The sequence below is a fragment of the Hylobates moloch genome, unplaced genomic scaffold (assembly GCF_009828535.3).
Source record: "Hylobates moloch isolate HMO894 unplaced genomic scaffold, HMol_V3 SCAFFOLD_5, whole genome shotgun sequence".
NCBI lineage: Eukaryota > Metazoa > Chordata > Mammalia > Primates > Hylobatidae > Hylobates > Hylobates moloch.
In genome coordinates, this window is record NW_026652280.1 from 89322376 (window position 1) to 89392250 (window position 69875).

The 69875-nt window shown below is 51.1% G+C and overlaps 1 protein-coding gene and 1 pseudogene across 4 annotated transcripts; both read left to right on the plus strand.

Annotated features, from left to right (window-relative positions):
• Positions 1–1774: 1774 nt before the first annotated feature.
• On the plus strand, positions 1775–40007 carry CTTN (cortactin). Of its 4 annotated transcripts, XM_058439053.1 has the most exons (19): positions 1775–1879; positions 8550–8646; positions 10570–10656; positions 10790–10863; positions 13110–13239; positions 17901–18011; positions 19033–19087; positions 20311–20421; positions 23009–23119; positions 23663–23773; positions 26218–26273; positions 28620–28689; positions 32335–32483; positions 34395–34484; positions 36469–36646; positions 37015–37086; positions 38454–38547; positions 38894–39172; positions 39708–40007. In XM_058439053.1, exons 3-19 carry the CDS (start codon positions 10570–10572, stop codon positions 39832–39834), a joined length of 1905 nt encoding a protein of 634 aa, XP_058295036.1. In that variant the 5' UTR covers positions 1775–1879; positions 8550–8646; the 3' UTR covers positions 39835–40007. The 4 variants fall into 4 exon arrangements, with proteins under 4 accessions (XP_058295036.1, XP_032009646.1, XP_032009648.1 ...); XM_032153755.2 differs by adding an exon at positions 24739–24849 and having other exon boundaries at positions 38454–40007; XM_032153757.2 differs by having other exon boundaries at positions 38454–40007.
• LOC131383503 (uncharacterized) lies at positions 20430–22999 on the plus strand (annotated as a pseudogene).
• Positions 40008–69875: the final 29868 nt, after the last annotated feature.

Here is a 69875-nt window from a genome sequence, read left to right on the forward strand (position 1 = left end):
GTCTATATTGCCCAGGCTGGTCTTGAACTCCTAGGCTCAAGCAATCCTCTGGCCTTGCCTCTCAAAGTGCTGGGATTACAAGCCTGGCCAACAATCCTTGTCCACAGAAAATGCAAATTAGCTGTGTCCAGTTAAATGCAATTGACCATTACACTAGAGATAGATGAGTTTTTGCAAATTCATTTCGGCATTCTTTTGACTTCTTTGGTTTTTTTTTTTTTTTTTTTTTTTTTTTGCCTCAGCCTCCAGAGCAGCTGGGACCACAAGTATAGGCCACCATGCCTGGCTAATTTTTTTCTTAAAAAATTTTTTTTTTTGGTAGAGACAGGGTCTTGCCATGCTGCCCAGGCTGGTCTCAAACTCCTGACCTCTAGCAATCCTCCTGCCTTGGCCTCCCAAAGTGTTGGGATTACAGGCGTGAGCCACTGCATCTGGCCAAATTCTTTAAACAATTTGTAACAACTTATGATGTATTCATTATTGAGTTAAATAAAATATTTGACGTGTTCATTTTATATGTGTATGAAGGTCATGATTTTACCTTTAAAAAAATGATCAACACCTGACATTTCCTTCTGCCACCCACACTCCCAATTCATCCTCACATCTGACAGTTTAGCTTTCTAAATGCCTCTTGGCATCTATCCACTTCTCTCCATCTTACCTGCCACCAGCGGTCTGCCCGAATTGGCTACATTAGGCTCTACCTGGCCCTTCTCCCATCCATTCTCCACACAGCAGCCACAGTGATCTCATTACAATTCAAACTTCATGATGTCTTATCTATTTTTTTAGCGATGGCAGGCGGGGGGTGGGATGGGGGGGGTCTCCCTATGCTGACCAGGCTGGTCTCGAACTCCTGGCCTCAGGCGATCCACCCATGTCAGCCTCCCATAGTGTTATGATTACAGGCGTGGGCCACTGCGCCTGGCCCAAACTTCATGATGTCTCTTATCTGCTTAACTTCCTCCAAGGACTTCCCATGTCTCCCAGAATAAAGACCGAGGTCCTCGCTGTGCTCTTTCGGCCTCTGCATGACCTGGCCCCTCTCACACCACAGCCCCGCTGCACCACCAGCCCTCTGCCATGCTGAGCTGTTCCCCTGCTGCAAGACCATTCCTACCTTGGGGCCTCTGAACCTGCTGTTGGCCTGCCTGGAAAATTCTTCCCTCCTTACCTTGTTTACTCCTATGAGGCCTTCACATCTTGGCTAAAATGTGAATCGCCCAAAGAAACCTCTGGTCTCCCAGGGGTTCAGGTCCTACCGTCTCCCCAGTACGATGTTATGAAACTCTCACTTCTTGGCATTTATCTCATTTCCCAGGTGAGTACCCACGTGGTTTAACGCTTGACTCACCTTCTAGGCTGCTAGGTCCCTGTGGCCGGGGCTCGCGTCCCTGGAACGCATGTGGCCCTTTCTGGGGTGGGGGTGCATGGTGAGCGGACGAGGACGGCTGAGTGTGCGGGCGGAGGGAGGATGGAGAGATGAAGAGGCTCCCCGCTCCCGAGCTCAGGGCACGTGCGTCTCCTCGGCTGGCTTCCTTCCCCCGGCCCCGGGCAGCGCCGCGAATCCTGAGACCCCGCCGCGGGCTGTGTGCTGCTCAGCGCCCCTCCTCTGCGCGCGCAACGCTACTTTCGGGCGAGCCCTGCAGACTCACCACAGGCCGGGCTAGCGCTTAGCCAGCTGCGTGGGCACCCCAGGAGGTCTTGCAGGCCCGGGCGCGGGAGGGGGCGGGGCCGCGCGGGGACCCGGATGCGACCCCGCCCCCGCCCGCGGAACCGGAAGTAGAGCCTGGCGCCTGGGAGCGGCGGGAGCGGCGGGAGCGGCGGGCGCGGCGGGATCCAGGGTCGACCCAGGCCGGACCGACCCCAGGCGGCGGTGAGCGAGCGCGGCGTCCGCCCGGGGTGCAGGCCCAGCTCTGCTTCTTCCCTCCTGTGGCATCGCCTGGCCGCGAAAGGGGAAGGAAGCGGCGGCCGCAGCGGTCTCACCGCTCTTCCTCTCGCGGTTTCGGGGGCCGGGGCAGAGTGGCGAGGCTTTCCCGGCCTGGGGCGGGGCAGGGCGAGGGCCGGGGGTCCGCGAGGGCCACGAGGACAGGTCTGGGCCCCAGGGGGCAAGGGGGCACGGAGGACTTGGGGCTGGGGTCCGCGGAGGAAGGTTAGAGAGGGGCCAAATTGGGGTCTCAGCTCTGAGGGGAGGGTCCCTGGGCCTGGGGGGGCTCCAGGGCAGGAGAGAGGCCAGGCTGGGAGGGATCGTGGGTCCGAGGGAATAGGAGAGGGGGATGGGCTCCGAGGGGGAGGGTATTGGGGCCCGAGGGAGAGGGGCTGGGCCTGTGGGGTTCGGGGGTCCGAGCGGAGGGGGCCGGGGTTCGAGGGGCCATGGAAGGTGGGTGTGGGGGGATCTCAAGGAAAGGGCGAGGGGTCTGAGAGGGAGGGGTTCGGGCGTAGAGGGAAAGGGATGAGGTCCGAGGGGAGGGGATTGGGGTCTGACGGGAAGGGGTCCAGGCGCAGAGCTACAGGGATGGGGTCCGAGGGAAGGGAATTGGGGTTCGAGGGGAAGGGATCGGGGCGCGGAGGAAAGGTATAGGGTCCGAGGGGAGGGGATTGGGGCTCGAGGGGAGGGGATTGGGGCTCCAGGGGAAGGGATCCAGGCGCAGGGAAAAGGGATGGGGTCCGCGGGGTCAAGGCGGCTGGGGTGCGCGACTTTGAGGGGCTCGCTGTGGGACGTGGGGGAGCAGCTGGGGATCCGCCCGGCCTGCACCTGAGCGGAGGTTTTGCAATCAGGTCAGTGGAGGCAGCGAGGCGCGGCTGCAGCTAGTCGTGAGGCTCTAAATTTGGAACCGTCCCTCCTTCGGGGTGTGTTTAAAATCACCAGAACGGTGCTTTGGGGCTTTCTGTTAACGTTTCCATCACCTGGATAGTCTAAGGGATGCCTGATCCCTGAAGCTAGAAGGCCTCTGGTGAGAAGGGACAGGGCTTCCTCCCACTGGAATCTGTGGACGTGTCGGGCCCCTTGGGGAGGAATTCATTTTCTGCTGAAGGAAGCTCCGGAGGCATCGGATGAGCGCTCCCTGGAATCCCATGCGCTCCGTTTGGGCTCAGTGTTGACTTGGCTGCGCAGGCTCTGTCGGGGGAACTTCACCCACTAGGTCCTTCAGGCATGATCCAGCCCTCAAGCCCGGCCGGGCCCAAGGCTGCGGCGCAGGAGGGGCTGGCCGCCTGCCCCTGTCTCCATTCCGGTGTTTGACCGTGTGGGTGAGTCACCGGCTCCAGAGCACTGAGTCAGTCCTATTTCTCCTCTTGTTAGAGAAGTATTCGCCAGACACTCAAGGAACAAGGAAGAGTCTTTCAAGTGGGAGTCAATAAAAAGTTGGGGAGGCAGGGTTGTTTTGATATTAGGTCCCCCAGAACTAGAAGCTAACCTTCTGCTAAATCTTACTGAAAAGAAATTTCTTTTGACCTGGGGCGGGGTGCGGTGGCTCCCATCTGTAATCCCTGCACTTTGGGAGGCCAAGGTGAGAGGATCGTTTGAGGCCAGGAGTTCCAGACTAGCCTGGGCAACATAGGGAGACCTTGTGTCAACAAAAAAGAAAAAAAGAAAATCTCTGGGCATGTTGGCGTGCACCTGTTGTCCCAGCTACTTGGGACGCTGAGGCAGAGGATCTGAAGCCCAGGAATTGGAGGCTGCGGTGAGCTCGATCACACCACTGTCCTCCAGCCTGGGTGACAGAGCGAGACCCTGTCCCCCAGGCTGGAGTGCAGAGACTCTTCACAGGTGCCATCTAGCACACTGCAACCTTGAACTGCTGGCCTTAAGCCATCTTCCCACCTCAGCCTCCCAAGTAGCTGGGACTGCAGGCCCAGCTAAAGCTGACTTTTAATTGTAGCATTTTGATGGACTTGTTTTTAAAACACTTTTAAAATGACAGTGCACATAATCGGCAATTCAGATCTTCAGTCTGTGCCACGCAGTAGGTGCTCAGAAAAGGTCCTGAGAGTGTGAATTGCTGTGAGCGCTGGTTGCTGCCTTGTGTTGCAGTATTCCCATGGCCTGGCCCAGCCAAGAGCAGGGGACTGTGCTCCAGGAGCAGGCTTGGCTTTCACTGTGGCCCAAGCCCACCCCATCTGCTCACGTACTGCTTTGAGTAAACGGAGTAAATGTTGGAGGCTGGGTTTCCCATGAGTAAGTGTGGTGCAGGGAGTGTGCCTGTGATGGTGATTTTGGCTATGCAAGTGTCTGTTTCCTTTCTCCTCCTGCTCTGCCATAGATGCTGAGGCTAATGGAAAGCTGATGCTGGACGGCTGGTTCTGTACTGTCATTTAATACATTCTTCCGCCAGGCTCGGTGGGTCACACCTGTAATCTCAGCACTTTGGGAGGCCAAGGGCAGGTGGATTGCTTGGGCCCAGGAGTTTCGAGATCAGCCTAGGCAACATGGAGAAACCCCATCTCTATTAAAAATAGAAAAATTGGCCGGGTGCGGTGGCTCACACCTGTAATCCCAGCACTTTGGGAGGCTGAGGTGGGCAGATCACGAGGTCAGGAGATTGAGACCATCCTGGCTAACACAGTGAAACCCCGTCTCTACTTAAAAAAAAAAAAAAAATACAAAAAATTAGCTGGGCGTGGTGGCATATGCCTGTAGTCCCAGCTACTCAGGAGGCTGAGGCAGGAGAATTGCTTGAACCTGGGAAGTGGAGGTTGCAGTGAGCCGAGATCACGCTATTGCACTCCAGCCTGGGCAAAAGAGTGAGACTCCATCTCAAAAAAAAAAAAAAAAAGAAGAATAATTAGCTGAGTGTAGTGGCAGGTGCCTGTAGTCCCAGCTACTCAGGAGGCTGAGGCAGGAGAATTGCTTGAATCCAGGAGGCAGAGGTTGCAGTGAGCTGAGATCATGCTGTTGCACTCCAACCTGGGCAACAGAGCGAGACTTCGTCTCAAACAAAAAGAAAAAGAAAAATTAGCTGGGTGTGGTGGTGCATTCCTGTAGTCCTAGCTACTCGGGAGGCTGAGGTGGGAGGATCACCTGAGCCTGGGACACAGAGGTTGCAGTGAGCTGAGATTGTGCCTCTGCACTCTAGCCTGGGCCACAGTGCAAGACCCTGTCTCAAAAAAAAAAAAAAAAAAGGCTGCTGGGGGGCGGTTAGGCACAGTGGTTCATGCCTGTAATCCCAGCACTTTGAGAGGCTGAGGCTGGCAAATCACTTGAGGCCAGGAGTTGGAGATCAGCCTGGACCAACATAATGAAACCCCGTCTCTACTAGAAATATAAAAAATTAGCTGAGTGTGATGGCGCATGCCTATAATCCCAGCTACTCGGGAAGCTGAGGCAGGAAAATCACTTGAACCTGGGAGATGGAGGTTGCAGTGAGCTGAGATCGCGCCATTGCATTCCAGCCTGGGCAACAGAGCAACACTGTGTCTGAAAAAGAAAAAACAATTCTTGTATAGAGGAATTTTTCACTCTGTCTAGACAGCAAGATTACTTCACCTTTGTGCAATCTTGATTTGTACACTGACGTTTGCAAGGAAGGTTTAATATTGAGGTTGAACAGAGTCATTATCTTCTTTTGACGCATATTGTGACAGCTTTATTGAGATATAATTCACATACCATACAATGCGCCTGTTTAATGTGTACTATCCACTGGTTTTTAGTATCTTCATGCAGTTGTACAACTATCACCACAATCAATTTCAGAATAATTTTATCACCTCAAAAAGAAGCCCTTGTACCTTTTAGCCATGACCTCCTGATCCTCACCACCACCATCCGCCCAGCTTTGGGCAACCAGCAATGTATCTTTTGTCTCTGTAGATTTGCCAACTCCAGACATTTCCTAGAAATTGAATCATATAATATGTGGTCTTTTGTGCGTGGTTTTCCTTTGCATAATGGATTTGAGGTCCCTCCATGCTGTAGCAGGTGTCACTGCTGGATCCTCTTTGTGGCAGAATAAAATGCCTTTGTGTTAGGTAGACCACATGCTATGTATCTATCAGTTGATGGACATTTGGAGTGTTTCTGTTTTTTGGCTGCTATGAATAGTGCTGTTCTGAACACTCATGCACAAGTTTTTGTGTGCTTATACTTTTTCTCTTGGGCATAGACCTAGGAGTGGAGTTGCTGAGTCATACAGTACCTGAGTTTAACCTTCTGAGGAACTGCCAGACATTTTCCATTTAACATCCCTGTCAGCAGTCTATGAGGCTTCCAGTTTCTCCACACTGTTGCTGAGACTTGTCATTGGCTGTTTTATTTTAGTCATCCTAGTGGGTATGAGGTGGGTTCTCATTGTGGTTTTGATTTGCATTTCCCTGATGGTTAATGACATTGAACAAACTTTTCCTGAGCTTGCTGGCCATTTGTATATCTCCTCTGAAGAAATGTCTCTTCAGGTCCTTCAACCATTTTTAAATGGGATTATTCGTCCTTTTTATTGAATTATAAGAGTTCCTTTTTTTTTTTTTTTTTTTTTTTTTTGAGATGGAGTCTCACTCTGTTGCCAGGCTGCAGTATAGTGACACAATCTCGGCTCACTACATCCTCTGTCTCCCGGGTTCAAGCAATTCTCCTGCCTCAGCCTCCCGAGTAGCTGCGACTACAGGCACGAGTCACCATGCCCAGTTAGTTTTTGTATTTTTAGTAGAGACGGGGTTTCACCATATTGGCCAGGATGGTCTCGATCTTTTGACCTCTTAATCCGCCAGCCTTGGCCTCCCAAAGTGCTGGGATTACAGGCGTGAGCCACCGTGCCCAGCCAAGAGTTCTTTATAATATTCTGGATATATGGTTCAAAATAGTTTTCTCTCGGAATCATCTTATCACCTTCTTGATGAAGCACAGTTTTTAATTTTGTACAATTTATGTTTTTCCTTTTGTGTTTTGGTGTCATAGCTAAGAAACTATTGCCAAATTCAAAGTCACAAAAATTTACACCCTTTTAGGATTTTAGTTCATTTTTGAGTTAATTTTTCTGTATGGTTTTGAGGTAGGGGGTCTAGAGGCTTTATCTTTGGATCCACAAAACAAGCTTATTTTCTATTAGTTATTTTTGTGATTTTTTTTTAAATTTCAGATATTGAGAGTATAAAATTGTGGGTCTGAGCTTATCCTTAGCTGCTCATGAGTAGATTTTTATTTTTTACTTTATGATTGGTTTATATATGAGACAGAGTCTCTCTCTGTCTCCCAGGCTGGAGTGCAGTGGTGTGATCATGGCTCACTGCACCCTTGAGCCCCGGGGCTCAAGCAGTTCCCCCACCTCAGCTTCCTGAGTAGCTGGGACTACAGGTATACAAGACCATGTCTGGCTAATTTTTTAGGCAGAGTTGTATAGATGCTTGCTGATTACACTAATAACTGCAGTAACCAGAATGTAGCAAGCAGTCTGTAGAAGTTAGGATTGCCGAAGGGAACTGGGGAGAGAGATGGGGCAAATAGTTGGGTCAGGAACCAGATGGAAATTAATTAATTACCAAGAGGGCCAGCCAGGCACCATCACCTAGTTCCTAATGCATGAGAAACCAGTCTGCCTGTGACCGGCTTGTTCCTAGGGACAAGGGGATTTCATTCATCGATGTGTGATGTCTAGCAGTGTGGTGTCCAGTTGAGGCTGATGTGTGGTCCTAGGGAAGGGGTCCTGTGCTTGGCCACCCTCTAGGGAGCTGGAGTCTTGCTCCCTGCGCGGTAACCATATATGTTCATTAGGAATGCAACCTCCTCCTCCTCGGCTCTCCAGCTGCCACTCTCATGTCTTGATAGCTGGTCACAGTACTGGTTTTTTCTCCTGGCCATATCGTGATCCTCTCAGGGAGTGTTTTTCTTATATTATTGTTTTAAAAAGCTCACAGTAACAATTTTATTTTATAATGTCATTAATTAGAATGAATAAAAAGTGAAAATCTCTAAGAATTATAGCAAACGGTAAATGCATACTAGCAATTAAGGCAATAATTTCTGTTTGCATTCATAAGAAACATCATGTAGGCCAGGCGCGATGCCTCACGCCTGTAATCCCAGCCCTTTGGGAGGCCAAGGCAGGCGGATCACCTGAGGTTGGGAGTTTGAGACCAGCCTGACCAACATGGAGAAAACCCGTCTGTGCTAAAAATACAAAATCAGCTGGGCGTGGTGGCACCTGCCTGTAATCCCAGCCACTTGGGAGGCTGAGGCAGGAGAATCGCTTGAACCCGGGAGGTGGAGTTTGTGGTGAGCTGCGATTGTGCCTTTGCACTCCAGCCTGTGCAACAAGAGTGAAACTCCATCTCAAAAAAAAAAACGAAAAAAGAAAACAAAACAACAAAAAAAACAAAAAATCGTCACGTAGTTAGAAGTCTTTTGAAACTTATTTCTTTAGTTTCTCTCTGTTGAACTTTTTCATTAGTAAAATGCAAGTCTTCCCATCTTCCTCTCAGATTTCATTACAAAACCTTGTTGTGTTTGGGAAGATTACTGAAGTTTTCTAAAAAGATCTCCACACAGAAGGGTTTGCCCAGGGAGCTGCTCAACAGACATCCTTCTCAGCTTTTTACTCTTAATCTTTTTACAGACGGAATCATTCCCCAATGCCTGGAAATTCCTCATTGGATTACTGTGTTTTCAACAGAGTTTTGTGAACAGCCTTTTATCTCCAAGCGGAAAGAAAGGTACTTGTGCATTGTGAACATCCTAACATTCTTTTCCTGTGGATGGTAAGGGCAAAAATCCCTTTAACAGGAAACGGGGGAGGTTGCTGTTTCTGTGTATTTACTGGGAGAGAGATGATAATATTCTGGAAGGAAATTTCATTGTTTAAAAAATAAAGTCAGGTTTCTGTTGCATATGACTTAGAGGAGACAATTGCAGAAAACTCTGGAATTGAGGAAGGGAACCCATTCCTGTCCTCCCTGAGGGGGAAATCTGGCCCCTTCCCCACCCCATGAAAGTGGGTGGGGCCCCCAGGCGCAGGACTGTGAAGCTCAAAGGTGCCCACCCCTCCCGCTGGTGAAGCTGTGTCCAGGAAGATCAGCAGAGACTGTGCTCTGCTAATCTCTCCCCGATGAGCCTGAAAAAGTACCAGGCAAAGACACCTGCCACCTTTCTCCTTTGCCTTGGGGGTGAAGGTGGCCTTGCCAGCCCTGCAGGGACTCCCGTCTTTCTTGCAGCCCTCCTCAGTGGTGGGAACCATAGGCAGCTGAAGTCCCGCAGGCGGGCAGCCCCCTCGCCAGGGCAGCATGGTGCCATGGGGCAGCCGGAGACCGAGCATCCCATTTCTCTCTCCTGCAGCCATTGCTTCATTTATAAATGGGCGCATTGGGACAAGACGGACTGGTTGTGCCTTTCCGTTTTGAGATTCTAGTTCATCTGTTCTCTAAAGTCCTGGCAAAAGCAGATCACTCGAAATTCTTGCCATGCTTTGGGCATTGACACGAGGTTCCAGGGGCACTGTTGGTCCTGCTACACCCCTTGGCAGAGGGTTCTTCCCCGAGAGACAAAGTCGCACCTAGAAATTTGAGAGCACGCTGCCCTGATTGGTCCCTCACTGTCACATTGGATTTGGACTTGAGACCCAGCCAGGCTGGAGGGGGAGGAGCCAGATGGGACAGTCTGAAGCTGCAAAGGGGTTTTGTCCCGTCCTGATTCAGGGCGCTAGAGTCCCAACATGGTGCCTGAGAAAAAGTGAATTGGGTGTCCTCGGTTCAGACCCCTGGGCACAGCTTCTGGTTGTTTGATTTAAAATAATATCTCAGTTGCTCTGTGGCCTATGTGAAATTGTATTACTATTTCTGTGGCAAAGGAATCACTTCTTTTTATACATAGTTTTAAAAAAAAACCTTAAAAGTTTAGATTTTATCACTGCAGTTACAAGAATTGTCTTATTAGGGTTTACAGGTGTGCCATTGTTCTGTATAACAGAGAAAACCTTCCAGTCTTCAGGGGCTGAGGGAGAAGGTGGCTGCCCACTTGCAGAGCTGCCTGATAGAGGAAAAGGTGGCATTTTATATTCTTGTTTTCTCCCAAGTAGAGAGTAAAGCAATTCTCCAATAAATTACTTGAAACGTTTATTAAATTGTAAGTCTGAATTAGGAAAATTATTGTTATGGTTTCAGTAAGCACTTGAAATCGAAATGGGTGCACTTTTTAAAAAATTGTGATAAAATACACATACCATGAGATTTGCCATTAGTAACATTTAGTATATTTAGAATACATAACCCAAAATGGTGCTTTTATTTTTGGTTGGAAGCTGTCATCACGTGATTGAGCAGAACAGGAATATGTTCTTAATGAATAAAGTAAGTGCACACCCGACTTTTTTATTTTCCAGAAAATTTTCTCACTCGAAGCCAAAGAGTATTTCCAGTATATTTCTGACGCCAGGTGACGGCACTGTCAGAACCCTGAGGTGAAGTTTCTTTCACTCCTGTGGTTGTCATTCAGGCTTAGGGATCACGAAGGATTGGCTGGTCCTGCAGCCTCGTCCTCCTGGGTTGCCTAGAATCTTGGTAGTTATGGCCAAAGGGCTCGTCTGCTGGCCTCTGTGGATGGCGCCCTGAGGCCTCCGTACCCCTCCCCGGCCACTCTTTCAGATGTGGAAAGCTTCAGCAGGCCACGCTGTGTCCATCGCCCAGGATGACGCGGGGGCCGATGACTGGGAGACCGACCCTGATTTTGTGGTAGGAGCCGCCAGCCTTTGCTTTCCTTTTTCGTGAAGTGGAAGTGGCTCTCGTGGGTTTTTCTTTGATGGGATGGTGGTTTGTCTGTGTCGCAACCCAGGCTGTGAGATTTACTGGTCGCTTTTCTTTTCAGAATGACGTGAGTGAGAAGGAGCAAAGATGGGGTGCCAAGACGGTGCAGGGCTCCGGACACCAGGAGCATATCAAGTAAGAGGCATCGCCACCACCCTCCCGAGGGCCCCTCTGCGGGTGGAGCCCCAGGTGCAACAGGGCTCATGGTCATCTGTGGAGAGACAGCCCGTGTGGAAACTGCATTTATCTTCTTGACCTGATACCCATGCAGTAAATGAATATAAGACACACACATATATGTGTATTTATGTAATGTATGTGTTTATATGTGTATATTTAGATACTTATGTGCTCAGTAATTTTTAAATTCCCATTGCAAACAATTTCCATATTTATAATTTTAGAGTGTCCGCTTCTCAGTATTGTGTCTTCTATCAGGGAACATTTTTCCCTAAGCTCTACCTTACAAGCGAGAGGTTTCTAAAGTATGAGATGTCTGAATAACTGAGAACTTAAATGCCCTGTCCCTTTTTTTTATTATCTGGAAATGATTATGTGTTAATAGTGAGGTACTGTGAGCTTTGTGTTCTTATCAAAAGCCCAGAGTAGGGAACTGAGTGAACCCTGTCATTGTTTCTCACTTGGCACTATCTAAAATGCCAGCTCTTGGAGCAGTTTTTTTTTCGTCAGAAAGTGTAGATAAAAGGAACTTTTAAAATATGCTCGGACTTTTATTTTAGGCCCCGCTGGGTTCAGAGTGCATCCTCCTTTCCCTGGCTGTGAAGGCAGCACCACTGACCCGGTGACCGCCTCGGTATCCTGGGAAGACTGTCCCACTTGGCCGCGGTCCCTTCAGCTAAGAAAGATTCAGTCCATCATCCAGAAGAGAAGGCACAGTCTGCACAGTGGCTTTTTATTTTGTTTTTAAAGATTGATTGATTGATTGATTGATTGATTGATTGATTTTGAGACAAGGTCTCACTCTGTCACCCAGGCTGGAGTGCAGTGGTGCAATCATAGCTCACTGCAGCCTTGACTTCCTGGGTTCAAGCAATCCTCTCACCTCAGCTTCCTGAGTAGCTGGAACCATGGGCCCACATCACCATGGCCAGCTAAGTGCTATTGTTTCTTGTAAAGATGAGGTCTTGCTTTTGTTGCTTAGGCTGGTCTTGAACTCCTGGGCTCAGGTGATTCTCCTGCCTCAGCCTCCCGAAGTGCTGGGATCACGGGTGTGCGCCGCCACACCTGGCCCACAGTGGCTTTTACACACAAGTTTTAGTCCCTCCCTGGCTTGCTCAGCACCTCCCTTCCACAGAAGCAGCTTCGGAACTCCAATGGCTGTGTGGCTGCCCAGGACAAGAGACTGGAATGGGGCTGACTTGGGAGTCCACTGTAGCCTTGGGTATTTGCTATGGCGTTAAGCAGACTCCTGAATTCGTTGAGTCATTGTAGCTCTTCTCATCTCTTCTGTTCCCTGTGGCTTCAAAACATGTCTTGGAGGGTGGCTTGGAGAAAAAGCAACTCTCCAGTACAAAAGCCTCGGGCTGGTTAGGATTCAGAGAGGAACACATGGGGAATAAGCCCATTCTTCATGCTCTGGGGCCTTCCCAGGTTTGAGGAGTGGGGTCTTTCTTTCTCCTGCTCATAAGGGTATTGGGCGGTTTCCAAGCCTGGTTTGTATTTCATCCTCAATTCTAGGATTGTTGTCCAGATGTCGAAGATGGCGGCCTGGTGTCTCCTGGGCAGAAAGTCCGAATGCCAAAGTGGCCTTCATACCACTCTGGGGTCTCTTAATGACAGCTGTGTCCGGCTTGCCGGATTTGAGCACACCTTGTCATCTGTTTCATTATCTGCTATATTAAAAATTTTTAGTGGCGTTTAGATGTTAAATTCTGAAACGCTTTTCTCTCACCTTTGAATGTATAAAAAAGCTGGAGTACTTCAAGTACAGACGAACCATCTAAATGTTCAGCACCACTGGACTTCTGCCAGTGGCTGAGAAAGGGACCATAGCATCATGTTTCCCCCCTCTGCCTCTGGATGACTACAGACCAGCTTTCCTATTTTCTGCGTGTGAAATAAAGGTCAGGTTTCAGTAGAGCCATCTTTAGCGGGGATTTGGGATGATCCCACTGTCTGCCTTCAGATTCGTGTTCTGTCTCCCACAGAGCATGCGTCTGACACGGCGGACTGCCGAAGTAGGTGTACTAGCCGGCAGAATAGTCAGGAAGGCACAGTGCAGGGAGAGAATCGGTGAATATCAGATAAGCAGATTTACAGATTTACAAAGATAATGTCACCTGTTCTTATTTATCATACCAGGAGGCAAAGCTGCACATCTATTTTATTGATTTGTTCCTATTTTCATCTCTTCCTTCAAGCATACACAAACTAAGGGAGAATGTCTTTCAAGAGCATCAGACCCTTAAGGAGAAGGAGCTTGAAACAGGACCAAAAGCCTCCCATGGCTATGGAGGGAAATTTGGTGTGGAACAGGACCGAATGGATAAGGTAAGTGGCCCACGGCTGCCTGTGCCAGGCTCCTGGTGTGCTTGGACCACTAGACTGGGTGGCAGAGTAGTCCCTCAGACTTTCCTTAGATCAGCAGTTTTGAGTCCATCTGCTGAGGTTGAGATTTGCCCAGAGTAGACCCCTGTAGGTTGGACTTGCTCATGAAGTACTCTAGCTTTCTTCAAAGCTCTTTAGGAACCCTCACAGGTGCTGGAGCACGGGTGTTACGTGGGGAGGCCCAGAGAGGGAGATTGGCCCTCAGAGGCAGCCTTGTGATAGGACAGAGGTCCAGAAGCATCCTGGCTCCAGGTGTCATCACTGTCAATGCCTGTGGTTCCAGCTCGCAGCCTAGGTCATGCCAGTCCGAAGACCAAAGTCAAATCTGTAGGCCCCCATGGTTCACAGCACACACGGAATCCAGCCAAAGGCCTGGCTAACATCCTTCATGCGTTCAGTGACCATCAGAGCAGTCTCCCTCGTGTAAATTCGGCGCCCACCAGGCTGGGGACAGTGCTCGCTCTATTCGAGAGGTCTGGGCAAGCCTCCCAGCAGCCGTCATTGATGGGATGCAGACTGCCGTGCAGACGTTGATTGAGGACGTTGGCCAAATGCATCCAGCTGCACCCATGCTTTAGGTCCTCTCTGCCTTAAGAGAGGGAGCCACGTTAGCTCAGAAGGGCTACCTTTTCCTTCCTGGAGAGAAGATGGAAGAGATCGCGGTGCGTTTGCATGTTTCTTCAGTAAAACAGACATCCTGGAGGTGAACTTTTGAGTCTGAGCAACATAAGCTTGTTCTGACCTGACAGATACTTGCCTTTACTCTGTGGAAAGAAGTGTGTCAGCCAGTGTCGGATTCCAGCCGGTAATTCCATACCCCTCTCCCACCTCATGCACCAGCCGGATGAACATTTGAGCTGGGCACGGGATGATGTTGCCGTGTCACAGTGAGCTGCATCTTGCTCTGTCCCCCTCAGAGTAGATGATGCGGTGGGCCAGCAGGGCACCCCAAACCACGACCATAAATAGCCTGGGGGAGGAGTGGGGTGAGGGGCCATCTGCAGGAAAGAGACATGGATGTTGCTGTGTCACTACCACAGAGATGCCCTGACACCAAGAAGAGCAATGTGTGCAGAATCATCATCTTTGGAGTCTAAAAAAGTCTAGTAGCTTTTAGGAATGTAAACAGGCAGATGGACCCCTGTGTTCAGTGCAGTGAGTGAAGCATGTGCACACGGACAGACGGAATCCATGTGTTCAGTGCAGTGAGCGAAGCATGTGCACACAGACAGACGGACCCCTGTGTTCAGTGCAGTGAGCAAAGCAAGCAGGTAGAAGCCTTTCCCACCGCAGACTGAGGCAAGCCCTGTGCTTAGGGGGCTTGTGGGGAGTTAGCGCAGAGAGACATTTATTCTAAAAATGGGGCTCCCTGCTCTGGGTTGGGAAAATTACATATTGGGGAAAAGAAAGGCAACGTGTCAGGAGAGCCTGGTAGGGAAGCTGCTGTGGCTTCTCTGCTGCTGCTCGGGCTGCACCTTTTTTCAGTGCGAATCTCGCTCACCCTGGAACCTGCAGCTCAGGCCTTCCCAAGTGCCAGGAGCTCCCAGGAAGAGCCCTCACTTCCCTCTCTCCTGTGCGGTCTCTATGACAGCCTCTGCTTCCCTCATCAGCTGTCCTTGCCTCATCCTGCTGTCCTTTGCAGGGAGACTCCCCTCTGGGCTGGGCTTTTCAAAGGTCGGGACTTGTCGTCCTCACCTTGTGCCTGGCCCAGCGCCACGTGCCCCACCCCGTTAGGCCAATGCTCTCATGGAACCAAGGAGGCTTGTGGAGCCTTGCTCTTACCTCTCAGCCAGCAAGTTGGAAAACTGTCCTAGCAGGGCGTGTCCAGCAAGGGGTGCTGCTGCTGCTCAGTCCCAGCCGGCATCGGGGCCAGGTTAGCGCTCAGCTCAGGTCAGCACCATGGGACAGATACGTTGTCAAAAATAACTCAGGGCCAGGTACAGGACTCGCACCTGTAATCCCAGCATTTTGGGAGGCCAAGGCAGGAGGATCTGATGAGCCCAGGAGTTTGAGACCAGCCTGGGCAACATAGCGAGACCCCGTCTCTACAAAAACATAATTAACTGAGCATGGTGTTACACACCTGTAGTCCCAGCAGCTTGGGAGGCTAAGCTGGGAGGATGACTTGAACCTGGGAGGTGGAGATGGCAGTGTCCTGTGATCGCACCGTTACAGTCCAGCCTGGGTGACAGAGAGAGACCCTGTCTCAGAAAATAAATAGATTAAACTCAGATTCCAAACCGAAGGGGTGGTAGCTCACGCCTGTAATCCCAGCACTTTGGGAGGCCGAGACAGGTGGATCACAAGGTCAGGAGATCGAGACCATCCTGGCTAACACCGTGAAACCCCGTCTCTACTAAAAATACAAAAAATTAGCCGGGCATGGTGGCAAGTGCCTGTAGTCCCAGCTACTCGAGAGGCTGAGGCAGGAGAATGGCATGAACCCGGGAGGCGGAGCTTGCAGTGAGCCGAGATCTCCCTACTGCACTCCAGCCTGGGCAATAGAGCGAGACTCCGTCTCACAGGAAAAAAAAAAAAAAAAAAAAGTTATTTGTAACTTGCCCACTCCAGAAACTAAAAAAAAATTAAAAATTGAAATCTCTGCATTAAGACTTGAGGAATATGTGCTAGAGACTTCCAGAACAAAAAGAACACATTGAGGACAAGCAGATGCGAGAGGAGCCCAGATGGGCTGTCAGGATTCTGTTTACACTGGGGCCTAAGCATGCTGCACCTTTCCCTTGGGGCCAGCAGTGGCTGCATCCATCACGCGGGGCAGGCTTCCTTCTTGCTCCCTTGTCTCCTTGCATTCCGTAGCCCTGAGTCTACACATTCAGTCTTCAAGATACCATCTCCCCAGTATGACTGTTTAATAACAGATGCTATTTTGTCAGTGTAAAATCAAAGGCAATTTTGGAGATGAATCCCTTTCAATCAAAAAGCTGGAAACTTTACCTAGTTGTCATTCTGAGCGTGTCTTTAGATCAGTTTTCCTGTAACTTCCTTCTGATGAAAACTCATGCTGGAGAATCCCTTTGGCACGTCTGCCTCTGCCACTCCTTCATCTCTGTTTTCTGGATGAGACCCCGGAGGACACGGATGGGCAGTCTGCCACAGAGGGTTTGGAGGTGACGGCTCATGTGGATGGAGAGTCAGCTGCCAACCTCAGAACAAATGTGGGAAGAAGAGGGCGCAGCACAGGCCCGAGACTTAGGGCAAAACCTGCTTTTTCAATAGGGGAAATAGTGGATGCTCTCTGAGTTGTCTGCTGTGTCAGCACCGGTGTGGGATGCTGCTTGGGTTAGCGTGAGCGGCTCCACATACTAGAGGGAGTGAGAAGAGGGGTCCCAATGTGCCATGGGCTTTCTCCATGCCCTCTGCTGGACCATGTGCCCGCACTGTCCGTGAAGGAACCATTGATCCGGCTCTGCTGTGAGGAGGGAGCCCCAGAACCCTGGGGCCTTGGTGTCAGGGCTGGAGCAGGGCCAGCGCTTTGAGGTAGGAGATCTTTTCCGCTTTGTGGACCAGAGGGTCTCTCATCGGAACTGCCAAACGGAGTTGCTGAATCACAGAGGCATCTGTGGACAGCACACCTGTGAATGGCTATGGCTATGTCCCAGAGGCATTATTTACAGAAGAGCTGGGTGCCGGGTCTGGAAAGCCCAGGGGAACCTTGGGCTTTACCTGCTGGCTTTGGCGAACAGAAGGTCCCCAAACCTGTGTGCGCTGATGGGGCAACATTAATGATGCTGAAATGAGCTGGCGTGGGGTCTGGCACCTGGCTCCTGCCTGAACGGGATGCTGCTCAGTGGAAATCGAATGTGAGCCTGTGTTTTGCAGACTATTTTTGTTTATAGTCTATTAGAACAAAATAGTTTGCTCGCAGACTATTTTTTGTGCTGATTCTTTGGTCATGTGATTCACAGAGGTCCCACTTTAGTAGATGCCAGCAGCCTCCACACCAGTGGGTCTCACAGATCCTGCCACAGGCTGCCGGCTCTGTGTCCCTTCTTCATGCCCAGTCATGTCAGAAATCCCCACTGGTGGCCGTGACCTGTGTCCAGGTTTCGTGTGCAGCTTCCAGGAGCCCAAGGGCTGGGGTGGGCCATGAAAGCCTGCACCAAGGGCCGGGCGCGGTGGCTCACGCCTGTAATCCCAGCACTTTGAGAGGCCGAGGCGGGCGGATCACGAGGTCAGCAGATCGAGACCATCCTGGCTAACACGGTGAAACCCCGTCTCTACTAAAAATACAAAAAATTAGCCGGGTGCGGTGGTGGGTGCCTGTAGTCCCAGCTACTCAGGAGGCTGAGGCAGGAGAGTGGCATGAACCCGGGAGGCGGAGCTTGCAGTGAGCCTAGATGCACCACTGCACTCCAGCCTGGGCGACAGAGCGAGACTCCGTCTCAAAAAAAAAAAAAAGCCTGCACCAAGGACCTTGGCCACCCAGGAGTTGTGTCGCCCTCCTTGGCTCCCCAGATGGGTGTGTTAATGTAAGGTTTCCCTGCACTGACCAGGAGGTGGCCTCCCTCAGCCCTGCTCTGGGAGGAAGTGAAGTGCCGCAGTGTCGTCGGTGTCTAATGCTTTGTGTTTGAACCCTGTTCCAGTCAGCTGTCGGCCACGAATATCAGTCGAAACTTTCCAAGCACTGCTCGCAGGTGGACTCGGTCCGTGGCTTTGGAGGCAAGTTTGGTGTCCAGATGGACAGAGTTGATCAGGTGAGTGATGTGGCACTGGGGCTGGGGCCGGTTGGGGCAAGGGGGGCATTCCCCGTAGATCTCAGCCCTTTTGGGCCACTTGTAGCAGGCAGGTGCCCTCCAGCTCTGGGGGACTGCAGAGAGGGGCATCTGCCTCCCAGGATGCTCTGAGAGCCTGGGCCCACGGGAGAGGAAGCAGGATGTGGCAGGCTTGCTGTAGCAGTCCCTGCGGTCACTCTTCACTATGTGCCCCAGTACTGGACGGCCCTGTATCTGTCCAAATGTGCCAGCAGGGACTATTTCCACGCGTGTTTCTCACATGTGTGTTACTGTGACAGAGTGACATCAGAGCCTGTACCGGGGGGCAGGATGCGCTTGTTGTGTCCAGGACTCAGGCTTTGCATCCAGGTGTTTTTGCAGTCATCCTAGGCCCGAGCCTCTTTGATTCTCTTCGGCTCAGGGCTTTTGGCTCTTTTGTTTAATAGAGGAGCGATCGGGAGCCTGGAGGGAGCAGGGAGCTGATGCCGGTGGCAGATTGTGGCTTTGTGACATATTAGCCACAGTTCCGAATTTATGTGTCTGTGAAATGAGGGGGATGATCATACCTATCTCATGGGTGTGTGCTCAGATCCCCATCGCAGTGCCTGGCTGGTGAGAGTGCACCCCTGGTGGCCATTGCTATTCTCGTTATTAATATTAATGTTCTCAGCATGACTTATTTGAGAAGCGAGTTTTTGTAAAGCCCGTGGAATAAATCAGCTGAGCATGCCCTGCTGCTGCGTGCTGGGGAGGGTGCAGGTCGCCATGGATACAGCTTGGCCCGCGCCGCCAACTGGGCCTTGCAGAACGTTTGCTGGCCTGTCCATTTAGGATGCCAGAGCTCTTGCGTCACTGCCACCCACACCTGGCTTAGGAACCCAGAGGTCACAGCATCATGTGTTTCATATTTTTTAAAATTTCATGTCATGAATTCAGAGAGATTGTCTCAGGGACATTGGAAAGTATTTCTCCCTACTTTTTCATGTGTTTTTGGTCGTCACAGTCTGCCGTAGGCTTTGAATACCAGGGGAAGACTGAGAAGCACGCCTCCCAGAAAGGTAAGATGCAAAAGGCGCAGAAAGAGCCGCTCTCCAGGGGCCCTGATGGGGAGAGTCACAGCCACATGAAGCCGTTTCCCGAGCGGTGGCTGTTGCCACAAGGAGGACTCTGCCCTCCTCTTCATGTTTCCGGATCATCTGGATGCCACATGATGGATGCATTCCCCGTTACACAGCCCCCTCGGAGCCCTGACATCTGCTGTCATTGTGGGGCTTCTCCCAATTGTAGCAGAAGCCGCCTTCCCTTCATCTGGGCAGCGCTCCTCCTGGAAAAGAGAGCTCGCAGATTGATCGGCAGAAAGCTACCTTCCCCCTCTAAGGCTAGAAACCAGAGTTGTTAAATTCTTGTTTTCATTATACACTTACGGTCTTAGCTGCTGGTGATTAATCTTGATTACATCATGCAGTCTCTTTTTTGAAAGACCAAAGCATATCGCCACCTTAAAGTCTTCAGTTTATTTTTTGCAAGCTTATTTAGTTCTTCCTCTTTTGTGTCATTGCATCATCCGGGGAATAAGCTCTCAGTCCTTACGCAGTCTCGGTGCAGTCTAGGTGGAGGTAGCTGTGGTGTGGGCAGGCGGAGGATCAGGGTCTTGTCTCCTGTGTTCAGCTGCATGGCTTTCTTCATATGAGGCTTTCTCTTTCCATTTTTTTCATTTTGTTTTGTTTCTTTGTTTGTTTGTTTGTTTTGAGACAGAGTGTCGCTCTGTTGCCCAGGCTGGAGTGCAGTGGCACGATCTCGGCTCACTGCAACCTGCGCCTCCTGGGTTCAAACGATTCTCCTGCCTCAGCCTCCCAAGTAGCTGGGATTACAGGTGTGTGCCACTACCCCTGGCTAATTTTTCTTCTTTTTAGTAAAGATGGGGTTTTGCCACGTTGGCCAGGCTGGTCTCAAACTCCTGGCCTCAAGTGATCTGCCCACCTCAGCCTCCAAAGTGCTGGTTCTTTGTATGAAGCTTTCCAGCTTTTTCCTGAGCAGTTGATTTTCAAAGTGGGCATGCAGTGTCATTTCTGACCATACAAAGGAACTGCCCTGTAACAGCTGACAGGGCCCGGAACCCCAGCATGCACCTGTTGTGAGCAGTGGGTGGCTTGTACATTTTAAAATGTGCGCTTGATCTGTTTGTGAGTTGTAACCCCTACACACTTTTGCTTAGTTTAACAAAAGGAACAGTTTAGTTTGTCCTCAGGCCCACGTGCTAATTGCTGCCCTGTCTCTTCAGACTACTCCAGTGGTTTTGGTGGCAAGTATGGCGTGCAGGCTGACCGAGTAGACAAGAGCGCGGTGGGCTTCGACTACCAGGGCAAGACGGAGAAGCACGAGTCACAGAGAGGTGGGGCAGACCCCATGGTCTGTAATCACGCGTTTGCTGCAGAAACACCCACGAGGGCGTTTTCTCTCCGCACACATGAATGTTGTAGATTTTTTAACTTAAGATGTTTGGTGTTCTTTTCATACCAGTGTATGTGGGCTTTTCCTAATTCGAATGGCTGCACAGTTCCCCATCGTGTGAGGATTCCATAGTCCATGTAACCATTCCTTTTTTGAATGTGGAATTTAGGTTATTTATTTATTTTTGGTAGAGACGAGGTCTTGCCATGTTGCCCGGACTGGTCTTGAACTCCTTGGTCTCAAGCAATCCTCCCCCACCTTGGTTTCCTTAAGTGCTGGGATTACAGGTGTGACCTGTAAATTTTTTTTTTTTTTCTTTTAGACGGAGTCTCGCTCTGTTGCCCAGGCTGGAGTGTAGTGGCGTGATCTCTGCTCACTGCAACCTCCACCTCCCTGGTTCAAGCAGTTCTTGTGCCTCAGCCTCCCGGGTAGCCAGGATTACAGGCACACGCCACCACACCCAGCTAATTTTTGTATTTTTAGTAGAAACAGAGCTCTGCCATGTTGCCCAGGCTGGTCTTGAATTCCTGACCTCAGGTGATCAGCCTGCCTTGGCCTCCCAAAGTGCTGGGATTACAGGTGTGAGCCACTGTGCCCAGCTACAAATTGACTGCAGGGAACATTCTTGTACCTGTGTTTTGTTCACAAGTGATTATTCAAAGGAATCAACTCCTAGACATGGAACTGCTGGGTCAAAGGCTATTGAATGTAAAATTTCCATAGATACTGCCAAGTTGTCTTTGGAGGCTGTGCTGAGTTCTTCCTTCCCCACTGCATAGCCTGTACACCATCACTCAGAGCATTTCCCAGGGCTGCAGAGGCTGTGGCCTGCCCATTTCCTTGCGCCTGTTGTTTGGCCTGCACATTTAAATTTTTGAAAATATTTGCCAACATTTGAAAACTGAGAGCTTGACTATTTAAAAACTCAGGAAAAAAAAAAAGTACCCTAAACCAAGAAACTCCACTGGAAGATCCGACCATGCTGGCTTGGCATTTCCCTGAGGAAAGTGCCGGTGGCCTGAAGGGCAGCTTGGTTTGTAGTTTGTCGCGGCCTGGCCTGGTCTTCCTGCTGGTCAGGCCCTGCCTACTGCACAGAGCTGCTTGCCTCTGCTCTCTGCCTCTTTCCTGGGAACAAGTGTCCGTTCCTCCTCTTCCCGACACCACAGTTGTGAGCAGCGCATGCTCCGTGAAGCCGCATGAGTGTGTGACTCCAAGGAGCCTGGGAGCATGGGCCGAGCACCTGGGCAGATGCAAGGCTCCTTGGATGCCTCAGGCCTTCTCTCCCAGGCTTTTATCCTCTGCTTTGTGCTTTTAATGGGTCCATGAGAGAGTCATGTTTTGGTATCACAGTGACATGCTAAATGGCTTCATCCTGAGTAGAAGTGAAGTTTCTGGAGGATGCTGTGTCTGTCCTGTTTCCTGGCATCCCCCTGCGTGCTTCAGTTTGTGAAGACTGGCCTTTGAAAGCCTTGCCCTTCTGCTGCCTCCTGAGCTTAGAGCCTTATCATAAACTCTTATCTCCTGCTAGCTTCTGGATGCAATGGATGATGTTACAGGAATTCATCTGCTGTACTTTATTTCTTTTTCTTTTTTTTGAGACGGAGTCTCTGTCACCAGGCTGGAGTGCAGTGGTGCGATCTCGGCTCAGTGCAACCTCCACCTTCCGAGTTCAAGCAATTCTCCTGCTTCAGCCTCCTGAGTAGCTGGGATTACAGGCGCGCGCCACCACCGCCAGCTAATTTTTGTATTTTTAGTAGAGGCGGGGTTTCACCATGTTGCCCAGGATGGTCTCGATCTCTTGACCTCATGATCCGCCCACCTTGGCCTCACAAAGTGCTGGGATTACAGGTGTGAGCCACTGTGTCCAGCCTCTGCTGTACTTTAAAAAAAAATTTTTTTTCTTTTTTTTTGAGACGGAGTTTCACTCTTGTTGCTCAGTCTGGAGTGCAGTGGTGCAATCTCTGCTCACTGCAACCTCCACTCCTGGGTTCCAGTGATTCTTCTGCCTCAGCCTCCTGAGTAGCTGGGATTACAGATGTGGGCCACCATGCCCAGCTAGTTCTGTATTTTTAGTAGAGATGGGGTTTCATAATGTTGGTCAGGCTGGTCTTAAACCCCTGACCTCAGATGATCTGCCCGCCTCAGCCTCCCAAAGTGCTGTGATTACAGGCTTGAGCCCCCTCCCCCAGCCCGTTTTTTTAATTTTTAAAAGATTAGTTAATGATTTAACTTAGAGATGGGGTATTGCTATGTTGCTCAGGCTGGACTCAGCCTCCTGGGCTCAAGTGATCCTCCCTTCTCAGCCTCCTGAGTAGCTGGGCTGCAGGCACACACCCCACCTCTGGTTACCACTCTTTATGTTTCTGTTATTACACATAGATAGCACCTTTAAATACTGTCTGTATTACTCAGTGGTCCTACAGTGGACCTGAAAGATTTTTGCGTTTTTTTAATCAAATGATAAAATACTTGCATGTTCACTGATTTCATTGCTCCTTTTAAAGTAGTCATTTTTCGTTTGTTTTTAGATTACTCCAAAGGTTTTGGCGGCAAATACGGTATTGACAAGGACAAAGTGGATAAGAGCGCCGTCGGCTTTGAGTATCAAGGCAAAACGGAGAAGCACGAGTCCCAGAAAGGTGTCTTCCATTTTATCTTACCCTCCAGCCAGCAGCTAGTAATGTGACAGGTGGTAGCCACACCGGAAAAGGAAAAGCAAAGCATTATTGATAGCCCTTAACGTAGATGTCTCTTTTTCATTAAATACCCAACTTGAAAACGGCACATCCAGAAACACAGCTGCTAAATAAGAACTCGCAGCTTGAGTGTTTTGGCGCTCCAGCTCCAGCGGCGTTGCTTACTGTGGTGGCCGCACCCCGCACGTCTGTGTTGCCCATGTGAGCCTGTGCTACCTCGTGGTGCGGGTGGAAGCCGCATGCGTGGGAGCTTCCGTGGGGTCCTGTCTGGCTTAGTCACGATGCTGAGGTCATAGACTAGGTTATTTCCTGCCACTCTCCAAGGAGGGCCTCTTCATGGACGTTATCTAAAGTATTACCAAAGATCCGGAAGGGAGGGGTAGATTGAGTGAATCCTATGTGTTTAACTGTATTGAAAACATACTTTCTACCTGTGACCCGCACTACCTGTTAATGATGGGTTCTGGCCTTTCATTGTGCATGTAGACTATGTGAAAGGGTTTGGAGGAAAATTTGGTGTGCAGACAGACAGACAAGACAAATGTGCCCTTGGCTGGGATCACCAGGAGAAATTGCAGCTGCATGAATCCCAAAAAGGTACATTCGCTCTGCCTGTACGCGAGGTGGTTTTGGAAGTTTGTTTTTGTTCCTTGCGGGGTCAGTTGGTATGTGTTGTGTCCGCGTGTGCCTGCTGCACGTTGTTTTGTCTTCACTGTTTGTTGTCCTGCGTGCCCCCCCAATCCCCCAGTTCCAAAAACCCTCCAGCTAGTGTAGTCACGACCCCTCCCAGCTGACACGGGAGTGGTGCCCCAGAGAGCTGGGTTTACCGGGAAGTGGGTTGCATGGGCCAAGCCTGCAGCAGGGGGCTGGGTTTACCCGGGAGTGGGAACATGGGTCAGGCCTGCAGCAGGGGGCTGGGTTTACCTGGGAGTGGGGACATGGGCCAGGCCTGCAGCACTCCTGGGATGCCGCTTGTTTTCTGCCTTCAGTAGGTGCAGGAGCAGCAGTGCTCCTCGTCCAGGCTTCTTGTCTATAAACTGGGCCACGGTTTTTGGCAGGAGGTACTTTTGAACCGAAAGTGTTTTCTTGTTGGAACGGGTGCCCCTTCCCTGGGAAAAGGAGCCTGAGGGGGCTGAAACCCTTTCAGTGTGACCCAGCCCTGAGAGAAGCAGGAGCGGGGCTAATGGGGCTGCAGCGCCCTCCGCATCTGCAGGGTCTCTCCTCCCGTGTACACAGATACACGCACTCGTCTGCAGTGTGGGTAGGACCCTAGGAATGAACTGCACAGCCGGGAGTGCCTTTACTGAATTATTTGAAGTACAGTTCTTAGGCTGTTTCCAGATCTTCGCTGAGTGTTCAGATTTTAAGTTCATTCTTTAACGTTGACCTTTGGAGGCACCCTCTGGCGCTGAGCCTGGGAGTAGGGTCTCAAAGGCCCTAAGCTCAGGAGAGCTCTTGCTTTCTGGAAACTGTGTTTGAGTTTTGCGCATGCTCATGCAATTCTAACCCAACTGTGTTTCCTTTCTTGGTTGTTTTCCCCACTGTTGCTTGTGGATTTTCAGATTATAAGACTGGTTTTGGAGGCAAATTCGGTGTTCAGTCGGAGAGGCAGGACTCCGCTGCTGTGGGGTTTGATTACAAGGAGAAGCTGGCCAAGCACGAGTCCCAGAAAGGCACAGTTGCCACCAGCCTCCTACCCCTCCCCCCCACCCTCCTGTGCAGCCACTTCTAGCACAGACTTCAGGGCTCACCATCAGCACCTGCAACACAGTCCTCCTGCATCACCAGTTGTCAGCTGTCAGGCTGTTCGGCACTTTAAACCCATTTCTATTAGAGCGACACTGATTTTGAGTGGTTCCCTTCTCTTCCCCCCTTCACTTTCTTCCCTGTGAACTTGTAATCTGTGTATGGCAGGATGCGCCAGTTAGTGTGTGGGTGCCATCCTTCTAACCCGGTGACCCATCCAGTCTCTGGACTGGGGCATCTCCGGTCTCCAGCAGCATTCTGCCCGAGGCTGTTCTGCTGTTAATGGTGACTGCTGTGAGCCATTGAGTCAGGCCTTCCAGATGAGGAGAGAAGTGTTTGGTTCAACCAAACCACTGGCCATTTGACCAGGGGCTTCGTAGCAGCAAGGGCCAGGAGACAGGCGTGTTTTGTGTGGTTTCTGTGTTTCATTTGTGGTGGTGTTTTTGGCCGGGGTTGGGAAGTTTTTTGTTTGTTCTGTTTGATGACACCATATGTGTGTAACATCTCCACACAGAGCCACACAGTATGTACGTGAAGCCAGCTCTGCATCCTTCCTTAGAGCAGTTATGTTATTACCTTCAAAATTTGGACTTGGTTATTAGAACCTGAACACATAATTGGAAAAACAGTAATTCCCTAACCTTGCAGGGCAGACTCTAGGCTTTCCACCTGCAGCGTTAGAAACACACAGCAGTGTTCAGGCGTGGGCAGGTAGACACACCTGGGGTGGTCCCGCAGACTGCATGGAGATGGCAGTGGCTCTCCGTGGCATCACTGCTGCATGACGGTGTGACTTTCATGTGGATCTGTGTTGCTGCAACAGAAGTATTTGGCTGGTAGAATTTCCACATGGATTTTTTTTTTCTCTTAAAAAGCAAGAGAACAAACTGCGATTGAGCCTCTTTTTAGCGCTCAGTAGAGCAGGCGCACAGGAAGCAGATGAGAATAAGCCCGTGCTGGTGCGGAAGACTGTGCTATTGAAGTGGCGCGTTGCAAAGGCCTGTCCGTGCCCTCTTTCCTTGCTTAGCTCCTGCCTGCTGCCCGCCGCCCCTCCTGCCCCTCAGGGAATGCTGAAGCCTGCCCCTGGCCTGTGCTCTGCTTCTCACTGCCTGGGTCTCACGACCATGGGTGGAAGCAAAACTTGCCTTGCAAGTGAAGCCTCGCTTGGCCATTCTCGTTTCTTCCCGCTGTGGTGCACCTTCTTGGGCTGTTTCTGGATCTGTCTGCATGTACCCACGGCCACCCCCACGCTCGCCTCCACCTCAGAGTAAGTGTTGTGTTTTGCCACGTTTCAGACTACTCCAAAGGATTCGGCGGGAAGTATGGGGTGCAGAAGGATCGGATGGATAAGGTAAATATTCCAGCCCCGGAGCTTAGTGTGTTCTGCCTGCAGGGGCTCTTGGTGGGCGTGGCTCACAGTGCTGGCCGACATCTACGCGCTGGGGTGGGGCACAAGTGATTTCCGTCATGGTGGTGGTGGTGGCAGTGGCTGACTCGGACAGTCTTGTGCTCCTCATGGCCGTGCTGTGGGATAGACGCTGGCACCGGCCCACCTCCTAGTTGGGGGCCCCAGGCCAGGCAGGCTCAGCACCTGGCTGCGGCACAGCAGTGGATAGCTGGGCTGCCACAGGAACCCAGATGTTTAACATGAGAGGTGAGAGCCTCGAGGGCTCATGTCCATTTGAACTTAAATTCTTAACAGTAAATCAGATTGGAACCTGAGTGTGTTAGACTGCATGTGGGGCTACCCCGCTAGCAGCCAGCGCTACCTGTGTGGTGATGAGCCATGTCTCCCGTCTTCAGCCTCACAGAGACGCGGGCTCCACACTGCCTGCTCCTGTGCGTGGCCTGTGGTCAGGGGTGGCAGGGTCAGTCCTTGCCTCGCAGCTGACCACACACAGCACCATCCAGGGACTCTGGGGGCATGGGCAGGCAGAGCAGGTGTTCGGGCTGGGCTCCCCAGGGAGCAGTAGCCTGGGCTCATTTCTGAGGGCAGGCGGGAGTTCACCAGGAGAGAAGGCTTAGGAGACCATGGAGGGGCGAGGTGTGGGCCTGGGTGGGACAGGAGTCACAGCAGCTTCTTGAGCCTAGCTGCAGAGGGAGGGCGGGGAGTGGGGATAGAGCAGGCCCTGGAGAGCCCCATACACCACAGAATGTTCTGCACGTCGTTAGGTGACATGCGTGGCCCCAGAAAGGTTAGCAGGCAAGGGACACTGCGGGGGGGTCTACTTTGAGAAGCCCCTGGCCTCAGCGTGGAGTCTGGGTTGTGGGGGATGGCCTGGGCAGGGGGGTGTGGTCCTGAGAAGAGCTGGAGGGGCTCAGGTGGTAGAGAAGCAGGGCATGGTGTTTGGCGCCAAGGGACACAGGGGAGGGAGCTGTCGGGTGGATGTGGGGTAGACGTGGGGCCAAATGTGGAGCCGAAGAACTGGGAGGAGCAGATGTGGGTGTCAGCGAGAGAGAGCTGGGGTAGGGCCAGGGCCGGGCCCAGGCGGCATGCAGAGTGGGGAGGGGAGTAGGCACGCGGTCAGAGGACACGGGGCAGGGGGACCCAGCGAGGTAGCAGGGGCCTTGCAAGGCGCTGGGATGGACGGAGGGAAGGAGCTCCCCTGTGGGTGAGTCAGAGGTTGTGGCTTTGAGGCCAGAACCTGAGGGACTGCCTGTGCTGTGGGTGTCTGTGGTCAGCATTGCTGGTGTTGGCGGTGACCGCTGAGCTTGTGGGCACGTGGGGAGGCAGTGTGGGGGTGCAGCCTTGGGTGTCATTGTCTTTCATTCAGGAGGGGGTGGAGCTTCTCTCTCGGTTTGCTGTGTGATGGAGGAGTCCAAGGCTTAGAGAGGGTGATGTAACTGCCCGGGTCCCCGTACATTATGGGGATGGGGCTACAACCCAGGCTGGGAGGTGAGGTTGTCCCCTGAGGGTGAGGTGATGTCTGCAGAAGGCCCAGTGGGTGACAGGACCCAGTAAAAGGCTGATGGCCTTGCCTTTGAACAGGTGCAAGCGGCTCAAGGGACATGGAGTAGACGCTGGAGCTGACTGACAGGAGGAGGGAGTAGGGTCCGAGGAAGGACAGGCGGGCCAGGAAGGGGGCAAGCAGGAGGTGCTGGGCAGAAAGGGGCCATGGTGTGGGGGCTCTGGTGGCTTCTGAGCCTCAGGTGTTCTCATCAGAGGTAGTGAAACCCACAGTGAAACTGGGGACGGCCACTGGTCTCCACGAGCCCTGACAGTCTCCACCTGAGTCAGCACATAAGAGTCATCGCCGTCACTTGGTCAGACCATAGTTGAGTCCCCTGCAATGCAGAAAGGTGTGATTGCACCACTGGGTAGTGTGGAGGACGGGCCACCGGAGGCTCGCATGTGTCCCCAGCGTCTTCTGCTTCCTGTAAATGCTCACACCTCTGGGTGGCGAGGGAGAGTGGGGAAGGCTTGAGGCTGATCCCATAATTGGTTTATGATAGAGCAGATGGAGATACATGCATTTCTTATGCTAATGCTGACTCACGATTGCCTGCAAATGTGGTTGGTAATAGTTTTCATGCCTCAGTTAGTTTGCAAAACCGAGAGGTCATGAAGAGTGCTCTGGGTTCTGTGACTGGGCCTTTGGGAAGATCTGGGGAAGGCATTTGCATCTGGTAGGAGCCACCACAGGGCATGGAGAAAAGAGAAAAGTGCTTTCCTGACGTCCACTTCCTGTCTCCGCAGAATGCATCAACCTTTGAGGATGTCACGCAGGTGTCCTCTGCCTATCAGAAGACAGTACCTGTCGAAGCTGGTGAGTCCCGGCTGATACCAGGAGCACCGTGTGGTTTCCCAGGAAAACACTGAGGGGAAAGACAGTTGTGAAACAGAGCCAGGAGCAGACGCACCACTAGTTGAAAGCGTGGTTGTTGCTGCGTATTTTTGGGAAAGAAAATGATCATTTTGATGAAGTTCCTGTTTCTCCTGCAGAGGTTTAGATTCACCTTTCAGACGCAGCATGGTGCAGCTGTTTCAGTGCGGCCCATTTCGAGGGGCCCTTCCCAGAGCAAAGAGGGGTTAAGTGCACATTCACAAGGGCCCCCACACTGGCAGTGACCAGCTTCTGGGAGCAGCTGGGGCCTGCCCAGCTCCCTGCCCAGCTCGGTCGCAGCTGTGACAGGAGGAAGACGTCATGACGTCGATGTGCAGGCGACAGCAGACATTCTCTCTGCTGCTCGTTCTTGGGCCCTTGACCAGGGAGCTCGAAACCTGTCCTTTTCTGTGCTGGACACACAATGGAGTCAGAAGTGGGCCCTGCCCCGGAGAGTCAGTTAGTTGGGGGAAATATTATACGTGAAAGCAAGTGCTAAATTTAACACAGGATGCAGAGAGCCACCACTGACTTCCTACAGGGGCCATGGATCCACAGTTCTCAGAGTTTGAGGGCCCAGGACGCTTTGACACTTTGACTACTAGTGAGAACCCCCAAGATGTTGATGTATTTGATGACACTGACTATATTAGAAATTAGAGGAATGTGGCCTGGCACGGTGGCTCACACCTGTAATCCCAGTACTTTGGGAGGCTGAGGCGGGCAGATCACAAGTTCAGGAGATCAAGAAAGACCATCCTGGCTAACACGATGAAACCCCGTCTCTACTAAAAATACAAAAACAAAATTAGCCGGGCATGGTGGCAGGCACCTGTAATCCCAGCAACTCGGGAGGCTGAGGTGGGAGAATGGCGTGAACCTGGGAGGCGGAGCTTGCAGTGAGCTGAGTTTGTGCCACTGCACTCCAGCCTGGACGACAGAGCGAGACTCCGTCTCAAAAAAAAAAAAAGAGAGGAATGTTTTATTTATTTATTTATTTTGAGACCAGGTCTTGCTGTGTCATCCAGGCAGGACTGCTGCCTCAGTCTCCTGGGCTCAAGCAGTCCTCTTGCCTCAGCCTCTGGAGTAGCTGGAACTATAAGCGCATGCCACCATGCCCAGTTAAATTTATTTATTTATTTATTTTTTGAGACGGAGTCTCGCTTTGTCGCCCAAGCTGTAGTGCAGTGGCATGAACTCGGCTCACTGCAAGCTCTGCCTCCCGTCCCAGGTTCACGCCATTCTCCTGCCTCAGCCTCCCGAGTAGCTGGGACTACAGGTGCCTGCCACCATGCCCGGCTAATTTGTTTGTTGTTGTTATTTTTTAGTAGAGACGGGGTTTCACCGTGTTAGCCAGGATGGTCTCGATCTCCTGACCTCATGATCCACCCACCTCGGCCTCCCAAAATGCTGGGATTACAGGCATGAGCCACCGCGCCCAGCCAAATTTTTTTATTTTTAGTAGAGATGAGGTCTCACTATGTTGCCCAGGCTGGTCTTGAATTCCTGAGCTCAAGTGATCCACCTGCCTCGGCCTCTCAAAGTGCTGGGATAACAGGCATGAGTGACCACACCCATTGGAAAGTTATTAATTGGTTCACTTAAAAAGAATAAACCTAGGCCAGGCACGGTGGCTCACACCTGTAGTCTCAGCACTCTGGGAGGCTGAGGCGGGTGGATCACCTGAGGTCAGGAGTTTGAGACCAGCCTGGCCAACATGGTGAAACCCTGTCTCTACTAAAGATACAAAAAGTAGCTGGGCATGGTGGCCCATGCCTGTAATCCCAGCTACTCAGAAGACTAAGGTACGAGAATTGCTTGAACCTGGAGGCAGAGGTCGCAGTGAGCCTTGATTGCGCCACTGCACTCCAGCCTGGGCGACAAGAGCTAAACTCCATCTCAAAAAATAAAAATAATACAACTGGCCATGGACAGTGGTTCATTCCTATAATCCCAGCACTCAGTGAGAAGACCGGCATTGTTTTGTTTTGTAAATCTGTTTAATAGGAGACGGCTGCACTCTCACATCTGCCTCTGCAGTCTGTTGATGTTACGTTGTTTAGGAAGAACGTGTGGAATCCCCTAGGTAGGCGATTGGGAAAGGGAGGAGTGTTTGTAACCTTGAGGGCAGCGTGGGTGTCCTTCTGCGATACCACCCAAGCGTGCCAGGCGGTGGTGGTCCTGCAGGCCGGCTCCTCTGGCCCTGTGAGGGACTCGCTACCCAGTGTGCTTGGGCAGTACTGTGTGTTGGTCGTTTGGAAAATGCTGGGTCTCTGAGTTATGCTCGTCTTCCAGTTGCCGACACTTCTCATTATTACACAGTACCCAAAAAATCACATTTGCTATCATCGTCAATTTCATCTGCAGAGGCTAAGTAGAAATCGTCATGTTCACGTGGCAGCCTCACATTTTTCAAAATCCTGTCTTCTACTTGAAAGCTGGAATTCTCCTGTTGGCAACAAATACTACAGTAATTTTTCTTGACACAATAGGCTTAGTTCATTCACTTGGGAGAAAACTGCTGCCAGATACCCAGCTTTGCATAACCATAGTTGGTCTGTCAGTTGTTATTTCAGGGAAAAATGCTATTCCATGAAAAAACAGTCAACTTGCAGCTCTCATGGTTCCATTCATGTTCCTTGAGACAGAGGCAGCCACCGCCACAGTCCCGGACACAGCAGGGAAGGCTCATGTGTCTTCCCACTTTTTTTTTTTGAGACAGAGTCTCGCTCTGTCGCGAGGCTGGAGTGCAGTGGCGCGATCTTGGCTCACTGCAACCCCTGCCTCCCAGGTTCAAGCGTTTCTCCTGCCTCAGCCTCCCGAGTAGCTGGGATTACAGGCGCCTGCCACCATGCTCAGCTAATTTTTGTATTTTTAGTAGAGACAGGGTTTCACCATGTTGGCCAGGATGGTCTCCATCTCTTGACCTTGTGATCCGCCCACCTTAGCCTCCCAAAGTGCTGGGATTACAGGCGTGAGCCACCGCGCCCGGCCATGTTCCCCACTTTTGACTTAAATTTTTATCATTATTTTTTCTTAATAGACATGGGGTCTCACTGTCTTTACCTGGCTGGTTTCAAACTCCTGATCTCAGACAGTCTTCCTGTCTCAACCTTCCAAAGTGCTGGGATTACAGGCATGAGCCACTGCCCTCTTTTCCATTTTTGTCACACAGAATATAAAAAAATGTGTACTCTGGTTGAGATTTACTATACTCAGTATACGTCAATTACAGTATACATCAGTACCTTAACTTCTTTATCAAGGACAGATGTCTTTAAGGGAAATTGGCTGTTTTTATTTAAAAAGGTGAGTGTGGTGGTGAAGATGCCGTCTTGTTTAGAGATCTTCCTGCTACCAAGCTTAGGGGGATCGCCAGTCCCACCAGGTATGCAGTGCCCTGCGGCAGGCGCCCAGTGTTGGCTCCGGACCAGTGGGCTGAGCTGGCAGCTGCAAGAACCTTTCCCTCCTCGGGGGTTAGGGGGATGACCAGTTCCTGGGGAGGTCACCCTGTGTGGGTGGGGCTGTTGTCCAGTAGTGGTGTTGTTGCTGTGCTCAAGCCACACGTCCTCCCTCCTTCCTCTATAGTGACCAGCAAAACAAGTAACATCAGAGCTAACTTTGAAAACCTCGCTAAGGAGAAAGAGCAGGAGGACAGGCGGAAGGCGGAGGCGGAGAGAGCCCAGCGGATGGCTAAGGAGCGGCAGGAACAGGAAGAGGCCAGGAGGAAGCTGGAGGTGAGCAGGGAAGAGCGGGCCGCAGCGCACCCTCCCTGGGACCTGTGCCGAGGGGATTGGGAGCTCTGGGGCCTGGGCGGGGCTTATTCTCTCCTGGCCAGGTTTTCCTTGGAAGGCATGTTTAACTCTCCTTTAAGGCTCTCCTTGTCACTTGCAGCCACACATAGGCTGAGTCTCTGGCCACAATGCTCCAGGCAGCCAGCTAGCGCCATCCTGGTCTTGCCGGTCCAGCCCCAGGACCCGCCAACCTGTCCTGCCCTCTGTCCCTGAGCTGACAGCAGAGTCCTGTCAGCTTCCTCCTCCATGGAGCTCCTGTCCAGATGTCAGCCTGAGTCTCTTCTCACCCCTCTCCCTCTAGAAGCCCCTCCTTTCCCAGGTGGAAGTTTGGGGTTTAGAGGGGACTCTGTGCAGAGACAGCCTGCTCTCGGGGCCTGCTTCTGCGTAGCCAGCCCAGCCCCACTCACCCAAGCCCCTGGGCTGTGGAGAAGCGCTCGCAGAGAAAGATGCCAAAAGCGCACCCCTGGCAGGGGTGGAGCACGAGCCTCTGTCTGGGTGCTTTGGGTCTAGCCTGGGTGGCTTGCCACTGACAAGGAATTTCCTTGTGCTCAGCTGGATCTGGGGGGTTGTGAATAGAGCCTGAGGCCTACAAATGTCTGTATGTGTGAAGTTACCAGGTGTGGCTCTGCAGCGGGGGCAGGCTCAGCCTGTCTGGAAGCCTGGGCTTCTCCTGCCCACCCGAGGCCCTGCCCCTGCCCCTGCAGGGCCACACAGGATGTGGTACTTTGGGTGTTTAACCTGTGGATGGCACCAGGTGATGTGGGAATTTACAACTGTCCTGTTGGGGTCAGGCAAGGCCATAGATGCTCGGAACTGTGCTAGGGCCTCAAGACCAGGGGTGGTTTTCTCTTCAACAAGACAAGACAGCACTACACTGTTCCCGTTAGAGTGAGGCCGCCTGCAGAGGGAGAGGGGGGAAGGGGTTTGGAGTGGACACCTGGGGTTCAGATCCTGCCTGGGCAGCTCCCTGGCCAGTGTGCCTGTGACTGCCACCTCACCCTCAGACTCAGCGTCTGGCACTGGAGCCCGCAGGCTGTCAGTGAGTTTCCCGTTGCTGCCGTAGTCACCACCACACACAGCACACAGCTAGTGTCTTACAGCTCTGGAGGTCAGAAGTCCTCAAAGATGTCAGCGGGGCTGTGTTCCTCCTGGTGGCCCCGCGGCCCTGTCTTCCCATCTCCAGCCTCTGCTTTTGTTGTCACCGCCCCTCCTCTGTCCCTCACACTCCTGCCTCCCTCCTCTGAGGACCTTGTGATTACATTGGGTCCACCCAGACAGTCCAGAGTTCTCCCCATCACAGAACCCTTAGTTTCATCACACACACAGTCCCTCCCTATGGGGTCTGGGGACTGCGATGTCAGCAGCTTTGAGGGGCTAGTATGCTATCCCAGTTCATCCTTTGGCCCCTAAAGCTTCATGTCCATCCCATGTGCAAACATACTCAGCCCATGTTAAGGTCTCCAAAGTCTCAACCCATTGCAGCATCAACTCAGACTCCCAAATCTGTGCCTAAACCATCTAATTGTGTGTGGGCGAGAATGAGCTGTGGCCCAGTCCCGGCACTGTCGCGTCACTGGCTGTGTGATCTCAGCCTTAGAGCACACCTGCCTCTCGAATCCTGCCTGGGTGCTGGTGGGATCTGAGGCTTGGTGCTCCAGCTCACCTGCCTCTCGGATCCTGCCTGGGTGCTGGTGGGATCTGAGGCTTGGTGCTCCAGCTCAGCCTTGGTGTGGGTGTTTTCTGCTCCTTCCCCCAGAGCGTGCCTAGAGCTTGCGCGCCATCTTCTGAAATGGCAGGCGTGACAGCGCAGAGTGTCATGGCAGCATTCTGATTGCTGTTTGTTTTCAATCACAGGAGCAAGCCAGAGCCAAAACGCAAACGCCCCCTGTGTCTCCCGCACCTCAGCCAACCGAGGAGAGGCTGCCCTCTAGCCCCGTCTATGAGGTTGGTGTCTTTGGTGTTTGAATGAGCATGACTTACTGCCAGAGCCCAGGTCCTCTTTGTGGAGCGGAGGAAGCCCTTGCAGGCAGGCAGTGCGGCGTGGGTGCAGAGGACATCGCTGCGTTCCACGCCCGGAGAGGGGTGGGCCAGGAGCACCTCGGGGGTGGGTGACATGCCTCGGTGCTGTCAGGGGATAGCTGTGCAGGCCCACGTGCCATCCTCTCACCCGTCCGCAGCCTGTTATAGTCTGGCCACTGTCACTGCAGTCCCTGCTGGGGTCACCTGCTGTCAGATAATCGGATGGGGGTGTCTTCACCCCACTTGCTCTCTGCTGTGCGGGACGCCGCCACACTCCCTAATGGCAATGCCGCCCTCCCTCATCACTGAGACCCCGCCTCCTGTGCAGTCTGCCTTCTGTGCCTGCCCCGTTCAGCTCTCCAGCCTTGCAGCCCCTCATGAGTGTGGCTGCAGACGTGCTGTCCGGCCCCTCTCTGTGCTGCTGACCCCCTCTCATGGGTCCCCCAGTGTTCCGTCCCCATCCCTGAGTTACAGAGCAACCTGCCGATGCCGCGCCCGTCGCTGACTGTGGGTCTCCTGCTCCCCACCAGCACCTCTGCACTAACCACACCCTCCACCTGTAACCACCTCTCCTGGCCCCAGCCCTTGCCACTTCTCCCTCCTGTGGCCATCATCCTGGTCTATGCATTCCTCTCCTCGCCCAGGAGCCAGTGCGTTACAGGGGGGCACACTCCAGACCATGGTAGTTCAGGAGTCCAGAGAGAGCCCTGGAGACAGGCAGGGTCTGGGGCCTGAGCCTCGCTGGCTGTGGCCTCGTCACCACCCAACTGTCCCTCCTTGGCTATGCTGCTGCCGCTGCTGCCTGCTGCCTTTACCCTGCCGGGCCCTGGGGGGATGTGGTAAGTGAGGCCTTGCTTGCAGCTCGTCAGGAACCGGCCTCCCCCTCTAGTCCCTCCCCTTGGCAGCCAGCGCAGTCTGCCTCAAGGAAGCTCCGACCCTGCCCCTCCCATGCAGTTCAGCCCTTGTGTGGTTCCCGGTGCCTGTGCTGAGGGTGGAGTCGCTCTCCCTGCCCAGTTACTCTCCCTGGCTAGCAGCTGTCCACCACCGGCTCTTCCCAGATCTTCCCAGATCTCCTGGGTGCGCAGTTCTGAGCTGTCGGCATTGCTTTCTCTCAGTCACTGCCGGTGACATCAGGTGGACCCTGGTCAGAAACATTGATGAAAGCCACTGTGGGTGATAAGCAGTTGAGAGTTTTCGCTGGGGCTCCAAATCGGCAGTGGTTGTAGATGAAGAGGTGGAGGTGCTCCACTGCGCACCTTGCAGTGGTTATAGATGAAGAGGTGGAGGTGCTCCACTGCGCACCTTGCAGTGGTTGTAGATGAAGAGGTGGAGGTGCTCCACTGCGCACCTTGCAGTGGTTATAGATGAAGAGGTGGAGGTGCTCCACTGCGCACCTTTGTAGCTGAATGGGATTCTTTGGCGATGCCCTGTCTGCAGGCTCGGCTGCTCTGGAGCCATGTGGTGAAGCTGCAGTCAGGCAGGGCCAGGGTCGAGCAGCACAGGGCAGGAGGGTGGCCGCTCGGCCCAAGGGTGCCTTGTGTGGCCTTGGAGATCAAGGCTTAAAAAAAGAAATCAGCCAAATTAACCCAACAAAGACAGGCTCTACCCCCAGGCAACAGTGTGGGCAGGGGCGTGTCTCCTAACCTGCCATGTGGGCGTGGTTATTGCAGGACTGCAGTGTCAGTGGTGAGGATCGGGTCATCATCCGGAAGGAAATGGCACGTGGGCACTCGCCACCATGGTGAACACACCGGCAGGCCTGGCCTTCCTATACCGCGTCTGTTTTCTCAGTCCTGGCTGGGACTGAGAATTAGATGGCCCGTGGGTTTCTGCTGGCTGTGGCGGTACAGCTACTGCTCTCTAGAAGCCAGCATGGGCCCCGTGCCATGTGCATGTGACCCTTCCCCAGGATGCGGCTTCCTTCAAGGCAGAGCTGAGCTACAGAGGCCCTGTGAGCGGGACGGAGCCGGAGCCCGTGTACAGCGTGGAGGCCGCTGACTACCGAGAGGTCGGCAGCCAGCAGGGCCTGGCCTATGCCACAGAGGCTGTCTACGAAAGCGCAGAGGCCCCGGGCCACTATCCCACAGGTACTGGGGCCCCACGCTGCAGCGCCCTGCCCAGGGCGGGGAGCTCCCGGGACATCCTCCTCGACCTCTGGCGTCGTTGCGAGGAGCGTGGGTTTCCCACTGACCCGCCTTTGCTTGCTTGCTACAGGATCTTCTTGTCCCTGGAAGGAAGTGCTCTAGACACATTTGGGGCATCAGCTCCTGTGCTGGGTCCCAGGAAGATCCTCGTTGTGCTGGGGATTGGTGGGCAGGGGCAGAGGAAGGGAGGGCTTCAAATGCCCTCCTGTGTCCTTGGGACAGAATCTTAGGAAGTGTCGTCTAAAACTTGAGAAGGCTGGGAACCTGTGTGGGACTTTGTATTGCTCAGCTCTGTCATGGCTTTCTTTTAGAGGACAGCACCTACGATGAGTACGAGAACGATCTGGGGATCACAGCCGTCGCCCTGTACGACTACCAGGCTGGTGAGCGGCCTGCAAAAGCGCTTGGAGGGGAGACCCGGGCAGCTGCGCCTGCCTCTGCTTGTTTCCTGAGAATTCACTTCTCCAGCATTGTTAGTTTTAGAAATAATTTATGTTGAGATAATTTCAGAGATATAGAAGAGTTGCAGGTATAGTGCCAAGAACTCCCATGTTCCCTACCCGGATTCCATCTCTGCACACACACTCACACACCCCCTGTTATCTTTAGTATTCTCTGAACCCTTGGAGAGCTGCAGGGGTGCTGCCACCCCCAAAGACTCCAGCGTGTTTCCCAAGATCAAAGATGCTGTCCCACAGGGACACCCCACCCTCCAGGTGAGGGGGCCACACAGATGCCTTGATGTTCGAGACCCCAATCCTGCCTGTCCTGCCCCGGCCGCCAGCTCTCGTGTGGCCTGTGCATTCCCCTGAGTTCCCTCTGCAGCCTTGGCAGTTTAAGAGCAGCCTCAGCTCCTGGGCTGGCCTCAGCCGCCCACCCCGTGTTCCCTCAGGGCCAGGCTGAGCTGTGCTCTGGTGGTGGTGAGGTTGTGGAGACCACGCGGTGGGGCTCTCTGCTGGGCCGCATGGCGTCCACTTGTCCCTCTGTCTCAGTCACCACCTGGTCTACAAAGTCACCACCACCCCTCTGCAGTTGACAAGCATCTTACGGGTGGCGTGGGATTCCCCTCAGAACCCCCGGCCGCTGCCTCTTGAGTGCTTTCTGTTTGCAACTTTCCGTCAGCGCGGAAGCTGGCGTTCTACCATAAGTGAGTGCTGGCCATCCCCGTTCAGTCCCTTTTGCACACGTGCATTTGTGTGCGTGTATCTGTGGTGTCTCGGCACCTGTGCGTGGATTCTCATCACCGTGGCCTTCGCCCTCCATTCCTATTTTAGCCGTCACCTCAGGCTTCTCTCTAGGTGTCCCCTGGCTGTCCCTCCACTGCGGCCTCCACAGCCCCATGACCTTGGGCACAGCCCATCTCCCCACCCCCTCCACAGACACATCTGCCAGGGAGAGAGGGGAAGGGAGGGAGAGAGGGGAAGGAAGGGAGGGAGAGAGGGGAAGGGAGGGAGGGAGGGCGGGGCTGGAGTTATGTGGTGGAAACCTGCTCCTGAGGAAGGGGTCTGGGTGGGGTTGGTGCTTTGTGTGAAGGGCTCTGTGCGTCTTTGTAGTCTCTCGGCTCATGTTCACAAATCCTGGCCCTGGTGGCATGGGAGAGGCAGCAGGAGCCTCTGCAGTGGCCGGCATCTCTGCAAGGGGGCATCTCTGAGCAGGCTGCCTGGGAGCTCACTCTGGGTTGCACTGTTTTTTTCTGGCAGACCAGGAAATGCTTGCACTTCAGCATCTTTCTCTGTGTTCTCTTCCCCAGCGGGCGATGATGAGATCTCATTTGACCCCGACGACATCATCACCAACATCGAGATGATTGATGACGGCTGGTGGCGTGGGGTGTGCAAGGGCCGGTATGGGCTCTTCCCAGCCAACTATGTGGAGCTGCGGCAGTAGGGCCCCCGCCCCCCGGGAGCTGCGCCCCGGATCCTCACACTACAGATCAGGCCTTCTTTGGTTCTTGGGTTTTGGGTTTGTTTTTTTTTGTTTTTTGTTTTTTGTTTTTTTGAAGGTGGGGAGGGGAATATACACATTGCTTTTATATTTAATACTTTTGCTGATGCTTCTGAAAATGTTTATGCCACAGAATTTGCTAATATATTGTAATCACATTCCTTAGGAGGACTTTGGTAATTGGTTTTATGCGATGGTTTTTTTTTTTTTTTTTTTTTTTGCCAAATTGACTGTCACACGCAGCAGCTTCAGGGAGCTCACATTCTCTTGTGTGTGTGTTGCCCATGTGCCCATCAAGTGCAGTCGGGACCTCCCAGGACAAGCACGAGGCCTCAGGTCGGCTCTGTGGCGGGTAGGCAGGAAGGACTGTCCCAGACGAGGGGCTTCCTCTAGAGTCTCACTGTTTGGGAGAAGAGGGGTGGGCCTGATAGAAGTTAACCCGGAGCTAAGTCACCCAGAGCACAGGAGCTGCCATGTCAGATGGGAAATCTGCCTGTGTCATACCGTGACAGCCCGCAGGATCAGGTGACTTCTAGCAGAGACCCTGGTTTTTTTCCTGTGCCCACTCCGGCTTATCCTTGTCTCTACCCATTTCCTGATGCCCAGGTTGCCGGGAGGGCTGCTGGGAGCCTCTCTTGCCCCCGCCAGGCAGTGTCACCGAGTCCTTGAAATCCTCCCCTGCCCCGCGGGTCTCTGGATTGGGACGCACAGTGCAGTTGAGTGCGTCGGGCTTGGCTTTTCACAAAGGCTGATGTCTTGACTGTCTCCCATAAGGGTCCCTGGGCCACCAAGCAGCCTGGGGCGGTGTGTGTGCCATGTCACAGCATGGCCTCTTGGCCTTGGGAAGGAAGGCAGTGCCTGTTCTGCTGTGAGCCGCCAGGAACCCTCCTCCCATCAGTGGGGGTGTAGTATTTTTGCCAAAATACCATGTTCAATTACAGTAGTTTGATGAGTTGAAGGCTAGAAGTGTGAAGTGCAGATAAGTGTGTGTTCCTCCCCAAGGTCCCCCCACAGCTCTGGGACACGGCCGTCCTGGCATTTGTGGCCACTCACTTTGTAGGAGACTCATCTCCTTCCTGAGGAGCCGGGAGGCTGGACCAGTCCCTTCGTGCAGTCAGGTGGGCGCTGTGTCTTTCCAGAAGCTCACGTGGAAATGTCTCGGGACTTGGGTCCCGGAGCACCCGTGAAGCGCGTGTTTTTGCTCCTGGGGTGCATTTCTCATCATCCTTGCTTTACCACAATGAGCAGTGAGGTCGGGTTTTATATGCAACCTATTGTATCTGAATTCCTGTAGCACACCTCATAGGTATGATTTTTTTAAATTAAAGAATTCAGAATAAACTTTTTTTGATCCACTTGCGTGATTTGCTTTGGTCTGTGGTCACTCTGTTCTGCAGTGGAAGCTGCGTCGATACTCTTGGCGTCCTGCGCCCTGGACCTGGGCTGGCGGAGGCTCTCCCGCCGAACTGTGCGTCTCGCACGTTCTGTTCTGGCTTTAGACAGAAGCACACGTTCCCTTTTCAGTGTTCCTTCAAAGGTGCTGCTTATGAACTGAAATGTGTTTACTCTCGCAGATCATTCAGTTTTTTGCACAAAGGTTCCAAGCAAAATAAAACACTCTTGTGCTGAAAAGTCATTTCTGAATTACCGTTCTCAAATCCTGAGGGAGATTTTGCTCCCAGTCTCGTCTTGCTCAGGGGCACCGGAAGTTAAAGGCTAAGGGGAACAGTGGCACTGAGGGAGCAGGTGTGCCCTTGGGAGCCGGGGGTGCTGGGGAGCTGGGTTCCGGCTCACACTTCCTGCCCATCAGGTGCTCCCAGGGAGCTTTCGGCTGTGCGACATGTCTGCTACCCCTTCCAGCCTGGGTGGTGACGGAGCACTGCCTCCTCTCTTGGGCTGTCCCACACCTGCCTCTGGCTTAGTAAACAGCACCTGTGCCAGCTCTGCCCACAGGAGCCTAACGTGAGAGTGCCCCTGCCCTCCTCCCATGACCGGGCTGCCGTGGGTTCTGCATCACAGGGTCGGAGCCCTAACGGCGAGCCCAGTCCCACACAGGGCCTGTCTGCCAGGTGAGATTGCAGCTACCTGCAGGGAGCTGGGTCCTGAAGAAATGAGGCACGAAGGCTTGTGAACCAGGGGAAAGTCCCAGCAGGGCTAGGGAGGTGGAGTCAGGGGGCTGGAGGACAGGGTGTGACAAAGGGAGGGGCTGTGTAGAAAGGGCCCCCGCTGGCCGACTGTCTGTCCAGTCTGGCTCTGCCGTGCCACCTGCGGATGAGCATGGCAGGGGCTCAACAGGAGCGGGACACATCTTGAGCGGGTCTGTGTTTCTGTTCTATTGGTGGCCAAACGTGGCCTGGCAGCTTGTGCACCTGGAGCCAACCACCTGAATCTTAGCTGCTTTCCTTTTAGATGTGGTTGGGGTTTTTTGTTCATGTTTTTTGAGAAAAGGTCTTGCTCTGTCGCCCAGGCTGGAGTGCAGTGGCGCGATCTCCGCTCCTGCAACCTGTGCACCCAGGGCTCAAGCAACTCTCCCACCTCAGCCTCCCAAGTAGCTGGGACTACAGGTGCACACCACTACACCTAGCTACTTTTTGTATTTTTACTAGGGATGTGGTTTCACCATGTTGCCCAGGCTGGTCTAGAACTTCTGACCTCAAGTGATCTACCTGCCTCGGCCCCCCAAAGTGCTGGGATTACAGGCATGAGCCACCGCGCCCAGCCTAGATGTGGTTGTTTTAATGTCAGCTCACCGTACCTTCTGTCTCAAAGTTGGATTCACTCCCCAGGTCCCCTCTGGCCTAAAGAACAGCGTAGGGGCATGCTTGCCCGGGAGCAGCTTGCTTCAGCCTGCTGGAGGAGGGAGGGAAGGACACAGACGTGCTTTTCTCTCTTCATGCCCAGACATGGAAAATGATTTTGTGGCACATGGGGAGCCATCGGCACATAGGCACCTCCAAGAACCACTGAAGCCACTGCTGGCCACCCTGGGCACTCAGATGTGGGTACAGCGTGGAGAGTGCTTTGTCCAGGTGAAAATGCTCACTTTGCTCCTGGAAGATACGCTGGCGAATGCTTCTTCAACCCAAGATGTTCAGAGAGTGGCTGACACACACTCCGCACATACTGCATGCTTGGGCCTTGGAGGGGAAATGTTGAATAAGAGAGATAGCTCAGCACTGGGGAAGCTGACACAATAACAGTGATTCCACCACTGTGTTTATTTGTATTTTTTTAATCAATTTATTCTTTTTGAGACAGAGTCTTGCTCTGTCGCCCAGGCTGGAGTGCCATGGCACAATCTCGGCTCACTGCAACCTCCACCTCCCAGGTTCAAGCAGTTCTGCCTCAGCCTCCCGAGTAGCTGGGACTACAGGTGTGCACCACTTTGCCCAGCTAATTTTTGTATTTTTAGTAAAGAGACAGTTTCGCCATGTTGGCCAGGCTGGTCTCAAACTCCTGACCTCAGGTGATCAGCCCGCCTCAGCCTTACAAAGTGCTGGGATTACAGGCGTGAAGCCACCGTGCCCGGCCCCCACCACTGTGTTTAATTCTAACCAAGGAGAAGAGGAAGTTCTGAAAGGAGAACAAAGAGATCTGAGAACACGGCTCGGGACTGGCCAGGGGCCTCCTCTCAGAGGAAAGCTCTCCCTGTTGCCTCCCTCCACGCCGGGGCCTGCATGGAGTGGGCACGGTTTTTGATACCTGCCTTGCTGACCTTCAGCTCCGATTTCTTCATCTGAAAGTGAGGATAAAAGAATTAACCCCTCTTTCTAGTCAGATGCCTACTAGATTCATTTACCTGCTTGAATTTGAGATGTATTGCCAGGATACACCTCCACAGTCTGATGGAACACACTGAAGATATCTTAACAACAAAAGGTAACAATACATTTTAATAATTTTTACTTATTTTGCCTGAAACATTAGGATTCTCCCCTTTTCTCATCTCAGTCCCATGTTTTTTGGTTTTGGGGTTTTATTGAGACGGAGTCTCGCTCTGTTGCCCAGGCTGGAGTGCAGTGGCACAATCTGAGGTCACTGAAGCCTCCGCCTCCCAAGTTCAAGCAATTCTCCTGCCTCAGCCTCCCGAATAGCTGGGATTACAGGCGCCTGCCACCATGCCCGGCTAATTTTTATATTTTTAGTTAAGACGGGGTTTCACCATGTTGGCCAGGCTGGTCTCAAACTCCTGGCCTCAAGTGATCTACCTGCCTCAGCCTTCCAAAGTGCTGGGATTACAGGCGTGAGCCACCGTGCCTGGCTCCTTATTCCTGTGTTTTGAATTCTGTTGTTTCTTTTCTCCCATTTTCCCTCTGGTTATTTCTTCTGACCTGTCTGACCTCCCATGGGAAGACGAGCTCTGCTTGTGATGGTGATTGTGAAAATGCACACTGACAGCAACATAGTCAAAGAATTCTATGTTGTGTATAAGGTGCTTTTTTTTTCTACCTACTGTCATTGTTATAATAGTGCTTCTTCGATTAAAAACCATTTGAGACAGCTCTGTTGTCATTTGTGAGCTGTCAGATTTCTCACTAACATACGCCATCTCTCGATTTAATGTTTGTCAATATGTTCTGTGAATTACACCTCCTGCTATTACCTAGGAATAGAGCCGTCCCTCGGTACATGCAGGGGATTGGGCCCAGGACCTCCCTCCTGTACCCAAATCTGCACATACTCAAATCCCCCAGTGCCCTGCAGAACCCACGTCTTTGAAAAGTTGGCCTTGTGTGTGCAGGTTTTGCATTCTGTGAATACTATATTTTTTGTTCTTTTCAAGACAGGGTCTCTGTCACTCAGGCTGGAGTGCAGTGGAGTGGCACCATCATAGCTCACAGCAGCTTCCACCTCCCTCACTCAAGCAGTTTCCTACCTCAGCCTTCTGAGTAGCTGGGACCATAGGTGCACACCCACCATGCCTGGCTAATTTTTTTTTTTTTTTTGTAGGTCTTTGTTGAAACAGCATCTCACTATGTTACCCAGGCTGGTCTTGAGCTCCTGGCCTCAAGCCATCCTCCTGTCTCAGCCTCCGAAAGTGCTGGGATTACAAGCGTAAGCCACTATGCCCAGCCTGAATACTGTATTTTTTATGTGTTTGGTTGAAAAAAATATGTGTATAAGTGGACACTCACAGTTCACACCCTTGTTCAAAGGTCAGTTGTGTTCTCCTGAGTAGGGTGTGTGAATGAGATGCACGTGAGTCCCTGCAGGCCCGATCTCCCTCTGGTGGGCAGAATCCTGGCCTCCCAAAGATGTCTAGATCCTAATCCCTGGAACCTGTGACGATGTTACCCCGCATGGCCAAGGAGAATTAGGTAGAGATGGAATTAAGGTTTCTAATCAGCTGGCCTTCAAATAGGGAGATTATCTTTTCAGCACACGGCACTGGGAAAGTGATATTCATGTGCAAAAGAGTGATGTTGGTCCCTTACCTTTCACCAGATAGAAAAATTAACTGAAAATAGATTAAAGACCTAAACACGAGACCTAAACCTATAAAACTCTTAGAAGTAAACGGGGAAAGCTTCATGACATTGAAGCTTTCATGACATTCAAGATTTGGCAATGATTTCTTAGATACGGAACCAAAAGCACAGACAAGAAAAGGAAAAATAGCTAAGTTGGGCCAAGCGTGGTGACTCACGCCTGTAATCCCAGCACTTTGGGAAGCCGAGGCGAGCGGATCACTTGAGGTCAGGAGTTTGAGACCAGCCTGGCCAACACGGCAAAACCTGTCTCTACTAAAAATACAAAAATTAGACAGGCGTGGTGGCATGTGCCTGTAATATCAGCTACTTGGGAGGCTGAGGCACGAGAATCGCTCGAACCTGGGAGGCGGAGGTTACAGTGAGCCGAGATCACGCCACTGCACTCCAGCCTGGGTGACAGAGCAGGACTCCATCTCAAAAAAAAAAAAAAAAATAGGTAAGTTGATTGTCATTTGAAAAACGGCATTGAAGGACCTAACAATGAAAAGGGAACCTAGAGAATGGGAAGAAATATTTGCAAGTCATATGTCTGATAAGGGGATAATGTCCAGAATATGCAAGGAACTACGGCTAAACAACAAACCCAAAGCATTTAAAAATGGACAAAGGATTTGAATAGATGTCTCAAAGAAGACACACAGATGGAAAATGAGCAGGAGAAAGGATTCCCAGCATCACCCATCATTAGGGAAACGCAAATCAAAACCACACGGAGGCCGGGCGCAGCAGCTCACGCCTGTAATCCCAGCACTTTGGGAGGCCGAGGCGGGCGGATCACAAGTTTAGGAGATCGAGACCATCCTGGTGAACATGGTGAAACCACATGTCTACTAAAAATACAAAAAAATTAGCTGAGCGTAGTGGCGGGTACCTGTAGTCCCAGCTACTTGGGAGGTTGAGGCAGGAGAATGGCGTGAACCCCGGAGGCGGACCTTGCAGTGAGCCGAGATGGTGCCACTGCACTCCAGCCTGGGCAACAGAGCGAGACTCCATCTCAAAACAAACAAACAAACAAACAAAAACCACATGGAGGCTGGGCACGGCAGCTCACACCTGTAATCACAGCTATTTGGGAGGCTGAGGCAGAAGGATCAGTGGAGCCCGGAAGTTTGAAACCAGCCTGGGCAACATAGGGAGACCTTGTTTCTACAAAAAATTAAAAATTAGCTGAGTGTGGTGGGACCCGCCTGAAGTCCCAGCTACTCAGGAGGCTGAGGCAGGAGGATTGCTTGAGCCCAGGAGGTCAAGGCTGCCATGAACTATGATTGCATCACCCCACTCCACCCTGGGGGACAGAGCCAAGACATTGCAGTAACATCTCACACCCATGAGGGTGACTACCATCAAGAAAACGGTCACAAGAGTTGGTGAGGATGTGGGGAAATTGAGCCCCTCATGCACCGTTGGTGAGAAGGTAAAATGTGGCAGATGCTGTGAACAGTATAGCAAATCCTAAAAAAAAAAAAAAAAAAAAAAAAGTACCATATGATCCAGCAATACCTCTTCTGGGTATATACCCCAAATAGTTGAAAACAAGGTCTGGAAGAAATATTTCTACACCCATATTCATAGGAGCAGCATTATTCTCTGGCCAAAAGGTGGAAGCAACTCACTGTCCATCTGTGGGAGAGTGGGTAAATAAAATGTAAATATAGACGGTGGAATATTATTCAGCCTTTGAAAGGAAGGACAGTCCTAGCTATTCAGGAGGCAGAGGTGAGAGGATCCCTTGAGCCCAGGAGTTCAAGGTTACAGTGAGCTGTATAGTCCTGCCACTGCACTCCAGCCTGGGCAACAGAGTGAGACCCTGTCTTTTAAAAAAAAAAAAAAAAAGAAAGAAAGAAATCCTGACATGCTACAACACAGATGAACCTGAAGATGTTATGCTAAGTGAAAGAAGCCAGTCACAAAAAGACGAACGAATGCAGTATGACCCCCTCTTGAGGTCCGTAGAGCAGCAAAATTCACAGACACAGAGAATGGTGACTGCCAGGGCCTGGGGGGTGGGGGGGTAGTGGAGCTAATGTTTAATAGGCACAGAGTTTCCATTTGGGAATATGCCTTAGTCTCTTTGTGTTGCTATAAAGGAACACCTGAGAATACCTGAGGCTGGGTAATTTCTTTTTTCTTTTCTTTTCTTTTTTTTTTTTTTTTGAGACGCAGTTTCGCTCTTGTTGCCCAGGCTGGAGCGCCGTGGTGTAATCTCAGCTCACTGCAACCTCCGTCTCCTGGGTTCAAGCGATTCTCCTGCCTCAGCCTCCTGAGTAGCTGGGATTACAGGCACCTGCTGCCACTCCCAGCTAATTTTTTTGTATTTTTAGTAGAGACGGGGTTTCACTATGTTGGCCAGGCTGGTCTGGAACTCCTGACCTCAGGTGATCCACCTGTCTTGGCCTCCCAAAGTGCTGGGATTACAGGCGTGAGTCACCGTGCCCGGCCGAGGCTGGGTAATTTCTAAAGGAAAGAGATTTGGCTCAGGGTTCTGCAGACTGTACAGGGAGCATGATGCCCGTGTCCGCTCCTAGGGAGGCCTCAGCTACTTCCACTCGTGGGGGAGGGGAAGGGGAGCCCACGTGCTCAGATCACGTGGGGGGAGAGGAAGCAAGTGGGGCAGGTGCAGGCTCTTGAACAACCAGCTCAGAAAAACCAACTCCCTCCCGCCCCTGGGGAGGTTATTAATCTATTCATGAGGGATTCGCCCCCATGACCCAAGCACTTCCTTAGGCCTCACCTTCAATATATGGGATCAATTCCAACGTGAGGTTTGGAGAAGTCAGACAAATCCTCGCGAACTCTAGCGGAAGCTGCGGGCGTTGTGGAGCTGGACGGCGGCGATGGCAGCGCAACAGTGTGACTGTGCTGCAAGTCAACGAACTGTTCATGGAAAAATGGTTAAAATGGTGATTTTTATGCTTTGTATATTTTACCACTTTTTTTTTTTTTTTTTTTTTAAGGCAGATGCCTTTCAATCACCTGAGTGAGCCCAGTGCAATCTGAAGGGTCCCTACAGGTGGAAGAGGCAGGGGCCAGGATCCAAGGAGCCCCGCGGCCTCTGGAAGCTGGGCAAGGAAGTGGATACCCCGGGAGCCTCCAGCAGGAAGGAAGTCCCGCGGACGCCCTAACTTCAGCCCCGCAGAACTGGTCAGATTTCCAGCCTGCAGCTCTGTAAGGGGAGACGTTTGTGTTGTTTGAGGCCACCGAGCCTGGTCGTCTGTGCCGGCAGCTGCAGGAGCCCAGGCCACCGTCCCCACGAGGTCCATATGCTGTGACGTCTGCCTGGGCATTCTGCACAGGGTCTTTATTTTCTCTTCCCCTCCCCTGCAAGGTCAGTCCTGGGAGCCCAGAAGGTGCTTAATGAATGATCTGCAGCTGATTGAGCGAAGGAATGAGTGAGCCGAGCCAGTCGGCAGCATTAGCGTGATACGTGTTGCTTTTCAATTAAAGCTCTGTGCCTCTAGGTTGAGCAACTCTGAGAGCCGGGGTCCCCACCCTTCTGTCCCGCTCGTGGTGGGTCTTGTACCCGACAGCTTGCCAGAGCAGAGAGCCATGAATAGGATTTGGTTTCAGGAAAGATGACCAGGAGATTCAGCCCAGGAGTCAGCCTGGGTTCAAATCCTGGCCCCATGCTTCCTGCCTTGTCACCCTGGGCATGTGATTCAGTTCTTGGTTCTTGTACATTTGGGTGGAAACTAACAACTGCCTGCCATGGGGAGAACCAGCTTGCCCGCCTTCTGTACCAGCTGGCACTGCTCATTAGCAGGTTAAAAAAAGCTTTGCCAATAGGCTGTGCATGGTGGCTCACACTTGTAACCCCAGCACTTTGGGAGGCCGAGGCGGGGGAGATCACGAGGTCAGGAGATCAAGACATCCTGGCTAACACTGTGAAACCCCGTCTCTACTAAAAATACAAAAACAAAAAATTAGCCTGGTGTGGTGGTGGGCGCCTGTAGTCCCAGCTACGCAGGAGGCTGAGACGGGAGAATGGCGTGAACCCGGAAGGCGGAGCTTGTAGTGAATTGAGATTGCGCCACTGCACTCCAGCCTGGGCAACAGAGTGAGACTCCGTCTCATAAATTAAAAAAAAAAAAAAAAGCCTTGCCAATAAGTTGAGGTGGTCTCATATTGTGGGTTTAATGCACCTCTCACTGTGAGAGGGTAACAGCTTTACGTTTGTTTAGGAAAGATTTGTTTTTCTCTATGTGCTGTGTATTTATAATATTTGCCTACCTTTCTCCCCTATTTTTCCATTTGTCTTTTACTTTGTTTACGGTAGGATTTTTTTCCTGCAGAATTTTAGAATTTTGATGTGGTTTAATTAATCCACAGTGCGGGGCTCAGAATTCATCTTCCCATAGAAACAGCAGTCTCAGTAATGGCTTGGTTTCCAGACCAGCTCACAGAAATGGATTTCATTCATTGTCTAATGCAAACACTATACACTGTGCGGTGCGGACTTCAGTCTGACCCTGAGTGAAATGGGAGCCACTCCAGGGTTCACAGCCAAGCAGCGAGATGAATTTGTGTTCAGAAGATCTTTAGGGGGGCACAGGAGGAGGAAGGAACCCCAGTTAAGAGGTCAGTTCAGTAACCCAGGCAAGAGGTGTGGAGGCGTAGACAGGGGTGGCATCAGCGGAGTGGGAGACACGGGCCTCGGCATTTGGCTGTGCTTTAACGATAGACCCAGCTGGAATTGCTAGCAGATTAGACGCAGCAAAAGGAAAAGAAAGAAGTCAGGATGATTCCAAGGGTTTTGGTGCCTGCAGCAGGAAGTATGGAGTTGCCTTTTATTGAAACAGGAAGGACTGAGGGAGGTTCCTTGACTGCCCGTTAGACATCCAAGCACCTGCTGGAATTCCATGTGGGGTTAAGGGATGAGACCCAACTGGGAACGTAAGTGTTAGAATTGTAAGCACGAGTTAGAGCCATGGATTGGATTAAACCCCTAGATGTGGGTATTTGCAGACTGGGAAGATGGCCAGGGGTGAAACCTGGGACACCCCAGGATTTAGAGGTCAGGGAGAAGAGGAGAGACCCCCAGAGAAGACCCAGAAACAACAGGCAGTGATAGGATGATGGGGTCCTGAGAGCCGGTGGCCAGGGCATCCCAAAGTGGAAGTGCGGCCGAGGTGTCAGAGGCTGTGGTGGACACAGGGGAGATAAAGATAGATCTGACCCCTGCTCCAGCATGGGAGTCACAGGGACCTTGAGCAGGAGGCTGGTGCAGCAGAGGGAGGAGAAAGCTGGTGGGAGCAGGCCCCAGGGAAAACGGGAGGCACACTAGCCCTAAAGGAATGCAAAAATATTTCTCAAAGCCATCATTCCAGCCCCAGCAATTACAACCAAAGAAAGTAATTCAGAAGCTGCATTTCTCTTGAGTGTTGCACCTTCAGAGCCTGGGATGGGGGAGCAGGAGGGTGTGGCACAGTCTGAGGGAGGCTTCTAAGCAGTTGTCAGACCTTTTTACTTATTTTACTGTTACTTTTCTGAATGAACATATTTAATATAAAAATATGAGTTCAAGCCAGGTGTGGTGGCTCACGCCTGTAATCCCAGCACTTTGGGAGGCCGAGGTGGGCGGATAACCTGAGGTTGGGAGTTTGAGACCAGCCTGATCAACATGGAGAAACCCCGTCTCTACTAAAAATACAAAACTAGCCGGGCGTGGTGGTGGGCCCCTGTAATCCCAACTACTCAGGAGGCTGAGGCTGGAGAATTGCGTGAACCCGGGAGGCAGAGGTTGTGGTGAGCCTAGATCGCACCATTGCACTCTAGCCTGGGCAACAAGAGCAAAACTCCATCTCAAAAAAGAAAAGAAAAGAAAAAAATATATTTATGAGTCCAAAAGTAATCCAGACAGTACAGATCAGTGTAATGTGAAAAAAATAAAGCCTTCTTCCTCTTTTTTCTCCCTTCCTAGAGGCGACTTTGTCAATAATTTATGGGTAATTTTACAAATTTTCTCTGCATATAGGAGCGTGTACAGAAATCCCTTTTTATGTACAAAGGGATCATACTGTACTTCACCTTCTACAACCTGCTTTATCAATGTGATATATTTTGCCCTTCTTTCTCTTTTTTTTTTTTTTTTTTTTTTTGAGATGGAGTTTTGCTCTTGTTGCCCAGGCTGGAGAGCAATGGCGTCATCTCGGCTCACTGCAACCTCCGCCTCCTGGGTTCAAGCAATTCTCCTGCCTCAGCCTCCCAAGTAGCTGGGATTACAGGCGCCTGCCACCACACCTGGCTAATTTTTTGTATTTTTAGTAGAGACAGAGTTTCATGTTGGCCAGACTGGCCTCGAACTCCTGACCTCAGGAGATCCACCCACCTCAGCCTCCCAGAGTGCTGGGATTACAGGCGTGAGCCACCATGCCCAGCTTGTCCATCTTTCTCTATCTCATTCTTTTTGTACCTTCTGCAGAGAATCTCATTTGTGTGTGAAAGTCAGGTCAGCCCCATCAAGGGACATTTACTGGCTTTCCACATCTTTCTGTTACCACAGCGCTGTCCTGTCCTGAGACTCAGTGCACACTTGTGCGCCTGAGTCTGGAGGGTGAATATTCAGCAGTGGGATTGCCCAGTGTGACACTAATAACCAATATGCCTTCCCTGCTCTCCTCTTTGTTACAGTCCCAAGTTTCTTCAGCATTGCAATGTGGTTGAAAGACTACAATTGTCTGTCACTTGTCATCTGATTTAGCTCTGTGACTGTTCTGGAAGCAAAGCTCAATTGTGGAGGATTTCTGGGGCTGGTCATTAGAAGGACAGACAGCTGGAGTATCCTTTGATCTCACCACTCTTCCCATTTCTCCTTTCTATTCTCTGGAATGTGGGTGTGATGGCTGATGGCTGGAGCTCTACCAGCCATTTTTGACCATGAGGCATCCTGAAAGATTTTAGATTCATGTTTGCATCATGGAGCTGCCGCACTGGTCTTGCCTGCTTTAGGACTTTTTTTTTCCTTTGAGATATGGTCTTGTTCTATTACCAAAGCTGGAATGCAGTGGCGAGGGCTCAAGCCATACTCCCACTTCAGCTTCTCAAGTAGATGGGACCACAGGTGTGTGCCACCATGCCCGGCTAATTTTTTTCATTATTATTTGCAAAGATGGGGCTTGCTATGTTGCTCAGGCTGGTCTTGAACTGGGCTCAAGCGATTCTCCCAGTTCGGCCTCCCAAAGTGCTGGGATTACAGACATGAGCCACCACACCCAACTTGCTTTAGGATCTTTTTTAAAAAAGAGACAGAGAAGTAAGCTTCTATTTTATCTAAACCATTGTTATTTCTAGTCTCTACTATGAGTCCAAATCCGAATCCGAACTGATCCACTGAGTCAATGAGTACAAAATTTCCCTCTAGCATGTTTGGCACTTATTTACATGCAAGAGCATGTTTCTTCTTATTTTTGCAGAATTCAGATATAAAAATTTTAGGCTGAGCATGGTGGTTCACACCTGTAATCCCAGTACTTTGAGAGGCCAAGGTGGGAGGATCACTTGAGCCCAGCGATTCAAGACCAGCCTGGGCAATGTAGTATGACCCCATCTCTATGAATAATAATAATAGTAATAAATTAAGCTGGGCATAGTGGTGTGTGCCTGTGGTCCCAGCTACTTGGTAGGCTAAGGTGGGAGAATCACTTGGGCCCAGGTGGTCAAGGCTGCAGTCAGCTGTGATCATGCCACTGCACTCCAACCTGGGTGACAGAGCAAGACCCCATCTCAAAAACAAAAACCTCTTTGCCAATCTAAGAAGTCAAAATGCACATTATTTTTGTTGCTTTATCTTTAATTCTGCTTCCGACGAATGGGCCCCTCCTTCCCTCCTCCTCTCTTTTTATTTTCTGTTTGCTTCCTTTCTTACAAATACACAAGTGATTCATTACATGCTCATGGTGAAAATTCAAACAAGGACTTTCAGTTCTGGAAGTATTTTTAACTAGACATTATGAAAACTCTTTTGCCATACAACACCAAAAATGGTAGATAAATTGTAATAGGTATCTTTTAAATGTAAAGTTGAGCTTGCAAAAAGATCAAGAAAATCTTCAGGGGGACAAAGAAAAGAGGAAGCAAGAACACAGAATGGAAGGCCAGCCCTGAAGTCTTGATCACCGCGAGACCATCCAGGCATGTTTCTGGATGTCAGACAGTAACAATATACTAGAACTTTGAGCCTTGGAGTTAACAGATGTGTGGGGGCAGGAGTGTGCATTTGGAAAGAGTACCTGAATAAGGCTTGGTCCTGAAAGGGATATGACCTCAGGGAAAGGGTGGGAGAGTGAAAAATCTGTCCGTGGTCGAAGAGTGATATTGACATAATTTGTCTAGTCATCTGATCTGGGTGGGGAAAAAGAAGTTGTGTGATATTTGAGCAAGATTTTGCCTAAAGGAGATTAATGACTGGTGAAAGGAAATACAGAGGGCTTGCTGGACCAGGATCCCCTAGGGGGCTGGAGCAACCAGAGAAGGGGAAGAGAGATTGAGTGACATTTCCCACACTAGCCACTAGGTGGGGCCATTAACTCAGGACAGCTTGGTTGCCCTCTCATTGTACAAACTGGATTTCCCATTCCCACCTCTTTGCTTAAGAATTGGTGATGGAAGGATAAAAGAGACAATCTCAGTAAATCCAGAGATAGAAATCAGACTCGTAGTTGTCAGGGGCTGGAGGAAGAAGGGAGTGGGGAATGACTGCTAATGGGTACAGGGTTTCCTTTTGAGGGCGATAGAAATGTTCTGGAACTAAATAGAGGAAGTGGTTGCACACACTGTAAATGTACTAAATGCTGCTGAATTGTACACTTAAAATGGTTAATTTTTTAAAAAGCAAATAGAGAATGATCCAGTCTTGAAGTTTGTGATGTAGTGAAAAATAATTTTGATATTACATGAAAGGTACAGAGGCCAGGGTCACTCAGAGGAAGGAGGGTGGATTCAGGGGAAGATTCTGGGAGAAGGTCAGGAGTGAGCTGAGTCTGAAAGAACAAGTTCAAGTAAACCAAGAGAAACAGGGAAGTCTGAGTAGCAAGAGAGGCAAGGCTGAGACGTGTGTGTGTGTGATCCAGGGCTTCGAAGCAGCTGAAGCATCCGGTGCATGTGGAGAATAGAGACACAGGCAGGGGCAGATCAGAAAGGTTTATAGGTCATCTCAAGACAATTAGATTTCATTTTAAATGAATGAGGAGTTACTGAATTTTAAGCAAAGAAGTGACCCGATCTGTATTTTCGAAGGATCATTCTGTCACTGATGTGGACAAAGATTTAGAAGACACAAAATCTGGTGACAGCCCTATTCAGGGGCTTCTGCAGGATCTGAGGGGATATTTATACTAGGAATGTGGGGGCCACGCTGCTGTTTGAGATTATGCATTTATACAATAAATCCTCACTTAATGTCCTTGATAGCTTCTTGGAAACTGACTTTAAGCAAAATGACTTACTGTATGCCATAAGAACTTAACTCTTGTTCATATGAGTTAGTCTATGGTAAATTAGTTTTGTGATACAGACCATTATTTCACTTAAAGTCAGTTTCCAGGAACCTATTGACTGTGTTATGCTAAAACTGACTGTAATTTCAGTCTATACTTGTTCATTGCTGGTATTTGGGAAAGCAAATGGCTTTTGTACATTAACTTTGTATCCTGCAACCTTGGTATAATTGCTTATTAATTCCAGGAATAGATTATACATTTATAGTGGCATTAGTTTGTATGGCCGTGTGATTTTTCTGGTGTAACCAAGACTCAGGACTTGGCAAGGTGAGGGAGCGGGGGTGAAGAGCACGCGTGACTTTTTTAGCCTTCCAGAGGTAAGTGGGGATCTGCATATCCAGGGGAATAACCAAGGCTGGTGCTGCAATACAACCCTAAAAATGGATGTCTGTGTCATCTAAACAAGCAGCAGCTAAGCTGGGTCTCTCAGAGGCCTTGTAGTTATGTGGGCCAGCTGTGATAGCATTCTGTTTCTCGTTGAATTCACTGTTCCTTTTCTGTGAACATCCTGGGAGCCTGAGATTGACCCACACCAGAGAAGTTTTAACTTCCTGCATCAGATAGAAAATGAGTGATAAAAGTTGCAATCCAACTGGCTGAGGCAAAGAAGGGAATTTGTTGGCTTGTGTATTGGAAGGCCAGAGGTACATCTACCTTCAGGTAGGGTTGGATCCAAGATCTCTGCTGTGTTCTCGGGCCTTGGTCTCTCTATTTCCTGGGTCTGTTTTGCCCTGTGTCACTTCATTTTAAGGCAGAGTCTCCTCACAAAGGGACGGGCAATGCCTAGTGGTGCATAGCACAGGACCCCATCAGCGAGAGCCCTTCTCCAACCCAGTTGTTGCAGTGCAGATCTCCAGATTTGGACTTATTGGTTTGACTTTGGTCATGCACCCGTTCCTGAACCAATCCCTATAGCCAGGGATGGAAGATATTGGCCAGGCCAGGTCACATGGGCCACCCCTAGAACTGGGGGCCGAGTGCAGGGGAGGGGCTCCCACAAAGGAAAGCCAAGGTGGTCTTAGCGGACCGGGGCCCTCTCCCCTTGCACTGGGCAGTCCTGTTTGGTTATAATTTCATTATCCTCAGGAGTTGCTTCACATGTGGCCATCTGTAACTATCCAAGCATTCATGTGCTCTGTGACAACGGAAAGGTTAGAACTTCGCTGTGACTAGGACTCGCATGCACTTCCGTCCCACACTCTCACCAACTGAAAGATGGTTTTTTAGAAATAGTGGCCGGGCATGGTGGCTCATGTCTCTTCTCCCAGCACCTTGGGAGGCTGACACGGGAGGATTGTTTGAGGCCTGGAGTTCAAGACCAGTCTGGGCAACATAGCAAGACCTCGTCTCTACAGAAAATAAAAAAAATAGCTGGGTGTGGTGGTGTACACCTGTAGTCCCAGCTATTGGAGAGGCTTAGGGGAGAGGATCACTTAAGAGACCTTGTATCTTTAAAAAAAAAACGAACAAAAAACTGACAGATTCTTTTTTTTTTTTTTTTTTGAGACAGGGTCTCATTCTGTCACCCAGGCTGGTGTGCAGTGGTGCAAACTTGGCTCACTGCAACCTCTGTCTTCTGGGTTCAAGTGATTCTCCTGCCTCAGCCTCTTTTTTTTTTGAGACGGAGTCTTGCTCTGTTGCCCAGGCTGGGGTGCTCGGCTCACTGCAAGCTCCGCCTCTTGGGTTCACGCCATTCTCCTGCCTCAGCCTCCCAAGTAGCTGGGACTACAGGTGCTCACCACCATACCCGGCTAATTTTTTTGTATTTTTTTAGTAGAGACGGAGTTTCACCATGTTAACCAGGATGGTCTTGATCTCCTGACCTCGTGATCTGCCCACCTCGGCCTCTCACAGTGCTGGGATTACAGGCATGAGCCACGGCACCCGGACGCCTCAGCCTCTTGAGTAGCTGGGATTTTGGGTGCCCACCACCACAATGGCTAATTTTTGTATTTTTAGTAGAGATGGGGTTTTACCATGTTGGCCAGGCTGGTCTCGAACTCCTGACTGCAAGTGATCCATCTGCCTCGGCCTCCCAAAGTGCTGGGATTACAGACGTGAGCCACTGCACCAGGCTGTGGGGTTTTTTTTTTTTTTTTTTGCTTTCAGTAAATGAAATATGAGGACCCCTTTTTTTTCTATAGCATATACAAAGTGAATGGGTAGTAACCCTTGAAATACAAAGGATTAAATTCTAAAAATTTAATTTTTTTTTTTTAAATTTTAGACGGAGTCTCGCTCTGTTGCCCAGGCTGGAGTGCAGTGGCGCGATCTCGGCTCACTGCAAGCTCCGCCTCCCAGGTTCAGGCCATTCTCCTGCCTCAGGCTCCCGAGTAGCTGGGACTACAGGCGCCTGCAACCACGCCCGGTTAATTTTTTGTATTTCTAGTAGAGACGGGTTTCACCGTGTTAGCCAGGACGGTCTTGATCTCCTGACCTCGTGATCTGCCCACGTTGGCCTCCCAAAGTGCTGGGATTACAGGCGTGAGCCACCGCACCTGGCCTACAAATTTAATTTTATTGATGATACTCATCTTTAAGGACTTTGCTCCTGAGAAGTACAACACTGACGTCCCATGGGAACTCCCTGTGGGTTCTGGGGCTGAGGACTGCCTAGCAAGCTCCTGACTCCCAGCACTTGGTGACCCCCAACTCCTGCCTGCTCCGTGTCACTGCACTAGTCCAGCTCATCCAGAGAGTGACATTGCCGAGGCAGGGCTGTGTGCAGGAAACCCATGTGGAGCCCACAAGGGTGGAGGGTCTGCCCACTGTGCTCTTCTAGGGGCTGAGATTTTAGTATCATTTTTATTTACTTATTCATTCATATTTACTTTTTTTTTCTCATTCAACACCTTCGGTATGTGTCATTTTTAGGTTTTTTTTTTGTTTTTGTTTTTGTTTTTTTTGAGACGGGTCTTGCTCTGTCACCCAGGCTAAAGTGCAGTGGCACAATCACAGCTCACTGCAGCCTCAACCTCCTAGGCTGAAGTGATCCTCCCACTTCAACTTCCCAAGCAGCTGGGACTACAGGTGTGAGCCACCAGACCTGGCTAATTAAAAAAAAAATTGGGGGGCCAGGTGCAGTGGCTTACATCTGTAATCTCAGCATGTTGGGAGGCCAAGGTGGGCAGATCACCTGAGGTGAGGAGTTTGAGACCAGCCTGGCCAACATGGTGAAACCCCATCTCTACTAAAAATACAAAAATTAGCTGAGTGTAGTGGTGCACACCTGTAATTCCAGCTACTCAGGAGGCTGAGGCAGGAGAATTGCTTGAACCTGGGAGGCGGAGGTTGCAGTGTGCTGAGATCATGCCGCTGCAGTCCAGCCTGGGTGACAGAGTGAGACTCTGTCTCAAAATAATAATAATTTAAAAATATAGAATAAAACTAAAATTTTGTAGAGACGGGGGTCTCCCTATGTTGCCCAGGCTGGTCTCAAACTCCTGGACTCGAGTGATCCTCCCTTCTTGGTCTCCCAAAGTGCTGAGATTACTGGTGTGAGCTCCCTCACCTGGACCTTTTTTTTTTTTTTTTTTTTTGTAGCAAGTCTTCTAGAAATTTTTTTGGTAGATTCCTTGGGATTTTCTACATAGACAATCACGTCATCTGCAAACAGGTGGTTTCAGTTCTTCCTTTTCAATGTGTATCTTTCTGATCTTTTATTTCTTTTCTTGCCTTATTCCAGTGGCTAGAACCCTAGCACTGTGTTGAGTAAGAGTGGTGAGAGTGAACACATTTGTTCTCATTCTTAGGAAGAAAGCATACAATCTTTCACCCTTACATATGTGTTACCTGTGGGGTTTTTTTGTAGATGCTTTTCTTTTTTTTTTTTTTTGAGACAGGGTCTCACTCGGTCACCCAGGCTGGAGTGCAATGGCATAATCTCAGCTCAATGCAACCTCCACCTCTTGAGCTCAAGTGATTCTCCTGCCTTAGCCTCCCGAGTAGCTAGGACCACAGGTATGTGCAACCATGCCTGGCTAATTTTTGTATTTTTTTGTAGAAATGGGGTTTCACTGTGTTGCCTTGGCTGGTCTCGAACTCCTGGGCTCAAGCGATCTGCCCACCTCGGCCTCCCAAAGTGCTAGGATCACAGGTGTGAACCACCACGCCTAGCCTGCCTTATTGTTTTAGATCATTAGCTCCTCAAGAAGCCAGCGCCCTGTCATGAGGACACTCAAGCAACCGTATGGAGAGGTCAGTGTGGCGAGGAACTGAGGCCCCCTGCCAGTATCCTGGTGAGCAAGCCGCTTTGGAAACAAATCCTCCATCCCCAGCAATCTCCTCCATCCCCTCCACGTCCTCTCTCATGAGAAAGTCAGCCAGGCTCACTCTCATGAATCATGACTTTCTGTTTTTCATCTCAGCTGAAATCTCATAAGACCCTAAGCCGAAACCACCCAGGTAAGCTTCTCAATTCCTGACCCTCAGAAACAGGAGAAAATAATACACATTTACGGCTGTTTTAGGCTACTACCTTTTGGCATAGTTTAGAAAGCACTGTAGGGGAGCCAGAGGTCACCTCCTGCCCCTCTTTAGCTGTTAGTGGGCTCTTCAGCCAGCTCTAGAAACTAAATCAACACCAGGCAGATGAGCAGGAGAAAAGCACACATGCTGTATGAGTTTTGAATGCTCGTGGGGATCTTCACAAAGGAGGGAAGTCTGGAGACATAGCCCAAGCGAGATGCTTTTACTTTATTTTTGTCCTGTTTTTCTTTTTTTCTTTTCTTTTCTCTTTTTTTTTGAGATGGAGTCTTATCTGTCCCCCAGGCTGGAGTGCAGTGGTACGACTTGGCTCCCTGCAACCTCTGCCTCCCAGGTTCAAGTGATTCTCTTGCCTCAGCCCCCTGAGTAGCTGGGATTACAGGTGTGTGCCACCATGCCCAGCTAACTTGTTTGTTTGTTTTTGTAGTGGAGATGGGGATTCGCCATGTTGGCCAGGCTGGTCTCAAACCCCTGACCTCAGGTGTACCACCTGCCTTGGCCTCTGAAAGTGCTGGGATTACAGGCCTGTGCCACCGTGCCCAGCCTCCTTTTCCTTTCTTTCTTTTTTTTTTTTCAGACCCACCTGAGAATACAAAGATACTTTTATGTTTTTTAGGCAAAGAGTGATAAATTTGAGAAGAAACGACTGAACAAAGAAAATCTAGCTGGGGCAGTCAATTTTCTTGGGGAGTCAGTCACTTGGAGACGTACAGGGGCGTGTAAAGTAGGTGGAAGATGAGGGCTACTGTATTATCTATGTTTATTCAGGCCCACTGCAGCCCCCGATGTCTGGTCTCTGGTGATAAGGGCTGCTTTCTTGCCCTGGCACAGAGAGGGGACCCCTCCCAGAGGCATCCTTATGCTCCCTGCATGCAGGAAGTGACAGGTCACCTCACCCTTTCTGAAACTACTGGTGATGGTTCCCAGGCATCATTTCTCCGGTTTTCAGTTCCTCTAGTTTTCAACATGAAGTAATTATAAACCAGAAAGTGTCTGAGACAGGTCTCAATTTATTTAGAAGTTGATTTTGCCAAGGTTAAGGACGCGTGCCCAGGAGACAGGCCTGTGCCTTCCTCCAAAGGTGGTTTTGAGGGCTTCAGTATTTAAAGGGAAAAGCAGGCAGGAGGGGAAGAGGGGAGGGCATGGCCAAGTTACGGAATTCCCATGATGCAAGAGAAAAGGGGCAGTAGGGGAATCGTCAGTTACATATTCGTTACACAAAACCCAGTGAACACAGAGTGGAGACGTTTTGCCTTTTATCCGTCACTCTCTGGGAACAGAACGAAAGGAAGCTTCTTGCACGACTCAGCTCTCAGTTTAGTTTTTTCCTTTGGGCAGAGTGGATTGGGGTCCCAAGTTTTTCTTTTCCTTTCACATGATCGATATACCAATCTGGCATACTGGGGGATAGTGAGTCCTTCACTCCTTCAGCAGCAATGGTAACTGTCAGAGATGTTTGCATTTCTTATTTGGATCCAGCAAAAAATGGGCATGGGTTTGTGCGTGGAAAATGTTGCCATTGCTGATGTGCATGCCCTGATACCATCTGGGGGAGTGGGGGAGGCACCAATTAAACATGTCCTTCAGCTCACAGTTCATCTTCTAAGGATTTATCTTCACTACAGGAGCATGTTCATAAAGGAGACAACTTAACTGCCCATCCACGGGGGCTGGTTCCATACACTGCAGAACATCTGTGCAAAGGAACTGGACAGCCTACAAAGAACAATGATGCCTGGGAACCATCGCCAGGCTACGCTGTTGACTAACAAAGGCACGGGCCCCGCAGGGAACAATTCAGTAATTTCCGCAGGGTTGGAGATGACTGAGCAGTTCCACTCCTGCACGAGCACCCGAGAGTTGCCCTGATAGCCGTGCACTTGGGCATTCACCACAGCATTTGATTTTTAAATAAATTTTTAATTTTGGAATAATTTCAGATTTACAGAGAAGTTGCAAATCCAATACAGAGAATTCTTGTATACTACCCCGCTCAGTTTTCTCCTACAATTAACATCTTAATCATACATTTATGAAAACCAAGAAATTAACATTGGTGAATGTTATTAATTAAACGACAGATTTTATTTGGGTTTCATCAATTTTTCCACGAGTGTCCTTTTTCTGTTTCAGGATCTAATCTAGGATCCCACATTACATTTAGAAAAGCATTGGTTTTGGTTTACTTTTTCTTAAAAAATAGATTTATTGAGATAATTTGCATACCATATAATTTACCTATTTACATTGTACAGTCCAATGGTTTTTAGCGTATTGACAGAATTATGGAAATATCATCACTATTTAATTCCAGAAAATTTTCATCATCCCAGAGGAAAGGCCCTACCCATTAGCAGTCCTTCCCATCCTCCTCCTGCCACTCACACTCCTGGCAACCACTTGTCTACTTTCTGTCTCTATAGATTTGCTTGTTCTGGACATTTCGTGTAAATGGAATCATATAATATGTGGTTGTGACTGGATTCTTTCATTTAGCATAACATAGAAAATCAATGTTTTAAAATTTTTATTAGAGTTTTTTTTTTTTTTTTTTTTGAGAGAGTCTCCCTCTTTTGCCATGCTGGAGTACAGTGGCACAATTTCGGTTCACTGCAACCTCCGCCTCCCAGGTTCAAGCGATCCTCTTGCCTCGGCCTCCTAAGTAGCTAGGACTACAGGCGTGTGCCACTATGCCCGGCTAATTTTTGTATTTTTAGTAGAGACGGAGTTTCGTTATGTTGGCCAGGCTGGGCTCAAACTCCTGACCTCAAGTGATCCTCCCGCCTTGGCCTCCCAAAGTGCTGGGATTACAGGCATGAGCCACTGCACTACCCAAGACTAATTTTTTTTTATAGCAGTTTTAAGTTCACAGTAAAACTGAGTAGAAGGTACATAGATATCCCATATATTCCTGGCCCCGCACACAGCAGCCTCTCCAATGTCAACGTTCCCCACCAGAGTGGTCCATTTCTTACAAGCAATGAATCTTCGTGGAAACATCGCCATCACCCACCTGCCCGTGGTTTACGTTAGGGTGCGCTGTTGGTGGTGTGCATTCTATGGGTTTGGATAAATGAATAATGACACGTATCATACAGGATAGTTTCACTGCCCTAAAAATCCTCTGTGCTCCACCCAGCCATCCCTCCCCTCAAAATAGCATTGTTTTCAATAGTGAAAAATTGGAAATAATTTGAAGATCCATTGACAGATGAATAGCTAAATAATTTTGATATATTCACAGAATAAAATACTACTCAGCTGCGAATATAAATGATTTAGACTACATCTGTCATCTTGGATGGATCTCAAAATACTAGTGAACAAAATAAGCCAGCTGCAGAGGGATTCGTGATTGCCAATAACTATAATATCAATGATAATTGTGGCCAACACTTAATTGAGTGATGACTGTGTGCTGGGCATGGTTCTCTTCATAAGGATTGCTAATTTATTATGCATGAGCTAGAGGCCATTTATATAAGGTTTTAAAATGAGCACAATAATACTACATATTGTTTATAGAAGCATACATATGCAATAAACGAATAAAAACAGGCACAGAAATGATGAACACCAAGTTCAGGGCAGTGGTTACTTCTAGGATGGGAGGAAAGAGGGTGGAATCTGGACGGTTGGAAGGATTTGTATTGCACCTGTAATGTTTGATGTCTGAAGCTGGGTGGTGGGCATGGCTGTTTGTTATTCTCCATCCTTTTGGTATGCATGATACATTTCATAATAATTTTGAAAAGGACAAGACTACTGCAGAGAAATGCATAGAGTGAGCTCTGTTTGGGTTTTTAAAATGATTCCTACATCTATGCTTGCAGATGTAAGCACCAGCCCTGGAAAACATTGCAAGGGATTCTTAGTATTCCCAAGCTTTGGGGAAGGGCCCAGGGGGCTGGGGAGCTGATTAGGAGGGGATACGTGCTTTTTCCTGCTGCCTTTTGAATTTTGTACCACACGTATTATTACTTATTAAACTAGCCGGGCGTGGTGGCACATACCTATAGTCTCAGTTACTTGGAAGGCTGAGGCAGGAGGATCACTTGAGCCCAGGTGCTTGCGGCCAGCCTGGGCAACATAGTGAGACCCTGTCTCTTTAGAAAAATCAAAACAGGCCGGGTGTGGTGGCTCACACCTGTAATCCCAGCACTTCGGGAGGCTGAGGTGGGTAGATCACCTAAGGTCAGGAGCTTGAGACCAGCCTGACCAACAAGGTGAAACCCCATCTCTACTAAAAATACAAAAATTAGGCAGGGGTGGTGGCAGGCACCTGTAGTCCCAGCTACTCGGGAGGCCAAGACAGGAGAATTGCTTGAACCTGGGAGGCGGAGGTTGCGGTGAGCTGAGATCATGCCACTGCACTCCAGTCTGGACAATGGAGCGAGACTTCATCTCAAAACAAAACAAACACACAAGATAATTCAACCTCTAATCACATATTTCCTTTTGCTTTACTAGGTAATTTCCTACCCAGGACCTCATTTGCTCCCACAAAGGCCCTGGAGTTCCAGCTACTGTTAGCCCCTTTCAGATGAGAAGGCAGAGGCGCAGACAGGTTCCTTGCTTCCTTGGTCAGTGGTTGGTGTAGTCTTGGAACCCAGGTGGCTGGTTCCCAGCTGAGGTTCTTCCTGCCTTGGACAGTGGAGCTCAGTGGGAGGGGTACCCTGGGCCAATCCTCAGCATCGGAGGCCACAGTGTGCTCTCTTTGGTGTTCTATGTGGCCAGATGAGCTGTTGCAGAGGTGTCCACAGGCAGAGCTTGGGCAGTGCTGTGGTGCGGCCCCCTTCCTCATGAGGTGGCCACTGCCTCTGGGACTGTGGGGCAGTGCTCAGTGCTGCATGGCCATATGAGAAACCATAGTGGCTTCAGTGGTCCCCCTGTGTCCCCTGATGTCCCACAGCTGGAGGTTTGGGGGAGGTTTATACTGCAGGAATGAAGGTTTTTATGCGCTCAGACTTAAAACAGGCATGGGATCACCTGGAGGGCTTGCTAACACACAGCTCACTGGGCTGTGCCCAGAGTTTCTGATTGCGTGCACGCGTGCGTGCGTGTGTGTGTGTGTGTGTGTGTGTGTGTGTGTTGGGGATCAGGGGAACTTGCATTTGTAACCAGCTCCCAAGTGATCTGATCTGCTGCAGCTAGTACAGGGACCACACCCTGAGAACCACTGCCTTAGAGCCTCCTCTTCTGTAAACTAGGGCCTGATGGAGCCACAGGGGACTGCCAGACAGCCGGTATACAAGCTGCCCTGCCACTAAAGTCACCCATGCACCCTGCACTCTGAGGGCCTGTGGCTGTAGCACTGGTGTCTGTCACCCACCCCTTGCCCCAGTCAACTGAGGATGCGGTCATATGGAGCAGTTTCTCCACCTTCCCATCAGACTCCCCTGGGAGCCTGTTGAAAACAGATTCCCAGGCTTCCTTCCTACTGAATCCGAGTTCCCAGAGGAGGCCTGGGTATCCCCCTGTTCACAAATGCCCCCTGCTGTGCTCAGGGAAGTGGAATGCAGGGATGCAGACCTAGCCTCGCCAGCAGTGCCTGGAGCGTGTGGGAGATGCAGAGTCTGTGACTCTCAAATCCATCCCCAGTGCCTGTGCTGCACACAGGAGTGAGATGGATGGAGCTCGGCCCCTCCCCAGCTCAAACATAACTCCCCCAGAGAGGTGCGGCAGACAGAAACGGGAGCCCCCATGCACTCCAGGCGGCATGTCAAATGGTGCCACCATTGCAGAAAACTGCTTGGCAGATCGTGAACAAGTTCAACATTGAAATACCACAGGACCCAGCAGTTCTACTTTTCAGTATACGCCCCCCCCACAACAAATTGAAAATAGGTGTTCAAACAAAAACTCGTGCACAAATGTTCACAGCAGCCCTATCCACGATAGCCAAAAGGTGGAAAAAACCTAAATATTCATCAACTGACAAGTGAATAAACAAAATATGATCTACTCATTCAGTGAAAAAATATTCAGCCATAATAAAGAGCAAAGTTCTGATACCTGCCACAACTTGGATGAATCTTGAAACATTGCAGTAAATAAAATAAGCCAGTTACACAAGGAGAAATATTTCCTGATTCCATTTATACGAAATGCTCAGAACAGGCAAATCCATAGTGATGTTAAGTAGATTTGTGGTTGCCTGCAGCTGGGGATGGGGCGGTGGCGGGAACAAGGAGGGCCTGCTCACTGAGCATGGGATTTCTGTTTAGGGCGATGGAACTAGGTAGTGGTGATGGCTGTACAACATTGAATTTATCTAATGCCAATGAACTGTACATTTTAACATGCTCAGTGAGGACACTCCACCTGAATACATTCTTGCTAGCATGTGCCACGTGCCCACCCATGCTCCATTCCCCTTCTGCCTTGTTAAGATTTTGTCCTCCACCCCACCCACCCCATTTTGTTCCTGGCAGCACAGTGCCAAGCTAAACACCCGCTCTGCTAGTCGGCCTTGCTTCTAATTTGCTGTGGACACCATTGTGGCTGATGTGTTGGTAGACGTTTCTGGGAAAGCATTGACTTTTCTGTTAAAAGAGACAGACTTGCCTGTCATAGTCTTGTCCTTTCTTCCTACCTTGGAAGAGAATGTGGTGTGTGGAGTGGCAGCAGCCTTTGGGTGCTGTGAGGTGGTAAGTTTGAGGGAATCTGAGACTTGACACTGTTGAGCTGTCAGACCAAAGCTGGGAACCACCCACCTCTTCTCCAGCACATACTTACTAAGAACATCCTATTCTAGGTGCTGGGGCAGTGAACAAGACCAACAAATCCAGGCCCTTCTGGAGCTTACATTTTTGTGTGATATGAAAAGAATAAACCACTATTTGTTTAAATTGCTTTTAATTGGAGTTTCTGTTATTTGCAGCCAAACATGATATCAACAGACACAACTGTTTACTTCCATTGTTTGATCTACTTCCAGGGGTCAGAGTGAAAACGTTCACATCTATGTTAAGGTGCTCTGTCCACATAGCTAACAAGCTCCAGAACTTGGATGAGGACAAGAGTTCTTTGAGGCTGGAGCCCAGACTCTGTTTCAATACATGTCCTTTTAATATCTGTCCCACCGCTCTGCACAGACCCTGCCCAGGGTCTGTCTTGTGGGTTGAAGTGTATGCAGCAGCACCATAGTGATGTGAACACCACACCTTCAGAGGACTGGATGTAAGATGATACTGTCAAGCGAAAAGTGGTCGTTATCCCGAATGCCAACTAAAAGGGCATTGTCAAGGAAATCACACCATACCACTCAATGGGATCTCACACCACCATTTCAATGAAGGGCTGGGGACTGACGGCCATGCAAGCAAGGTTTGGGGGCTAAAGGGAAGCCAAGGGAGCAAGAGTGGAGGTGTAGGTGCGTCATGATTCAACACAGGGAGAAGGTGGGTGTTAGGACTGGGTGACTTGGGGGCCTGGATGCGAACTCAGCATGGTGGCAGGGCTGTGGCAATTCTCCATTTTCCAGTGTGTGCCTAATGTGGTTACATGGCATTGAAATTCAAAGCCATAACTCTTAAAAAAACAAACCTCAAACATGTGCACCCCCAAACTGAAGGAGGGACTTCTCACTGCTCCCTTAGGAGGATGCAGGCACCTAAGGGAACATCAACATCCTAGCTCCCTCCCAGGGCATCGTCCTCGTCTGTGGCCCTGCCTCCTGGTCCCAGGGATTGGCTGATAGATGCCCCACCTACTCCAGCTCAGCCAATCATGGATCCCCATTCTTTGCCAGTGATTGGTCAATGTGAGGCATGTGACCAGTGGGCCCAGAGTCCTCTGCGCGCCTTGTTCAAAGGCGGGAGTAGAGTGCGAGCCAGTCCCAGAAGGTGGGTTGACGGCCGTGGGCGGCTGCATCCTTCCCGAGATGTGGCTGAGGTGGCGCGGCGGTTGTTGGGGGAAAGGTGGGCCTGGCTTTGGCCGCTCCCAGAGCGGGGGCCCCCAGTGACCAATCTGCGCCCTGTCCTGTGGCCCTCGCCCTCACCCAGATCCCTGACCTGGGAGCCGGGGCCTGCGGGCCGCGAGGAGGGCGAAAGCTGCGCCGCTGGGGCGTGAGGACGGCTTCGCACGCGGGAGCAGGCCTGGCGCCACCTGAGCTCGGCTGCCTGCGCGGAGGCGCCCTTCGCGTATTGAGAGGAGAATGAGGGTGAGTAGGGGCGCAAGTGGAGCGTGCCCCGGGGCTGTGGGTGTGGACGCGCTGGCAGGTGAGGCTGTTTGGGTTCTGCAAACCCTCCCTATGGCGGCTCTCGGGTCCTGGAGCGAGAGGCCGGGTGCACGACGCCAGAATCACTGAGGTGCCGGCTCACCGCGGTGAAGGCTCCAAGGAACGGGCCTGGACGGGGCCGGCGCGGCTGGAGCAGCAGTTCCCCGGCAGCCCTGCCGTCGTTCCTCGGGTTGGGCCTTTGAGGGGCCTTGGGGCGTCCCGGGGCGGAGGCCTTGAGCCATTAGTGTTGGCTGAAGTCTTTTAATAACAGGGGAGAGGTGGGCGGAGTCATGGGGTTTGAGAGGCTGTCGTTTCTATAGGCCGAGGTTAAGCCTAGTCCAGGTGAGGGCTCGAGGCGCCCGGCTAGAGTCGGGCCAAGGCTGGAATCTTTGTCCTCATTCAGGGACGCCTTTGCGGTCTTTGAAGCTACTCTCAGGTGAGCCGAGGGCAGACACTGTGTCTCCTTCCGGAAGCTGGGGATTGGAATACGCGACCCCAAACACCTGATTTTGGGAGAATGGCTGCACTCCCAGCCCCTCCACTGTGGGCCTCGGTGCACAAGTCCCGCACCCTCCCGGCATCCCCTTGGTACCCCAAGGAGCTGTGGGACTTTCCACTCACTGAAACGGGGCCAGTTTATACAGGCGTCTTTCCCTTGTGGAGCCCAGCCCCGTGTGCCAGAAAACGGACTCGTGGGGTTTGGGGGTTTCAGCCCAAGCATCCGCCCAGGACACAGTCTGATTCTGCTGCGGCCTCTGAGAAGACTAGGGAAGTGTTCCTTTCCACACCCTGGGACAGGACGGGCGAAGTCCTTGGGTCTGGTGGCCTGGGGGAGCAGGGCAGGTGCAGGACTCCCAGGCACTTTCCAGGCAGGGGACTAGGAGGGCCCGTGGAGGAGCAGGCAGTGCTTGGGAGGAGTCTCCGAGCCTTTGGGGAAGCCCATCTTCCTTACCAGGTGTCTGAGGACCAGATGGAAGCTGCAGGAGTGGGAGTGGCTGCAGCATGGGCACAGCTGCAGTGGGCTGAAGCTGTGAGGGGGCCTCTAGGAGGGGCTGTCCCTGCAGACATTGCCTGGGCCAGGGCTACAGCAGTGCATGAAACAGGCCGTGCCTCCCCCACGGGGACTGTCTTCCAGAGGCATGTGTGGGCGGGGTGGGGTGGTGGGCACTAATCAGTGAGCAAGTAAGTAAAGCAGTAAGCCAGTGAAGGTGGCAGCAAGTGCGGTGGGGATGTGGGAGGGGGTGATGGCAGTGAGTCCCATTCTAAATCAGGTGATCTGGGAAGCCATGTAGGTACGGGGACCCCACAGGGAGGTGGCGCTGAGGTGGCACTGTGGTCGGAGCCAGGTGAGCAGGGAGGAAGCCCAAAGAGGAGGGTGGATGGGGCCAGATGGCTCTAGACCTGGTGGGCAGAGTGGCAGAGCTGAGGTCAGTGTGGCTATCTCTGTGTCGCTGCTGTGAATGCACAGGTGGCTTGTGTTTCCTGCTATTTCTAGACCTCTCTTTTTGTGGTTTCCTTCCTTCCCACCGCACTCTCCACTTAGCCCTCCTGGGGCCTGCCGGAGAAAGCTGGTCCCATGCCTATCAGCGAGGGAGGCTGGTCTTTCCCAGCAAGCATGCTGGGTGTTAAAGGTCTCGGGCTGTGTGGTTTTCCCTGGAGCCTTGGTGTCTCTATTGGTGCCTTTGTAGTCGCCTTGTATAAACTCCCACTTGTGAAGATGGAGCCTTTCTTAGCTCTCCCTGGTGGCTCCAAGGCCAGGAGGGCAGCTGGCCATGCCCTTGGCGTTAAGTGGAGCTTCACAGCTGCATGGGGCTGGCAAGCCGTTTCCAGGCTCACTCGGTAGCCACGAGATCCCCTATCTCATCCTTTATTAGCTGGGCCTTTCTCCTCTGCCAATGGGGGTGACAGTGGAGGGAGAGGAAGGGGCTGCCCCAGTTCTGACTGGCAGAGGGAGGCCGTGGGCTGTGGGAGAAAACACGTCGTCATTGTGGGGGGCTAGGAGCTCTGTCATATGGTGGTTGTAAGCAACAGAAATGGGCTCTGGCTGATGGAGGCCACAGAGGTGTGTGTTGGGAGGGCTCTGGGCAGTTCACAGCCACAAGAGGAAGGCTTCAAGGAGGACCTGGGAAGGACTGGCCTCGGGCAACTCTGCCCGCATGGTGAAGGCTCACAGTCTAGGGGTAACTTGTGTAGCTGCCTGGAGGCCATGGGCAGTGGCAACTGGTTCTTTAAGCCTCATTGTTCTCGTGAGAAAAGGAGATAGTCATCTCGGTGATACTTAACCTCATAGGATTCTTGTGGGAATTAAAGCAGATCCATGTGTCACATGCCCTCTAAGTCAAGGGAACTTTACAAACGTTGGGTCCTTTCTCTGAAAAACAGGGGTTTCTAGGTCTTGGTTCTCCTGATCTCAGTGGAGTGAATTAAGGTAACCAGATTGCCACTGAATTCAGTCTTTGTTTTCCACAACCCTGAGGTCATTCAGCCGGTAGGGACTCCCCCCTTGCCCCACCTCCTGAATTCTTAGCCCTGCACATGTGATGTCAGATGGGGGAGGGAGAGGAAGCACCCTGTGGGTGGAGCAGATTCTGAGCTAGCGATGGTTCCGAAGGCCCCGGGCTGGGTTCTGTCACCTATAGATAGACTTGGGAAGCTGCACAGCAACCTCTGCTTCTGCACTTGCTGTGGACCTTGGCAGGACTTAGTTTCCTTATCTGGGAAATAGGGCTTTAGTTGTTACCTCACAGGGCTGTTAGCCACGTGGTGGGTGCAGTGATCTGAACGGTGCCCGTCCCAGATAGCCCTAGGTAGACTGAGTGCTGTTTCCAGGCTGTACCGCCTCTTGGGTATACACACAGAATCACCTCTGCAGGGCTTCAAGGGCTACGTGTTTTTCCCACTCCCTGGGTTCTGGGGTTTGGAGAACACGCTTAGTTTTGTTTTTGCAGTCATCTTGGGCAGAGATGACTACAGGTGGGTGATGGCAGGATGGCTTGCCTTCCAGGAGCACCGTGTCAGAGGGGCCAGCCCCCAGATGCAGGTGGCTGGTGAGGGGTCTCCACACTCTGTCCTGTGAACTGGGCCATTTCTGTGGTACCTACCTCTCGGGGGCCTAGGGCCTGGCTGCCAGGTCTTACCCAGTGGCTGTGGGCAGTGCCAGGGCCCCTCCTCTGGCTCTCAGACACATGCTTCATACTTGGAGCGGAGGTAGCAGCACACGTGGAGCAGGGTGACCAAGAAGCTTTGGCCACCTCTCCCTGAGCACCCTGCAGGTTCTTGGATTATTGGCTGCATTGTTGCCTGAAACTACACAATCTGAATTCCAGTGTACTCTTCTGGCTGGTAAATAGCCACACCGATAATAGTCTGTGAGCTGAGCAGGCACAGTGGGGAGTTCTGGATCTGAGTAGCTCCTCACTCCCTTGAGAGATGTGTGTGGCAGGACAGCCTGTGGCAGTGCTCTGCCTCCAGAACCTCTGCGGCCTATTTGCGGGGGGGGGGCCCCGAGAAGATGGGGCTGCTGCCGCTCCCATCTG

Bases quoted from the DNA above. Each gene is read 5' to 3' on its own strand.
- CTTN (XM_058439053.1), top strand. From the start codon at position 10,570: ATGTGGAAAGCTTCAGCAGGCCACGCTGTGTCCATCGCCCAGGATGAC. The intron at 13,240-17,900 runs GTAAGTGGCCCA...ACCCTGTTCCAG, and splicing joins AACAGGACCGAATGGATAAG to TCAGCTGTCGGCCACGAATA. The intron at 32,484-34,394 runs GTGAGCAGGGAA...TTTCAATCACAG, and splicing joins AGGCCAGGAGGAAGCTGGAG to GAGCAAGCCAGAGCCAAAAC.